This window comes from Ipomoea nil, unplaced genomic scaffold (genome assembly GCF_001879475.1).
Source record: "Ipomoea nil cultivar Tokyo-kokei standard unplaced genomic scaffold, Asagao_1.1 scaffold1416, whole genome shotgun sequence".
NCBI lineage: Eukaryota > Viridiplantae > Streptophyta > Magnoliopsida > Solanales > Convolvulaceae > Ipomoea > Ipomoea nil.
Window position 1 is genome coordinate 1,560,474 of NW_017617844.1, and position 52,843 is coordinate 1,613,316.

At 35.6% G+C, this 52,843-nt stretch overlaps 1 protein-coding gene across 3 annotated transcripts; it reads right to left on the bottom strand.

Moving 5' to 3' along the window:
- Positions 1-14,055: 14,055 nt before the first annotated feature.
- LOC109187084 (exportin-4) lies at positions 14,056-34,628 on the bottom strand. 3 transcript variants are annotated; one of them, XM_019337228.1, is made up of 33 exons: positions 34,496-34,627; positions 34,278-34,368; positions 33,437-33,521; positions 32,592-32,700; positions 30,797-30,895; positions 30,647-30,689; positions 30,180-30,251; positions 29,945-30,040; positions 29,449-29,691; positions 28,860-29,043; positions 27,047-27,158; positions 26,882-26,968; positions 26,648-26,786; positions 25,173-25,269; positions 25,013-25,075; positions 24,734-24,843; positions 24,473-24,577; positions 23,874-23,947; positions 23,075-23,150; positions 21,350-21,583; positions 20,714-20,785; positions 20,238-20,309; positions 19,873-19,937; positions 19,678-19,780; positions 19,464-19,595; positions 16,737-16,880; positions 16,158-16,265; positions 16,019-16,069; positions 15,852-15,929; positions 15,662-15,775; positions 15,244-15,440; positions 14,749-14,818; positions 14,056-14,560 (listed from the first exon to the last, which is right to left on the bottom strand). In XM_019337228.1, exons 2-33 carry the CDS (start codon positions 34,338-34,340, stop codon positions 14,372-14,374), a joined length of 3,486 nt encoding a protein of 1,161 aa, XP_019192773.1. In that variant the 5' UTR covers positions 34,341-34,368; positions 34,496-34,627; the 3' UTR covers positions 14,056-14,371. The 3 variants fall into 3 exon arrangements, with proteins under 3 accessions (XP_019192773.1, XP_019192772.1, XP_019192774.1); XM_019337227.1 differs by having other exon boundaries at positions 33,437-33,524; positions 34,278-34,370; XM_019337229.1 differs by lacking the exons at positions 16,737-16,880; positions 19,464-19,595 and having other exon boundaries at positions 33,437-33,524; positions 34,496-34,628.
- Between the last annotated feature and the right edge of the window lie 18,215 nt (positions 34,629-52,843).

Below are 52,843 nucleotides of genomic sequence, written 5' to 3' on the forward strand. Positions count from 1 at the left end.
TCGGCGGGTTCCGATGCGTCGGCCTGGTATCCGGATACCGGTGCGACGTCACACGCTACGCCGGACGCGGCATTGTTGGCTGGATTGGAGGAATATGTTGGCAGTGACGTGCTACGGGTTGGCAACGATACATGTTTAGACATCTCTCGTATTGGGCATGCTTCGATTCTCGCGTCCTCTAAATTGTTACGTTTGTCTAGTGTATTGCATGTCCCAGATTTATCCATGTCTTTATTATTTGTGCAACGATTTACCGCTGATAATGATGTTTTTTTCGAGTTTCATCCGTCTTGTTTTTTTGTGAAGGACCGCGTCACCAAGGCAGTGCTTCTTAGGGGTCCAAGCTCGGGTGGATTATACACGATGTTAGTCCCGCGTCCTCACTATGCGTTTGTGTCCGCTTGTGCTCCGTCCTCGGTGTGGCATCGTCGGTTGGGTCGTCCGCATGCTCGTGTCCAACAGCATGTTCTACGGGGTTGTCCAGTCTTACCTGACAAAGTTGGTTCGTCTAGATTATGTTCCTCTTGCCAACTCGGCAAATCGTCTCGTTTTTCATTAGATAGGGTAGATTCCTCTAGTAATAATGTTTTAGATCTTGTGTATTCGGACATTTGGGGTCGTGCCCCCGTTGTTTTTGTGAACGGTTTTCGTTATTTTGTTTTGTTCGTGCATGACCATACACGTTTTTGTCGGTTTTATCCACTACGTTTGAAAACTGACATCTATAAAATATTTGATGAGTTTCGTGTCATGGTAGAACGATTGTTTTCCCGTTCTATCAAATCGGTGCAGTCTGATTTGGGTGGCGAATATCGTTGTTTACATTCTGTTTTTAAATCACTTGGCATTTTACATAGGCAATCTTGTGCCTATACACACGAGCAGAATGGCCGTGTTGAGCGTCAGCATCGACACATTGTCGAGGCTGGTTTGTCTCTCCTAGCTGAAAGCTCAGTTCCCCTAAAGCATTGGGATTCGGCTTTTGAAACAGCCACTTGATAAACCGCATCCCCTCCTCGGCCTTACAGTTTGACAGTCCATATTATCGCTTATATTAAACTCCGCCCTCATATACTTTTCTTCGGGTGTTTGGGTGTCTCTGTTCCACATACCTACGCCCGTATGACCGGCACAAAATAGAGTTTCGGTCTGCCCCTTGTGTTTTCTTGGGATGTCCCATGTCGTTCCGTGGGTATCGTTGCATGAACCTAAATACTGGAAAATTTTTATTTGTCGTCATGTACGGTTTAACGAGAATATTTTCCCTTTTGCCTCAGGTTCTTCTTCGCAGGGGGTGTCTCACACTTCACCACCGGCCACCACTTTATCTTGGGGTTCGGTCCCGTAGTCCCTTTTGTTGAGAGGACAGAACCACCACCTGCGGTGCAGGCAGATATTGACGATGTGCCTGGTACTAGGAGGTTGCTATCACGCCAAGATGACGTGGTTCAGGTGCCGTACCTCAGGACCGGACTCATGTCATGCCCCTGCGTCATATGACTCGGGGCACTGGCGAGCAATTTCATGCGCTAGCTATGGCTAGTGACTTCGTTGACCCCACTTGCTACTCTGAAGCTGTGGGACATCTTCAGTACTGGGATGCCATGGATTAGGAGTTCAATGCTCTCATCCACAACTACACCTGGCGTCTAGTCCCGATTGAACCTGGCATGAACATCATTGGATGCAAGTGGGTATATCGTACCAAACGCAAGACCGACGGGTCTGTGGAGCGCTACAAAACACGCCTAGTAGCCAAGGGCTTAAATCAGGTAGTTGGTGAAGACTTCTTCGACATCTTCAGCCTAGTGGTCAAACTGATTACAGTTCGAATTCTACTTTCTCATGCGGTCTCCCGGGGCGGGACACTACGATAATTGGATGTTCACAATGCCTTTCTTAATGGGCATTTGGCTGAAACCGTTTACATACGGCAGCCCCCCCCCCCCCCCCCGGGTGCTCTAATTCTGTTCATCTTGATCATGTTTGTCTCTTGCAGCGGTCTTTGTATGGACTGAAACAGGCTCCTTGGGCGTGGTTCAAGCGTCTTCATGACTTCCTGTTATCTACCGGGTTCTCATCTTCCAAGACAGATGTATCCCTATTTCACCACTTGGCTGGTGACTCGAGAGTTTTCTTGCTTGCCTATGTTGACCACATCATCATGATGGGCGATGATCCTGTGCTTATTGACACTCTGTTGCGTTGTCTCTCGTCCACTTTTAAGATACGAGATCTGGGCACGCCTAGTTTCTTTCTCGGTATTGAGACTCTTTGGGTCGACGGCGGTCTGGTTCTTTCCCAGCAGCGGTACATGGGTGATCTTCTAAAGCGGGCTGGTATGACTGATTGTAAACCGCTTGCAACTCTTGCCTCAGTGTCTCGGGCTGCGGTTCCTACGACTGAATTGTTTGATAATCCCACTCAGTATCGACGGTTGGCGGTGCTCTTCAATACTTAACTATTACTCGTCCAGACCTCTCTTATGCAATCAATCGGCTGTGCCAGTTTATGCATGCTCCGACTGAGGAACACTGGGGTTTTCTTAAGCGAGTTCTTCGCTATGTTAAGGGCACGCAGAATCACGGGTTACCGCTGTCCGCGTCTTCGTCTTACGACATTCATGCCTTTTCGGACTCGAATTGGGCTGGTTGTCCAGTAGATCGGAAGTCTACCAGTGGCTTTGTAGTTTTTCTGGGTTCTAATCTTATCTCTTGGGTATCACGAAAGCAACAGACTGTGGCTCGCTCTTCGACTGAGGCTGAGTACAAGGGTCTTGCTGATGTTGCTGCTGAGGTCACATGGGTTGTTTCTTTATTACGAGAGCTTGGGCTACATTCTGGTCGCCCGACTACCTTATGGTGTGATAATCTTGGTGCCACCTACTTATGTGCTAATCCAGTGTTCCATGCCAGGACGAAGCACGTCAAGATTGATTTTCATTTTGTTCGCGATAAGGTGGCCGCTGGTGACTTTCAAGTTAATTTTGTGTCCACGAAGGATCAGTTGACTGATATGTTCACGAAGCCTTTACTAGCTCCGCGCTTTGGGGCTCTTCGGGACAAGCTCAATGTTGTTACCCTCCAACATTGTGCTTGAGGGGGTGTGTTAGAGATATTAGGTATTGACTAGGTACACTTGTTACCTCTCACCTAGTTCCCTATTGTATAGGAATAGATAGCTTATACTAATATTCTCTTTGTATCATCTTGCGGTTAATGATCAATACACATTGTATCCTTCTCTCATCCTTTGGATATATTTTTTTAAATTGAATATTAAATGTATAAATAATAAATATTACTCCGTAATATTTTAAAATATTTTCAAAAAATGAAGCAATAAAGGATGTAATGATGTATAATGTCGTTGGATAATTGATTGATTGATAATTAAGAGTTTAAGACTTCTCTAGGATTCTCCCTAGAGTTTCTTTCTCCCTACTCTGGTTTATAGGGTTTTGTCTGATAATTTCTAACATCTACGTTCTTGTCAACCTACGTCCCTTCCTAGAGCTTACTTCCGAAATTGTCTTTGCCTTCACTGATTTTGAGCAACAGCACTGCACTATGCTTACTTCCCAGTGGGTCACCCATCATGTGACTGTGGTAAGTCAAGCATGCTTAACCATAGTTTTCATATTCTACTTAAAACCAATTGGTGATAAGTAGGTGGATATTAACAATTTAACCACATCCCTCTATGGTAAGCCATATCTCGAATCGAGCAGGGGCTGAATTCGGCCAACTCGACCGACGCCCAACACATCTCTCACCGAGCAATGTGCTTGGGTGTCCCTGGGCACCAACCAAGAAGGTATCTTGTGTTTCGTCCTAAGTCAAGAAGTACCGCCTCAAACAACTTCCACGGATGTTTTGGTCGGACGCTTCTTGACTGATAAACCTGTACGTTTCGATGCCATGCAACAAGTCCTTGGTGTAGTTTGGAGACCTGTGTAGAGAGTCTGTATCATTGAAGTAAGCCAAGGAAGATACTTGTTTGAATTCCCAATGGTGAAGGAGGCCATGCATGTGCTTGAAGAGGGACCATGGTCCTTGAGAACAGATCTTTGGTGTGTAGACTTTTGTGCGATGGCAAAGTTCCAACGGATGTGCCACTCAATCATATTCAGTTATGGGTGCAGGTTACCAATCTTTGCTTTGGATATACCTTTGAATCCATCCTAAGCAAATTGGGAATTTTCTAGGTAAATTTATTAAGACTGACACCAACAAATTCCAAGGCTCATGGAGGAATTTTTATCGTATTCGTGTGGAATTTGAGGTGACTAAGCCCTTGCGTAAATAGATGAAGCTAACTAAAAGAGATGGCAAGGAAATATGGATCACCTTTGAATACGAAAGGCTGCACCCCTTATGCTTCTTATGTGGCATCCTCGGGCATACTGATTGGTACTACAAAAAAGCGCTCTTATCTTATATTCCCCCTGTAGAATATACCTTCGGACCAGAGTTACGTGCCAACCCGAGATGGCAGGTTGGTGGTTTGAGTAATCACTGGCTGATTATGGATCATACCACCAGTGTTAAGAAGGAAAACACCCCAAAAGAAGGCCCTGATACTAGTTCGGGCCAACATGAAACCAAACGCCTTGACAATAGCTTTTAAGAGACGCCGATCTGACTTCACAAGTTCTACGTCGGAAGTAAACCAACAGGATGAAACCATGGAGGATGTTCCAAAAAACTTGCATCTGGCGGGTTCTGGTTCCCAAGCCCGCCCAAACCAATGAGCAACATTTGTTGGAATTGTCGTGGTTTGGGTAATCCATGCATAGTTTGAGAAATTAGAGACCTAGCATCCCATAAACTACCCATGTTTGTTTGCTTAATTGAGACTAAAGTCGCCCAGCCGCAAGTTGAGAAACTCTGAGTGGCAATGTGCTTCGATGGCCTCTTCCATGTGGATAGTAGGGGCAACAGTGGTGGATTGGCATTATTCTGGAAAGAGAGGGGTTGTAGCCGGGTGCTTAACTTCTCTTGCTATCATATTGATGTTGAAATTGTGCTACCGGGAGCGGAGTCGTGGTTGTGACAACTCAAAATTTAATTTTATAAATTTGGATTTAAGAAAATCCAAATTAGCCATTTTTCACTCTATAAAAATTTTTGCTATAAAATCGGTGTTGGAATAAATTATTTTGAGCCACTCTTAAATAAATTCAACATCGGGACTTATTTTAATCCTAAAATTCTAAATTCTCGGGTACATTGCGTACCAAGTTTTTGATCTAAAAGTCAATCTGAGTGAAACCGGGAGAAATCTGAGAAACCTAAACTAAGTGGTTGTCTAGAAAGTATTTTTGAAAAAATGTATTTTGACCCCAAAACTATTTAAAACCATAATTCTAGACCTTGGTCCATGAAGCTTGGTGAACCACAAACCCCCAAAGCTTTAGTCTCATCTTTTTAGCAGCAAGCAAATTACCATTTTGCCCTCAACCAATCATTGGCATTTATCCTAGGATTTTGGACCCTATATAAGCATCACTAATGCTTTGTGTTTTCCTGATCTTCTCCCTTACCTCTCTATTCCCAGAAGCTCTGTAGACAAGAGGGAGAAACACAATAAGAGTTCTTAGCCTCCATTTTTATCCATGCATTCATCTTCTCTCCTAGATTTTCATTCCTTGCTTCCAAATCTCTGAGGTTTCCTCCCTTAAGTGTTGTGGTGTGGTTTGTTTGAGGAGTTTAGGTAGTAAAGGTGGTGAAAGCTGAGTAGAAAGGAGAAGGAATCCACACAAGAAGAAGAACAAGCAAAGGTATAACCCCATGGACTCGCATTAAGCTTTATTTGACTCTGTGAAGTCTAAATGCTAGATGAAATGCTTAGAAATGCTAGATTTTGATGTGGTTGAGCTATTAAGTGATCTATTGTTGATCTATGATGTGTTGTTGAGGATTTAGGAGTGTTAGAATGGCTGATATTTCTTTAAAGGTGAAGAAGAACCCCACTGGTGCACAGACAGTGTGCACCAGATGGAGTCACGGAGCTAGCCAACGGCCCTAGGCAGGGATCGTTGGCAAGCCCCGTGGAGCAACGGTCCCAGGGGACAGACCATGGAGTGGTCCGTCGCCCAGGGCCACCGCTTGGCGGATCCAAGCGCCGGGCCTCCTCAAGCCCCGCCACAAGCCCCGCTGGGCAAACTCTGTGCAGTGGCCGGGCCCTTGTGGCTCAGCTACGTGTCGTTTCGGATGGGGACTCGTGGGCCCTTGAGGCTTGGACACTCGGAATCGTACGACATACTAGTAGAATTTGATTACGTTGATTTTGGAGTAGAAATGAGTAATTTACAATAGAATTTGTGAAGTGGTTTGCTAAAGACCATGCTGAGTATGTTTACAGTGATTGAAAATAGAGTAAATACTCAAAATGGTCCCTCGACTATAGTTAAATTCACAAATTGGTTCTCGAGTTTCAATTTCAACCAATTAAGTCCTTAACTTTGTAATTTTGACACGATTTGGTCCTCCATCTATTTGACCGTTTGTTGACCGTGATCGACGATCTCCAGAAGAACCTTCAGCTCTCGTCGGAGCACGTGGAGGCCTCCAGAATGACGTTGCACTGGTTCGGAAACATGTCGTCTTCTTCGCTCTGGTACGAACTGAACTGCATTGAATCCAAAGGGAGGATGAAGAAAGGCGGCAGGATTTGGTAGATTGCTTTCGGTAGTGGATTCAAATGTAACAGTGTGGTCTGGAAATGCAATTAGAACCTTAAAAAACCGACGATAGACCATGAAATTACATATATATCCTCAAAAATCACAGTCAACAAACGGTCAAATAAACAGATGACTAAATTGTGTTAAAATTACAAAGTTAAGGACTTAATTGGTTGAAATTGAAAGTCGAGGACCAATTTGTGAATTTAGCTATAGTCGAGGGACCATTTTGGGTATTTACTCTTGAAAATATGAAGTATCAGACTTAGCTAATTGTTTGAGGAGCATGACAATTGTTTAATTTTTAAACTAAGAAGCATGATCATTATTTGATAAGTTTGGCTAGATAAACATGCCTAAATGTCTATATGACTTGTTGAGAATTTTGCCAAGAATCTTAGTTGTTGAAGTGTACAGAGCATGATTTCGTGATTTCTAGATTACAGTGAATGAGTTTATGTTGAGTATTTTGAGTTTAAAGAGCATGATCAACATTTGCTAAATTTTTGCTAGAAGTTTTGCTAAGTATTAAAGTGATGAGCATGAAGTAGCATAATATTTGTTTGACTTACAGTCAAAGAGAATTTGAGATATTTGTTATAGTAAAGAAGCATGTTTAGCATATCATGAACTAAAGTGCATAAGTGGCTTAATGTAAGCCTAAGTAATCTTTCAAAAACGTATCTCTATTTTGGAAAATCATTATCTAGTTGCATTGAGAAGTTGCATGATAATTTGATTTCCAATTTGTGAGAAAGAGAAGTTGTTGAGAAGCATTGTGCATAAGTTTGCATAAATAAAGTTGTTGCTTGAGAAAGAAATTGCATATGATATATATATATATATATATATATATATATATATATATATATAATCTATTGTGAGGAAAATAGAGTTTTGGAAGACCGTTAGGACTATGTCCTTTCGGAAGAAAAGAGATAAGATCGAATAGAACCGACAAAATAGTGAAAAGAGAAAGTAAAGACAGAAATGGACATTGCGAGCCGTCAGATTTACCATGTAACGAGGTTGATATTCCCGAGTTACTAGGTTGGATACTACCCGCCGAGCTTGGAATCCTGGTCAGGGGGTGTGCACACTAAAAGTATGATACCTGATTCCACAGAGAAAGCAAGCAAGAAAGAAAGATTAAGAACCAAGAGAGTGGTTCTGTGGACGAGTTGAGTATTAAGCCGGCTAGATTGCCCAACATGTATAGGTCCATTCACGAGTGTGAAGGTCCTACCTCCCCCACGAGATAGAGGTTCCGTAGATACGGATGTGGTGGATGCACGAGATTGCACCGTACGCTAGGGCTTCGATACGGCAAAGTACCTGCCTCGCACAAGAAGAGAAATGAGAAGTATGAGAAAGTTTGAGCAAGAAGAGTAAAGCGAGTCATTGTGACTCTAGAGAAAGCGAGTCATTGTGACTCTAAAGAAAGTGAGTCATTGCAACTCTAAATAAAGCGAGTCAATGTAACTCTAGAGAAAGTAAAGAAAAGCGAGTCATTGTGACTCTAAGAAACTTCCACAGAAAAAGTATTTCTTTTAAGAGTGAGAGTGTATATGTATATCTATCTATACTTATACTAGAGCATCATGTTCATTTTATTGCATGATTAAATGATTTGCACATGTTGCATGAAAGTATGATAAGAAGCATGACATTACATTGTCTTACATTCGTATGATAGCATGAGATTGCTTAGAGATTACATGATTGCACGAGATTGCATGTTGAGTATATGATAGCATGAGATTGCTTAGAGATTACATGATTGCACGAGATTGCATGTTGAGTATATGATAGCATGAGATTGCTTAGAGATTACATGATTGCACTAGATTGCATGTTGAGTATATGATAGCATGAGATTGCTTAGAGATTAGCACGAGATTGCATGTTGAGTATATGATAGCATGAGATTGCTTAGAGATTACATGATTGCACGAGATTGCATGTTGAGTATATGATAGCATGAGGTTGCTTATTGAGTTATATGATAGCATGAGATTGCTTATTGAGTTATATGTTAGCATGAGATTGCTTATCGAGTATATGTTAGCATGAGATTGCTTATTGAGTATATGTTAGCATGAGATTGCTTATTGAGTATACGTTAGCATAAGATTGCTTATTGAGTTATATGATAGGATGAGATTGCTTATCGAGTATATGTTAGCATGAGATTGCTTATTGAGTATATGTTAGCATGAGATTGCTTATTGAGTATACGTTAGTATGAGATTGCTTATTGAGTATATGATAGTATGAGATTGCTTATTGAGATTATATGATAGCATGAGTTTGCTTTATGAGTTACCTGATAGCATGAGATTACTTTATGAGTTATATGATAGCATGAGCTTACTTATTGAGTTATTTGTTAGCATGAGTTGTCTATTGAGATATTTGATAAACTGAGTTTGTTGTTGAAATAAGGATAGAGAAAGTACGCCTATTTGATAACTAGGTTGCAAGCATCTAGAACCCGTTGTTAAAGTGATTAAGTTTACTTGATCTAAGTATGTGAAACAAATGTTTTCCAAAAGTATATACTGTAGTACTTTACATGGTTGAGTGGCGTTATACTTAGCTTCGTGCTAACGTGTTTGTTTTCTACTTGTTGTTTGTTAACCCTTTTCAGTTGGACCCAGTTCGTGAGAGAGTACGAGTTAGACTAGATTAGCGTAGGTAGCTAGTTGTAGTCTAAACTCTTGATGTTTGATGTTTTGAGATTTGTAGTTGACCTACCCTTTTGTTTTTATGGTGCTGGACACCGAGGTCTTATCCCCTAGTTTGTTTGATGATTAGTAAGACTTGAATGATTTAGTTTGTTTACCTTTTGCCGGCGGTGACACCTCTTAGTAAGTTTATTCTGCTGCCTTAGTTTATCTTTCAAGATTAAGTCTGTTAATAAGGTTTAAGAAAAGTGGGGTGTTACAGTGGCGCTTAACCTGCTTTTATGGCCATCCGAAAAGAAGTCGTAGACACGAAGTTTGGGATTTACTGCGCTCACTTGCCTCGAAATCGGATTTACCATGGCTGGTTGTTGGTGACTTCAACGACCTATCAGCACACTCAGAGAAGAGATGGTCGCACCCTCACCCTGATTATTTGATTCGTGGTTTCAACACAGCTCTATTCCATTGTAACCTCTCAGACTTGGGCATGCAAGGTTACCCATTTACATGGGAAAGGGGTCGTGACACGAGTGCTTTCGGCAAAGAGAGATTAGATCGGGTCGTGGCCTCAGACCAATGGCGACTCATGCACCCCCATGCAGAAGTTCTGAATATTGCTATAATCCATTCAGATCATTCCACCATTTTTGTCTCTTTAACAGAAGGGGTGAGCGGTGGGTTTCTGCTCAGCCGACGCTTTTGTTTTAAGAACGCCTGGCTCAAAGAAGAGGGGTGTACGGAGGTAGTGACAGAGGCGTGGACTACAGTACTGGGGAGAAATTTACATGAAAAAATTAACCAATGCAGTCAAGGTTATCACGATGGGGCAGGGAACTGTTCAGCAACTTTGGTCGAAAGATTAAAGCCCTAAAATCTGCTCTGGAACGGATGCGGACAAAACGAGACGGGGAAAGCATGGAACAATTCTGTCAGATTCATGCAAACCTACTCAAACTTATGGACCAAAAAAATCCTTCTAGAAGCAGCAGGCAAAAAGATATTGGCTCTAAGGTGGCGAATTAAACACCAAGTACTTCCATAATTTTGCCTCGGTTAGGCACAAGAAGAACCAAATCTGCAAACTGAAGGGGGATAACAGTACCTGGATACATGGAGAAGATTTGCGCCCGCTTGTGTTCAATTATTTCCAAAATATTTTGAGCTCTAGTGGACGTAGCAGTGCCTTCCACTTAACTGAGAATATACAGCGAGTTTCTGAATAGCAAAATCAAAGACTTCTAACTCAGTTCACAAGCGAGGAAGTTAGAGCAACCCTTTTCTCAATGCACCCCGATAAATCACTAGGTCATGACGGAATGAATCCAGATTTTTTTTTTAACAATACTAGGATCTAGTCGGAGCTGATGTTACTAATTTCATCCTCAATTTCCTTAGCAGCCGCACACTTCCACTAGGGTTGAATGATGTTATCATTACCCTAATTCCTAAGAAAACTCACCCCGAATCGGTAGCGGACCCCCAGCATATTGCATTGTGTAACGTGATCTATAAGATAATAGCAAAGATGATTGCAAATAGAATGAAGGGTCTGATTGGGGAAGTGGTCTCGGAAAATCAAAGTGCTTTTATTCTAAGGAGGTTGATCATTGATAATATACTCGTGGCAACCGAATCAGGACACGTTCTGAAATGTAAAACCCATGGCCGAACAGGTTGTGCTGCACTAAAACTTGACATGGTCAGGACCGTATGGAGTGGGATTTCCTTCAACGGATGATGTCTATTTTGGGCTTTTCGCAACAATGAACTGACCTCATGATGGTTTGTGTAAGTACGGTAATGTATAGGGTCTCCGTTAACGGTTGTCTGACAAACCCAATTACCTCAACACGTGGCCTGAGACAAGGCGATTCGCTATACCTATTTATTTTGTGTGTCGAGGGGCTTTCCATCCTTTTACACAATGCTGAGTCCAGAGGAATAATTAGTGGTTTGCGTGTGGCTAGAGGATCTCCATCCATTTCGCACATTTTCTTTGTCGATGATAGCCTATTATTTTTTAAAGCAAATTGGAGTGAGGCCGAGGAGATTAAACGCTGCCTTACAACTTATGAAGAGTGTTCGGCCCAGGCTGTCAACTTACATAAGTCCGGGATCTCCTTCAGTGCCAACACCCCAACAAAGGTAAGAAATACTTTAGCCAACTTCTTTGTTGTTAATCTTACTGAGGACTTTGAAAAATATGTTGGTGTCCCCTCTGTTATTGGCTGAAATAAGCGCCAAGTGTTCACATTTGTGGAAGACAAACTTCGGAATAGAATTGAAGGGTGGAATAAAAAGTTCCTATCAAGGACGGCCAATAGGTTCTACTCAAAACCGTTGCTCAAGCTCGACCCACCTACACCATGCACGTATTCCTTCTTCAAATATCTACATGTCAAGAGCTTGAGACGCTAATGAACATATTCTAGTAGAGATCGAGAGGCATGAGTGGGTCTGGGATCCATTGGCACGCATCGAAAAGCCTATACCCACCCACACACACACACACATACACGCACACACACACGCATGCACGCACACGCACACACACACACACAAACACACACACAAACAAAAAGGTTGGTGGCTTGGGATTCAAAGATCTACATGGTTTTAATAAAGTCTTACTAGCCAAAAAGGGATGACGACTGCTAAAAATGCCTAACAGTCCAGTCAGGAGAATCTATAAAGCTCGTTACTCCCCCCAATCCTCATTCTTAGAAGCTAATGTCGGTAGCTTTCCCAACTTCTGCTGGCAAAGCATTCTAGTCAGAAGAGAGGTCCTACTTGGTGGGTTGGGAGTAAGGATAGGCAACGGACGTAGAACAAAAGTATGGAGTTCCCCTTGGCTGGCTGACAAAAACCAACCTTCTTATATCACTTCAGTCCCACCGAGGCAGGCAAGTAGGCAACTGATATCTCTGTATCGTTACTTATGAAGCCCGAGGGAACAGAATGGGATGAAGAACGCCTCCACGAGCCTTTCACGGAGGCTGAGGTTGGGTGAATTCTACGTGTTCCCATCTGTCAGAATATGGTTTTGGTGGCATGACTTAAGGGGTTGCTACACAGTCAAAAGTGACTACAAGTTGCTCATGGGGGAAGTAGAAGCTCCTACCGGTATGTTTAGAGCTTGGAATGTGTTATGGAACCTGGATGTTCCTCCAAGAATTAAGAACTTTATATGGCACTACCAGAACTAAACTTGGAACGAAAGGGGTGGATATTGATCCAATGTGCTTAGCTTGTGGAGAAGAGGCTGAAATTGATGCTCATGCTCTACTCAACTGTCATGTCATTGCCGGGGTATGGTCGCAACGCTTGCCTCCAACACAAGACGCAACCTTTCTCGGGGAATGGATGTAGGCGCTAATGGAGACTACTACTAAAGACCAAATAGTTGACGTTGCTTTCCTACTTGATGTTATTTGGCATGCCCGAAACCAGATGTTGTGGAACAACAAACCAACAATCCCTCATGAAATACAGAAAGAAGTAAAAGCACAGCGCAATACGGTAAATTATGCCGTGGAAACGTGTTCACCATGCGCATGGTGAACACAAGGGTAGATCCATAATTTCTATATTGTAGGTAGATTCATAATTTTTTATTTTTTTTTGAAAACGTAGATTCATAATTTTGTTTTTCATTTGTTGTTACATACATTATGAATCTACGGTACAGAAATTATGAATCTACAGTATAGAAATTATGAACGAACAGTATAGAAATTATGAATCTACAGTACAGAAATTATGAATCTACAGTATAGAAATTATGAATCTACAGTATAGAAATTATGGATATATTCCGTTAACAACAAATGAAAAACAAAATTATGAATCTACGTTTTCAAAAAAAAAAAAATTATGAATCTACAGTATAGAAATTATGGATCTACCATTGTGTTCACCATGGGCACTGTGAACACGTTTCCACAGCATAACTATTGGTGCAATGCATGGCAATTACATGGTGGTAAATTAGTGCCTCAACCGTGAAACTTGCAGAGATTAGATTCGGACCCCTCTTTCCCTCTCCTTTGTCAGGTTGATGCGGCCTCATACGGAGTAGTATTACTCACAAACAATGGGACCTTTGTGGCAGCTACGAATGGAAAACTTCATGGAACACTTGATCCTCACATGGCAAAAGTAATGGCATGCAAAGAGGCTCTTTCACAGTACCACCACGGTGAAGAAGTTGGAATCAGATTCTGCTAGTGCTATTGCTACTTTGACACAGAAATGCATAGACCTATCTTACACATGATACATTGTCAGTCTTTGCTTTAATATTATGGCTAATTTTGAACGTTTAGTTTGTCGTTTAATTAAGAGATCGTGAACATGTTAATCCATATGTTCCCTCTGATTGTATTATTTCTTACTCCCTATTTTGAATTAATAATAGCTTCGTTTTTTATTTTCCAAAAAAAAAAAAAAAAAAAAAAAGATGTATAATATATTATTTAAAACAATTTTTTTCAAAAAAAAAAAAATCTAATATTGGAAGGAAGATAATTATTTATAGGGAATTAAAAAATGAAATAAAAAAATTTAATCAAGTTTTAGGCAACTGTAGAACAAAAGGTGGACCAAATCAATTCATTTGCAATAAAACGAGTGTTGGTTGATTCACTGCAGTTTCAACTTAATTACGTGGAAGGAACAACAGATCAAAATATCCCCCATTCAAGAAATCCGTGCTACGTTCAATTTAGATACTTGTGCTTATTATCCATCGTTGAGACAACAATATCAATTGCCAAAAAGAGGTAAATGCAAAAGGGGTCAAAATTTCATACCATAGAGAAGGTGATTGCTGAACTAGTGATTACCCCTTTGCTTCAAGGGGGCAATCAATCACCATAATTATCTGCTCCTCTACTTTACACTGTAAAACCATTGCTCCAAGCCCAAAATAACACCCATAAATATTATCTCACATGCCATTAACCCAATATGTTATTTGCTCGAGCACGACCAACAATCATATTGTCCTAAGAAATCCACGAACTTCAATAAGAAAGGTACGCAGATTTTTCCGGAACTTTTGGTAATTCGAACGATCAAGCGTGGAAGAGAGATTGTTTGAGCTTGTGAGTGACTGGAATGCATTTGTCAACCTTGATTTGAATGCTGGGTTCGCCTGCCTCTCTATCAATTCTCCGCCTAATCTCTGCAGGAAACATGGACTGCATTTTAGGCAGGACGTTTGGAGTGATAAAACTTGCAGTCATGCGGTAATCACAAGGTAAAAAAGTTTCTGGTGTCAGAATTTAAACAACTTTCTTGACCAATATGAAGGTACAAAAGAAAGAGAACTAAAGCAAAAAACATTGGAGAGTAAACAATAAGTGTAAAGACCTGGTAAAGAGTTTGTTCACAAAGGATTAATGGAAGAAGAGCATCTGCAGCTGAGCTGACAATATCATTGCTGTAACCACAAAAAGATACAACAGAAACATCAGCAGGTCATCAAAGCAAACCCAAAACAGCAAATTTATGGCCATGGGTCTGTCAGTACCAGGGAGATGTTAAACACCGTCGAAAGTTTTTATGTTTACTCAAATTGAGGGTCAACTTTGTAAATTGTTTGAATTAACTCTTAATGAACGATTAAAAGTGTCTTCATGTCTGTGCCCAACATGAAACTCAAGCCTATGTCTGAGTTTCCAAATGGTGAAACATGATGGTTCAAAGCTCATTGAACAGAAGGATACATGGATGTGCATGTCTTGAATATCTGAATACTATCAAGCCTAAATTTCCTCAAAAGGGAAAATCATATAATCTCTCTTTTAGGGACATGTTTGACATGAGTGACAATAATAATATCCAAATATCATTCTTTCATCTCACCTGTAATCCTCAAAGAGGAGAAATTGCAATAGTGAACGAAGGAACTTGCTAAGAACCCCTTCTTGAAGGTTTCCAGCAGGGTCTGTGGAAGCTGTAGCACGGGAACCTAACCCAATTTTACCAGCACCTCTCTCCTTGTAGTGATAAGAAGCAAGAGCTTTTACTGCTCGTAGACACAAATCAACAACTTCTGCATCCTAAGGTATCATAAAGAAAACAGGAAAAAGGATAAATTAGACTTATTTATCTGAAGTTGGGATTACACTTAAAACAAACTGAGGCCGTTTTTTTTATCATCAAACCAATCCATCATAATGAATGCGCAGGGGCAGCTTAATATTAAGAGTAGTTCATGTAAAATCCTGAGCAATTAGAGGAGTATATGGACATATTTTATCATTTTGTATGGACAAGTTACCTGATGGCGTAAACCGAAATCCAGGGTTCTAATTATATGAATAAAAGCTTCATTATTTAATTGTGCAACCATTTCAGGATAAACTTCCAGCATATGTGAAAGCAGTGAGAAGTACTGGGGAAAAAAATCAGTAGATTAGTTTCTGAGCAACTTGCATTGGAATACTCAATTGAACAGTAAGAGAACTTACATCATGACAAAGTTTGGGGTATTTTAGTAGATCCAAACTTATTAGTGGGGTAACTATATGAAGACCCATATATACCACCTGGTAGACAAAACTCCAGAATGTTACAACAGACAAATGTTACACAAATATTTCATTTCAAAAATCCCAAAATTACAACACAAACATACCTGGGAAATGTTTGTACCATGAGCTTCGATGGGCTCTGATGAGAAGTCAATCTGCATATTCAGTTTTCCTGAGGTTAAAGGTTATCCCAAAGGTAGCAGCAAAAGAGGGGCATCGTGTACTAAAGGGAAGAGAAACTACCAGATCTTTTGAACAGAGGCTTGCAAGTAATTGGAGCAAAACTCGTATATCCTTGTACCTCTCAGTATCTTCCTCAGACCGCAAGGTCTTCGAAATGCTCAGAGATATCTACAGGTATATGTCAATTGTGAAAATATAAATGAGGAAATACTTTGATGGCTAAAAACATTAACACAAGCAAAAGCTTTTGGGGGAAAAGAAAAAAGAAAAAAGAAAAAAGAAGAGGAATGACAATTTCAGATGCTTTGGATGGATAAAAACTTGATTTTATAAAGCAAAATATAGGATTCTGCAACTTCTGCCCTTGTGGTGAAATGAAAAGCCTATGGCTGCTATCATCATATCATGAACCTTCTGCATTGTTTTGTGTTTATAGCAATGCTCCTTTATATTACAGCACTAACTTGGTGTTTTCAATGAAATAATCTTACTTACCAGAGTTTTTTTAAAACTAAAAATAAAATAACATGTTAGATATAAAACCAAAAAAAAAGGTATAATGGTGATTCATTAATAGATCACGAAACTTTAGGGCTTGGACACAATTAAGCAGGAGATGGGGAGGCAATAAGAAAATACCTTCCCAATATTGTGAGACGAATAAAGCTGAAGCAAACTCATACAGAAGCCAACAGCCACTGCAGTTTCATGAGCTTCTAGGTAAATGATTTGTCCATCCACCCAATCAACAACAAACCTAAGTAACAGATATACAACTGCAGACTAGAAATAGGCAACAATTGAGCATATGATTAACTGTTCAAATTGATAAATTAAATTTAAAAATGGATTTTTTTTAATGGAATGCAATGGACTAAACAATTTAATTTAGGACCTCCAAGCCTAATTGAGAAGAAGCACATGTGAAAGACATTTACAGATGCAACCACTTAGTGAAAACACCATAATTAATTTGACTTCATCGTGTCTGATCGGGTGTCAACCAATTGAGCAAGCATGTGAAGTCAAATATAAGCGGGCGGATGGATGGCTTTTCTTTATTTAGTCTAGAAGTGAAAAATAATTCATTCAGTACATGTTCGTGAGGATGTGAACCTCAGGTATTGTTAGAACCAGTATGTTCCTATATATTCTATTTTTAGTATGAAAGATTAAATCACAACAGATCATAAAGAGCATCAAAATTCCAATTCAATCCTATCTCATTATTAGGCTGATATAGTACCTTTATAGTTAAACAGCATTGTTGGCGAAGTTTGGTGCACATAATATTTTTATAAAATAAATCATTTTCTTGTAATAGCTTTTCACAAGCTTAGTCAAGAGTATAAAATAAGATGAAGAAAGTGTTAAACAATAAACTCAAGTGTATATTTCTATATGTTCTGTGTGTCAATGTACAAGGAAGTATAGAGCTATTTATATTAGACAAGAACTAATCCTAGCCATAGATTTCAAACACCTAAAACTAAGGCTAAGAGAGATCCTCTCAACTAACACCCTATTTCTCTAACACTCCCCCTCAAGTTGGAGCATCCAACTTGTTACATATGTATCACATGAACCATAGGACTCCACACCTAGACTCATAAGCCCAAGTCTTGAACCACTCGAACAACTTTCGAACCACGCTGTGCCAAACCAGTCCACAAGGTGCCTTGTCGCATCAACAATGCTTCTACGGAGCCAACAAAAGCTAGGCCAATCACCACAGCGCCACACCTGCCTCTCACACCCCACACCCTATCACCGCTGCCTAACACCACAGCGTACCTGCCTCTCACTCCACAAACCATTAGCGCTGCTAGACCACAATGCACTTGTCCTTCTCACCATGCACCCTTATCAACGCTGCCTAACACTACAGCGTTTCCCTGGTGCATGCACGTAAACTGATTCACTCTGAATCATTCTTCAGCCGTCGGCCTCCCCCGCGGCATATGCCAGGTCCGCCCCACTCCTGGCACTTGTGCTGCCCACTCCTGCAACACCCCTGTTTACGCACACTGAACAAGCTGCACTTGACTCAACTCAGACCCTAGAATTGCTCCCATACCAAATTAACTTAAAGCGACAAACTATGATAAACAAAATACAAAGCTCAAGACTTATTAATACGAATACGATAAACAAAAGAAAACTACTGCCTAATTATTCCTCAGCTTCGTGGACCTCAGACCACCCAGCTTCATGGACCTCCCCTATCACCTCTCTTGGCTGTCTCTCTTTCTCGGCTGACACCAAACTGGTGAACAAACAGATCCTCGCTGCTGTCGTCGGGGGTTATGAACCCAAACCCCTCACTGAACCACTCGACGCAGCCCTCCATCCTCTGCTCACTCTCCTCAGCCATAATAAACAAAACAGACCAACCTGAAAACGCAGCACTCCAAAAATGCAGCAGGTCCAAACGTAGCAGTCCAAAACGCAGTAGCCCTTTGCAACACCGGAGTAAACCACCACTGCAGACGCGTTGGGTGTTCAGAGACGAGCCCAACGGTACCGGCCGCGACCGGAGAAGACGCCGGAGAATTGCCCACGCGCCGGCGCGTGGCGTCGGAACCCTAAGACTGCACCGGCGCGTGGCGGCGCGTGAGGACTCCGGTGGCTGCTCCGCCTCTCCCGCCGGCGTCGCCTCCTCTTTCTGACCAACACCCACTACCCGGTCACCTCAATCTCGCTCTGATACCATGTTAAACAATAAACTCAAGTGTATATTTCTATATGTTCTGTGTGTCAATGTATAAGGAAGTATAGAGCTATTTATATTAGACAAGAACTAATCCTAGCCATAGATTTCAAACACCTAAAACTAAGGCTAAGAGAGATCCTCTCAACTAACACCCTATTTCTCTAACAGAAAGCAAAACATAAATCCATTACGGGCAAATTTTTAGTACTGTAGAAATCAATTATTCTAAATTAATCCTCACTGAAAAGTTGAATTCAAGTAAACTTATGAACAATAGGGATAGCAGATTTAATGGCTTCTCATCAGATTTAATGAACATAAATCTTTGAAGAACAATTTTTAGGGAAATTTAAGTGTACCAAGGACTGGGTGATAAACAGTTCCTTGGGTTCAGAACTAGTGCGAAATGCCTATACTGATCAGGAGGAAGGAAACTGTATACAAACTAACTTTTTTGGGGTCTCAAAAACATTATCTAAAGGTAAAAACTGTTGTATTTTATCACTACAGCAAACCCAATTACTATGTTAATAAATGAACTCATCACCTAAAGAACCAGACAATTGACTTAGAATCTACTTTTACAAATAAAATGAACATGTAAAGCATTTGACACAAAATTAATTGATCAGAAATTCATACTCAATCAATACCTCATTTTTGTAAACTTCTAGAAGTGTTAGTACAGGATTCATTACTGAGAATCCTATCTCATAAATTGCCTTTTGTGTTCGAGGTTCTGTGGCAATGGCAACTCCACGAAGCCGCTCCAGCAAACAGCTGACCTATAGGTTTTTATTAAAACCAATAAGAACTTTATGAAGGATATTGAAAAACAATTCTGTATTGCAAGCTGTTGCTACCAACCAGTAAGATGATGTCTGGCTGTTCAGCAACTTTTTTTAAATCATTCCTGCCTGACAGTTCCACAAGGTAAGCCGTCATGTGGCTTGTTAAGTATTTCACATACCTATGGACAGTTACAATGCAAATCAATGTTAAAAGTTGCAAACTAAACATAAGCAAAAAGATATATAAGCATAATCGAGAATATCTACTCACTGATATGACATCTCTGAATCTCTCATACCAGTAGCTGAAAGAACAAGTGTCTGAGCAAGTGAACGCTGTCATTAAAACAAAATAGCATTGTAGTTTCCACTGGGAGAAAACATTGTTCAGTGCAAGGCTAGTAATTTGGAGAAATATAACCCCCGTGCAAAATAGGAGACAAGAAAGGAAGGATAGACAGACCCGGTGGGCATGGTGAGAGAGGGGAGTCTCTTCAGCCCTTCAAAATGGTACACTAAAACAAAGTAACTCATGATGTTGTTTCTTCTTAAAAAATTGGAAGAAGACTCAGAATGCACCTCTACCCTAATCATTACTCCCTTAACCAACTAAAACAAAACCTTGAGGTTATTTACCTGATAAGAAGCATATAGTGAGAAAAGAGTTCTTTCATTAGCAAATGCATTTGCCAACTCACGCCAAGAGTCCTGCAAGATAACAAATTGGATAGTGTCAAATCAAATTTCAGTCTTTTATCACTTTATATCTTTTTCTTTTTCTTTAAAAAAAAAAAAAAAAAAAAAAAAAAATCAATTTAGAGTAAGAATTATGAACAGAGCGAATTCAACATAAATTATTATAGATACTATTTCAAGATTTACTTCCATTGTAAACTGTCTAAACCATGCGACTGAATCACTAAAAACCCGAACAAACACTTGGAAAGGAAAGGGGAATGAAGTGCATTATTGAAGGTTCACTTAAAACATTGCACAAATAGACAGACAATTGCCCAAGCTAACAAGCTGCACAGACACTCAGAAAAGAGAGGGGAGGAGGAGCGTTAATCAGAGTTAACTAAAGACATTGTAACAGAAGACAGAGAACTGACCAATGCCATAAGGTGTGTACAAACACTCCTACGTCGAACAAGTCCATGGAGCAATTCAAAGCAAGTGAGTGCCTGTCAAAGCAAAAAGAAAATTCAAAACAGAGAGCAATAACAAAATTAAAACTGTAAGTATAGCAATACTAGGAGAAATTCCTATGTGTGGTCATGTTGCTTAAAAAGTTGGCAAACTAAGGAAACACTCTGCAGTAATACGTTACTCAAAAGTTGTTTGAAACATGAAAGGTCAGTGTGTCCAAGAGAGTATAAAAATATACAAAGTTGTGAAAGCTGCTTGGACAGGTTCTCTTTATTTATCTTGCACTACATATACCAGGGCAGAGCTACATTCTTTTGATACTGAGCCACAAGTTTTGAAAAATAATATATGCCCTATGTAGGTTTTAGCACATTTGTGAAACTGCCACTGAAAAAATACTGGGACAAATATATCAAAAAAGAAAAGTATACAACTTAAAAGATAGGGTATGTCATAAATTTAGAGCAGTTATTTTATATAGGTAAAAACTTAAATAAATAAAAAAGACTGTCCACTTCTTCACATAAAATGGTTCTCTCCATTTATCTTCTAATTTGGATGAGACTCAACAAAGTAAACAGTACTTGCAGACTTTATACCTGTAAATCTTTTTCACCAGGATATGAAACAAGTGAGGTGATCGAGATGCGAACAATAATATCAAGCACAACCTTGCCCTGACCGTGCTCTCCACAAAAATTAAGCAATGCTTTCCTAGAGTGTTCTTCCTTAAACTGGCCTTCAGTAAAACTATCTGAACTTTTACTTTCTTTATATTCCTCAGGTGGCATCAAATAAGTTGAAGACCATCTTCTGAGGAACCATATAACTGCCTGTAGTGCACAGCTCATATAAGTTACTCATGAAAAAAAGAATAAACAAGCATTTAAAAACAAAAACAAAAAAAAAAAAAAAAAAAAAAAAAAAAAAAAAGCTAATAAAACCAATGAAAGCAAAGAAGAAAAATGAATCATCCCATAAGGATTTAAAAATGGACCTTCTAAAAAGCTTGCTAAAAAAAAAATTGTCCCATCACCAATAGAGTGGCATAGGATGCAAAAGACATGCAGAGAATATTTTTGCTGCCAGTGTGTTCATTGTACATTGTGTTAGCCATCATGAATTAGGACTACAGACACTATTATTCACACTTCATTTGCACTATTTTCACACTTTTTTGAGTAAGCACTTATTTCATCATTGAACATGTTGCACCCCTGTAAAAAGAGTCCCAATGGCATATCAAGCACAAGCTAGGCCCAAAAGGAAACTTAAGAGCAATCCACTTCAGACAGCAACCAGGAAGACCAATGCCAAGGGGCAGACTCGGCGCCACACAAGGAGCTCAGCTTCTCTAGGAGAGCATGCGCCAGGTAATGCTGAGGTAACGAGGGGAGACTTCATCAAGCCCATGCTCGGGACCTCAGCTACAATGTAGGCTTGGAACCACTCAAGACACCTTAGAGGAAAGACATGGCAAGCACATGGAAAATATGAACCACATGGTGCCTGCAACTACCAAAGTGGACATGGAAGGTTCTACTGTTTGTATATATACCCACCATTGACCTCAAAATGGGAGAACTCAAGTCAAGAACCACTCAAGCACAAGTCTGAAGCTAGATCCTAATAAAGAGCCCAACTAAAAGTAGCTAGGTCTATAGCCTAGCCATCAGATTGGCTTGTATAGCCTAGCCCCTTATAAATGCTTGGCACTTTCTTCACTCTTAACCCCTCATAGTAACAAAGTTTGGTGGCTTACCTTATAGTCCATACCCTATTAGGTTTCCACACAACATTGGTGCCCACTTATCCTATCCCCATTCCCCAGATCCCCTCATCTCTCTCAATCAACAAACCCTATCAAGTATCAACCAAATCCCTCCAAATAAATAACCCAGTTGGATCCAAACACCAACATCACAAAATAGCAAAAAGTTGCCATAACTATATTATTCTTAAAACAATTGTTACTGTAGCAAATTAAAAACACTATTTAGTAGACATTTCAACAACTGCATTGCAAATTATGTGCATTAAGAAGTGAGTTAGCAGGAAACAAGAGGTTAAACTTGATTTCCTGTCCTTAAGCCTGTGGAATGGAATTACTTGAATTGAAAATTAATCACAAAATAAATATTCACTTGACTGCAAGCAAAATGACAACCAATTTGGGACTACATAAATGGAATAACTGAAATGTAATGGGAGATTGAAGAAGCATGTTCAAAGAATGAGTGTGGAAAAGCGAAAGGTTAAATCCCACTAGAGTATCAAAAGTCAATTCAATAAGATCTTAAATCAGAAAAAATTTGGCTCACTACCTCCATAAGTCTAGGGCTAAAAAACGATGCTCTCAACTCTGGATCTAAACTCTGCTCAGCAAATTTTATTATAGATCTGCCAAAGGAAAAAAAAAAAAAAAAGAAAAAAGGATGCAGGGATATTGAGAAAGAAAAAGTGGATTATAGAACTTTAAAATCAATCTAAAGATCAAATTGGTTAAATGACAGCCAAATAAACATATTCAACATTTTAAATGATGGACCAACGTTGTCCTTAAATAATGAAGAGTATACCAGCCTTTCTAGCCAAAATTATGAATGTATGTACATGTGCATAATTTGACTTCCTACAATCTATACAAGGGTTATTATTTATTAATTCATCAATGCCGCCTAAACTAATAATGTACACAACCATAAAATTTTCACAGGAAAATGGGGTAAAAAAAAGTGAGGAAAATTGTGGCAGTGTACAGAGGTTGATGTCATTTTCCAACAGTCACGGAGTTGTCTGTCTAAACTTCAAGTAGTGTTCTAAACCCAATAACTATGCAGAATTTACTTTGTTATCATGCCAAGGGACCTTAACCCCACCCCCACAAAATAAAATATAAAATAAGAAAAAAAGGGTTCATCTCTCAAACTGAAACAGATACAGCAAGAACTTAATAAATACTCCATAATACTTTTCGGATAAAGAATTGATAGCAAGAGTATGCATTGTATATTTCTATTTTTGCAAAATGATAGAGACTTCATGCCATGAACAATTCAACATGGATGTAAATGCAATATTTTTCAAGTAGCCATGCAAATAGGAAGAAAACAAGATGCTTACCCAGAGAGTATGACAACTGGATGCTTTTCAGTTTCCATAATGTGGCTAAACTGGGTTTGTATAGTTTTTGGCACCTGATATATTACAAAAATGTCACCCATTAATATAATCCAGAAACTAGACTAGTACAAACTAAAAATAGTAGCAGTATAATAAAGGAGTTAAGTGTAGCATGGAGAGCTTGAAGAAACATATTGATTATTGTCTGGCATTAGTAAATGCAGGCTGCACCAGAACTCTAAAGCATAAGAGTCCAGATATTAACTGGTAAATGTCAATAACCAGTAAGTCATGCACTAAAAGGACTATAAAATTTAGCAAGGTAAACACATCTTAAGAATAAAAATAAGTCCTTTAGTATTAGATTGCTAGTTCAAGCTATTAATTACAATAGAGACAGGTTCCTAAAAGTCACAGAAAGGGTGATGAAAAATGTAAACAAAAATGAGCCAAGCTACAGGTATCAAAGGAAATCTTATACATTAAGAAGTCAAACAAATGCTGCCAAGAATTCTATCTGAATATATGATTTTTTTTTTTAATTTGAGTATTTAGCACAACCTATACAAGTCAAAGTGTGAAAGAGATCATTTAATTACCAAGGGTGTCTCACCCTCCCCTTCATCAGCTAAAACATGCCCAGTTATCAATAATAGTGAGTAAAGCTCTTCCAGAGTTTGAGTTGGATCATGAGTGCCTCTTCCCTACATAAAATGAATAGAATATGTAATAAACAAGTCAAATTAACAATCTATTTCATCCGCATACTATTTTATCTGTATAACTGGAAATATTGTCCCAATACTTGCACTAGTTATGGTTATTAAAATACCACTTGAAATTTCAAAGCAATTGTGTACCTGATGAAGCCTTGCAAAACGCTCAGAGAACAGTCTAGTCAGAAAAGGAACGGTAATATCAATAGCAGCACGAGCAATAAGGGCATAAGTGCTTAATCGTTCGTCCATGGCTACAAAGTGACAGAAATTAGACACAATACGAACCTAGATTACCAAGCTAAGAGTACGAATATGAGTATATGATAACCTAAAAGTGGAAACTGGCATCAGATTAAAGAATGTTAATGTTAAAGCACAAAAGAAGCTTAATAAAGTAGTTTATCTAGCAATGATAAGTACCAGCAATAGAGGCCTGAAAGTAACTAGATTCATTATCATCACTGAAGGCTGACGCAGAAGCAGCTACAGCAAAAAATAATGTTACAAACAGATTCAAGGATAAAACATACATTCCAATAGTAACTTAAAGCACATCACCTATGAAAACATTAAGGATTACCCTGTAATTCAGATTCTACTATCAGCGTAAAAAGATTGGCTGCAGCACTAATCCCTTCTGGTGGGAGCAACTCCTTGCAATTTGTACTATGCAATGGCTGAAAATGTATATAAAAATATATATATATAAAAATTTAAAAAGGTACATAAGAGAAACTCAACAAGATGTGTTGTAAGCAAACCAAAAGGTTTTATTTTGTCCACATTACATGAAAGAAACAAAAACACAAACCAAAACCCAATTCCAACTGCCTCCACCATAACTAGACACATTATTTCCATATAAATGCAAACAAGACAAGAAGCAGTACTATGATATGTTTGCTATAACTTGATGCATTCATCGGAAGAACGTACCACAGACGCAGGAAACAAGCACAGGCAATTGAAAGCTAAACATTTAACGGCTATTTATATTATGTTTTTCCCTTTTGATTTCCTTTAGTTTGTTAAGGTTGTTAAGTTGTTTTTTGAAAGTCCTAATTAGGTGGAAGTGAACGTTAAGTTCCTTAGGTATTTATTGGGTAGCTTTTTTGAGTTCAAATCACCATTGTTTTTGTCTAAGAAATCAGAAATTGTCTAATGCAATTTGGGAGAGGAAGAACTCCAAAACTCTTCAGTTTTTTTCTATTTATCCTTATTTCCTTAACTGCTACTGCAATCATAGGGAAATCAAGGTCATCCAAGTCGTCTGTTCCCCCAAGCCCCGTCCACCGCCCAGTGACGCGTTCACATATCCCCGGGCCCACAACAAATTTGGTATCAGAGCCAGTCGTCATGGGCGACACAACGTTGGCCGACTCTGTTACTGCGATTCGCGGTCTGGCCGGAAAGGAGCCAGTTTTCACCTCCAGCAGCCACGCAGCACCACTGACGAACACCGAGACAGCTCCAGCGCCGTCAAAGCCGGGGGCAGTCCGCATCAGTCTCCGCCGTGCGAACTCCAGCTGCTGCGTCGTTTCCAGCCAGCGTTAGCACTATGTACCATCACCTTGAGGACAAGGTGATTTTGATGGGCGGGGAAATGATACAACTGTTCTGCAATTATTATTATTATTATTATTGTAGTAGTAGTAGTGGTGGGATGACCACTATTGTAATAGTAGTAGTGGGATGACCACTTCCTAAGTAGTTAGAGGTAGTGGGTAGTTTTTATCTTCTATAAATAGATGCCTAGGTATTTCAAGAAGGGGGACATCTGGGAAATTTGTATTTTGGGCTTCCTATTGAATGGAAGATTGGGGGAGAAGAAGCACTCCACAAAAACGCTTCATTTGGGGGAGAAGAAGCACTCCACAAAAACGCTTCATTTGGGGAGAAGAAGCACTCCAGAAAAGCTTCATTTTTATTCCTAAGTTTCTAAGCCTGTGACGCGATCCTAGATATCCTGGCCTATAACATAACTCCTAATAGATATCTATGCATCAGAACAAGTAGTAATTAAAAATAGAACTTCAACAACTTCAAAACAAATACCATGAGAAGTGTAGTCCAGGAATCTAGTAAGATATCACGTGCCACCCAGCTCCACGTCTCCTCTTCTGTGAAATTTTCCATTAGATCCTTGATGGCTTCACACATTAGGGCAGACAATAGACTGAGAGTGCCGTAAGGCCTGGACATGGCAAAACACAAAATAAATGAGAAGTGCATTAAACAGAATATGTTACCCAAGTACGACTATGGCTATTCCACTCACATTTAACTGACCTTATAGATTTCAACAGTTGGTCAAATACTATCGGGGAGGTAACAGTTGCTATGGATAAAAGTGCCCGGCAGCCATCAAGCAGTTCACTGCATGCAACCAAGAAAATGGGTAAAGCACCATGTACCATAATAAGAATAAAGTTTATTGGATGAGGATAAAACAACCTTTCACTTTTCCCTTCTTTAATCTCTTTTGAAACAACACCAGGAGGGTCAACCCATTGAATAATTCCACAGAGCAGTTGAAGAAGGTGCTGTCTTTGGGTTTGTCCATCATCTACAATCAAATACATGAGTACCTTTAAATTAGGACTCGACTGACCACAAATCATAGCAAAAAGCAAAAGGAAAAAAGTTTAAGGATGAAGAAGCAAGTAAGCCAGCGATCCTGGTTAACAAGAGAATCTTTACATTAATTTGCTAAACTAGATAATGGATCAATAAGAAGAAAAAACTATTCACAAAATGAAAGAGCTTAGCAAATGATATCTAAATAAGGTACATCGCTCAACCAGCTTCTAGTGACAAAATATGGAAGATATAAAGCAAGACAACAAAATTTCTATGATAAAGTGCAGGACATAATTGCACCAAATACCAAGAACATATTAACAACTGCAAAGGTGATCATGCATTTTCTTAGCCCAAAGCACTTGAAAAGGCAAAAAGTCGTATCAATTACTGAATTACCCTGACTTCTCAGTAGTGCACCCATAGATAAAAGGAAGGAGAACCCTTTTCTGTAAGTTGGTTTCACACATAAATAATATTTCATGTCTTTCCATCATTGTTGACCAAACAATTTTCATTTCAATTTTATATCTCTGTTAGTCCGATTTCTAGGCCAACTGTATACTACTATACTCCATGCCAAATGAATCTCATGCACTGGATGGCTATTGTAATTGGCACCAATAATTAAGTATGGCTGAAGATCCATTTGCAGTATAGTGTAATCATTTCGGAACATAGTTTTGAGTCCAAATTCAATTGTATGGGTACAGACAATCCAGTTGGCAGGCTCGGTACACATGAGCATGTGTGAACAACTTTTGCATTCAGTACTACTTTTTCAGCTTCACTCTTCGATCTTTCCAAGAAATGCAATAGTTCTATTAGACACACTCTTTAACTTCAACCTAGCTTTTCACTTTGTATTGCATCGACTTCATCTCAGATAATATAAATTTACCTATGGAATTCCCCATCCTCTCTTAAAGTTGCACTACTAAAGGAAAAGGTGTATGAACATTCACTTCGAAAGGGCTAAAGAGTTACAAATTTGGAAAAGTAAAGACTCCCTTAAGGAGGTAACTGAAACTCACAGTAAAACTTGGAGTAATATTATTTCAAACAATTTAGTTTTCCTAGTATACACTAAGTAGTGTAGATAGTGGGGCAAAAAGCAGTAGTCTTGGTATTGTCAGAACAGTTCAGAGTATGCCTATGTTGAGGTAGTTGATTTATTACTTCAATCCTTGTAGTTAATACTTGTCAAGATTGTAGGATTACCAGTTTTTATTTTATAAGAAACATTTTATTCACAATATATACACATATGTAGTGAACCCCATAGGTGCTTACCGAAACTACACATTCAATTCAATTGGAATACATGGTTTAGTATAACATTTCGCTCCATTATATCTTGGTTTAGTTTCTTAGTGGTGGCTCATTGCCACCTGCTGGACTGCCCTCACAATTTCAAACAGGTATCTTAAATGATACATATCATTATATCTCTATCTTATAAGAATATTCAAGAAGCAAAGACTTAATGGATTTTTTTTACAAGTATAAATATGAATTTAAGAATCTGAAGCATAACTCTTCAAGTGAAAATTTTTCATGTTAAATAATAAAAAATTAAAAATCACTTTTAAAACACCATTTCAGAACCTTTTTTTATTCATTTAGAAATTAATAAAGTAACTAATAATCTAACAGTGAGAAGAAAATAAAATTAAAGAAACAGTACCAGATGGAAATATGGATCCTGACAAGGAGCAGAACTGCACTATAAGTTTACGAGCACTGACAGCAAGAGGGCAATCAAGCCAGTAACCTTCACAAGAAAACTTCTGCCTAAGAGAACCATACAGGCCTAAAAGCCAGCCAACATGACCACTTGATATCAGCACAGCCCTCCAGGAGGGTCCAGGCTAGAAACAAAATTACAATGGTCAATAACTAGAACAAGGAGCTACAAATACAATGAGAATACACAGAAAACATGAAAATTGGGACATTAGGCAACTTAGCTGCTATTATTTCACATTCATTTATAATTTGAAATGGTAAAAAAGGTATTCAAAAGATAGGAGCACCCACTGAGGATGGGGAGAAGAGGTAGGGGAACAGTAAAAAGAATGCATGAGGAAGCAATCACAAAAGGCCAGTAAAACTTTCATTCTTTCCTTTGCATATTTGTGCAGGGTTCTTCTGTATGTATGCTAGCAAGCTTCCTTATTTCCAATAGGGGGTTTCATTAGTTGTTTTCTGCGAGTGGATAAACACTACCTTAACAGCATGTGACTTACAGCAGGAAGAAAAATACAGTTTCTTACTTGCACCAAATTACACTCTGTCATTCTAGGTGTATCTATGTCATGCTTAGCTGCAGAAGGAAGATCCATGACTTGCTTTGCACCATTAGGCATCATGGAATTGTTTTGGAAATCCCAATTCAAAATTTGATGAATGAAACGGAGAGCTGCTGTGCAAACTTTAACTCCCGGAACAGCAGAATGAGATTCAACTATTCCTCCTGAGACAGCTATAGCAGCATCTTGTGCCCAGCAGTAGAATGTCTGTAAATTGAAAAAACAAAGTAAAAATAATTAAATAAATTTTGAAAGTTAAGCAAGTGAAAAAAATACTTTTCCGACAAACTATTAGAGGGACTAGAAACGGGTTCTGAAGCAATGTAAGCTAGAAAAATAAAAAAATTTGAAAGTTAAGCAAGTGAAAAAAATACTTTTCCGACAAACTACTAGAGGGACTAGAAACGGGTTGTGAAGCAATGTAAGCTAGAAAAAATAATGACAAAGCCAATTAGCTTACCATCATATATTCCAGCTCCAATGATTTCTTGCACTGTTCATGATACTCTCTTGGAAGACCCATAGCAGTTGAAGTAGAGAGTGAAAATTCAGAAACCTGGAAAACAATCACTTCCAGCTAAAGACGTATAATAAAAGAACCAGCCATAGACCAAAATCTAGGTGAAAGATGGTTTTTTTTTTTACCAAACCATTAGCTAGGTAAAAGAGGGTTTCTACAAAATAAAAACAAATACCAGAGATTCCAAAAAATTAATTCCAGCGAACTGCGCATCAAGACCATGGCTGCCAATGATTGCCTGTCTCACCTGAATTTGAAGAAATGTGGAGTCAACATGAAATCAGCTTAATTGTCAGAAAAGTCTTACAATGCCAATTTCTCAGCAAAAAATCGCAAAGTTCAAATTAATTGTAAAGTTATGCCTACTCATCAAACAAAATATGGTTTTAGTAATTTGATTTGCCCTGAACAAATGAGGTGGCCATGGAAATCCAAGAATACTTTTCATCACATGTGTGGCCATCTATCTATTGAAAACCAAGAGGTGTAGATAAAGGATACACTACAAAGCAGTCTTTACTTAGCCATGCTCACATTTTGTGAGCACATCCAGGGAAGGGGGCATTGCAGATTCACAGATTTGACACTGTTAAAGCTGAAATATGAAATAAAGAAATAAAATTTGAGGAAATAATTTCATACCTCAAGGAAAAATGCCTCCTTATCAGCAGCTACAAATTCCAGCCTGAAAAAAGGACATAGTAATGCCAACTTTATGAACTATTGAATCAGCTTTGAACATATGTCATGTGGCCAGAGGGTGATGCAACTCTAAAATAGAGAGCAACTTACCATCCTCTTTTCATCAATTGAGCAGCCACTGAAGCAACTTTTGCTTGGACATAGCCTTCAGCTGAGCCGGCATGTTTTAAAACAAAGCAAAGACAAAAACTGCAGCAAAAGGACAAACAATTAGCTGAACACCAGAAGAGAACGTAAAGACTAATAAAAGTTTTGGGATAATAAAATGCTCCAGACTTGTCATTCTAGTTGTCACATTTTAACCATGCCAGACTGTTTAGAAAGGTTGTTAGATGCACTTAGTCCCTTCACATAATTCTAAGAGACAAAAGAGCATGTAGATAATTAAACTAGTATGTTGGCCTGTGCATTGCACGGCTGATTGTTTGTTATCCTGTATATTTCTTTAGATTATTTAATACTCTGTAGCTTTTTAAAAAATTTGTTTTTACAATAACAATAATATATACCCTAATTAAAAATAAAAGAGCAAGTTTTTTGACAATTTGAAAAACACAGAAAACAAAATCATGATGATTTCAAGAACGAGCAGTAGCTTACAATAATGGGGTTTTTTTTCCCTTTAGTTTTTCATTAGTTGACAAGGAACTCTCTGGAGGTCATGGAAAATTATTCACTTCATGATTAACTTGCTTCCCTTTTTATTTAGGACATTATTAGTTAATTTCCTTTTAGTTAGCTTAGAACTCTATTACTTCCTAGTTCCTACCCACCTAGGGTTTATTTATTATTTCCTAGTATTACATTTGCTTATTACATTGGAATTTCATTTACCTATTAGATTAGAACTCAAGAGTTTGCGTCTATAAATGCCAATAGACTAGCTTTACATTATGTAATATTAAGTTTATAAGATTTATTCTTGTTTTGTGGGTTTTAACCCCGATTGGTCATGGGAATGTTACCTTTCAGCCTAGATGTGTGGACACGTTTTAGTCTTGTCAATCTTTTGCTTTTCATTGCATACAATTTTGTTCATTATGTTTGTATGTTTATAACACTGTTGACTACTGACCTTTATGATTATACTTTATAGTTGTACTTCTATATAACTGTGCAACAACAATTAAAAATTATTTCAGAAGTTGCATAGCATAGATGAAATATGTGAATATTTTTTATATATACACACACTGAAACACATAAAAAGCAATATACAATACTCAAAATGTATATATTACTCATTATAGTTAACTATACACCAAAAAACAGCCATAATTAGTTTATTATATACTTCGATAAAGTAATAGATTTATTGACATAGGTATGTGCTAACCTATTATCTCTAATTAGTAATCTTATTCATGCAACTATTGGGTTCTTGAATTAATATCTATTTAATTTTATATTCTTTATTTACTTATTTATATTTAATTATTGCTGACTGTTCTTCTTGCTTGGCCACTTCATGCTTTATATACTTATGTACAATATGATTTGAAATTTTGAATGAATGAGTTAAGAGACATTTGTGAATGATAAATGTTAATACTATGTACATTAAGGAAAGTGAGACAATTACATTGGCAAGGCCCAAGCAAGAAAATGAGACAAATAAAATAAAGGGTAGTAAGAAAAGAAAACACTGGATCAAAGAGCTAACTTATAAATAAGGCTTACTAGTGAAAAAAATCAAACCTTTGCACTTTGTTGCGATTATATCCAAACCTTTAAAATTTGGCAATTTGGCATTAATCCTCTTAAACTGATGATCAAGTGTAATCTGAGGAAGAGATTCTTAAAGCTTTATTTATATTTTTATCTTATGAAAGGAGCTAGTTACCACCACTGCAACATTTTGTGTGAGTTTAAGCCTCAAAATTACCTTATCAACTGTCTTTTATCATCAGCCTCGAGAAATACCCATTCTCGTATTGCTGCATCTCTAAGTGCTCCAGCAGCCTGGAACCGTGCCATTGCCACCTGAGAATTCTCTGGAGAAGTCAAGTGTTGTCAGTTCAAACATCACAACAAATACCATTCACACTTCTCTAAGATGTAATATGAGTTATGACTTAACCATGGACCTCTTATTGGTTTTCTTCATTATATGGACTCTGTAAACAAGCACAAACTTGTTTTCAAGAATGCAAGTGCATAAAAAAAAATTGTATGAGAGATATGCCAACCTGCTTTTAACCCTGAAGAGTAAATTATAATCACCCACTAAAAATAAAAAATAAAAAAAATAAAAAATAAATAAAAATAAAAACAAAAAGGTAAACTAGAATCATCCAGACAAATTTTTGCTTGTTAATAATGTGTAACAAGTAAAAATCAAATTTTATGATCTCACCAACAACTCAATAGATGCCTAATAGCTAGAAGAAAATAAACTAGAATCGATCATTAATTTATCCGACCATCTTATGACTTTGACTACTTTTCAAAGTGTACTCCAGTTGCTACAGGCCATCCAGTTAGTGTTGTCAGCTTCAAAGGATGCATTCAAGCAATCTTCCTCTTCCTCACATTTTTTTCCAACTTCAACTGCTTTTATTTCTCACTTGATTTATTTAGTTTTAGTAGTTATATGATGTCAAAGCCATTTAATAACTCTGGTAAATGATTTCAAAACTTGCAGATTATATTTTTAACATTTCAGTAAACTCTCTCTGTGTGTACATCAAAATGGCAAATAACAGACAAACAGGCTTTTCAAAATCTCACCAAGAATGAATTGGCATGCCTGGTATGGCCGAGGAGACTGGCTAAGGGATGAAATGATTGCCTCAGCTGCTGGATCACCATGCACCTTCTAAGAGATGATGAAAATTATCCAAGTTAACATTCAATGCATGCCAAATAGTCTACACTAAAAAGCAAACAACGTCAACAATGACATGCTTCAACATTTAAACAGTACATGAAAATATCAACCAAAAAAAAAAGTAAAAATAATGCGCTGTAATAATAAGGGGGGAAAAGCCATCAGGTCTCTAGAGAAGAGCATGGTGCCCGACCACATTCCACTATCTTATGCAGACAGCACTACTTTATCCTTTGAGAATTTGAAAGAAAAGATTAATTAAGATTAATTGCTGTCAATTTGAATTTAATGTTTAGTAGCTAATTCATTAAAAGACATTTTTTTACCAATCACTGATGTGATGGAATTATTACTATAAATATAAATGCCCACTGCTTATACACAAACCAAAATAGAGAACCAAATGCACATTATAGATTCAAGGAGAAAGCAAAAGCTTAAAGCAGCTTTTCTTAGAAATCAATTCCTAGCTCCAAAGTTCATAATTGCCACCGAATCACAATATACCCTCTCAACTACTTCAGATGACACATCAGTCCACCAGAGCCCCTAATCAACCGATGAACATCCAGAGAGCACAAATTCAAATTGACACAACCATTCTTGCATACTGATTGACAAATTAATCAATCATATAATACAAAGCATTTCCACCTTAATAATTTACATTAGTTGATTCTCACTTACAATCAAATCAATGGAATAGGAATTCCTCACTGATCAAAGAAATGTGAATTCTACCTGAATTGAAGTACAAGCGAGCTCAAAAGTTCGCATAGTGGATTGGAGCTGATCCAAATCCATGGCTCAGCTGCTCCTCGAATGTATCAGTCTAAAAAATATGTATCAAAACACAATATTATGCATAACTGTATACATCTATCCATCTATATATCTGTGCGTGCAGAGAGAGAGAGAGAGAGAGAGAGAGAGATTGTAGACATAGAAAATTGGCGTACCGTATGAAGGATATGGTGAGTCTCAGTAGGTCTATCAGTATTCTACGAGGACTGGTGGTGGCGCCGAGATGACGAGAGCGACGAGGAAGAGAGCGCGCGTCTTGGGGACTAGGGAGGGATCATATGTATATCCTGCTCTATATGACTAATTAGTACAATATGCACGGACTAAAAATTATAAGTATTGTTGTTATGTTATGATATTAAGAAGAGTAAATACTCAAAATGGTCACTATAGCTAAATTCACAAATTGATCCTCGACTTTCAATTTCAACTAATTAAGTCTTTAACTTTGTAATTTTGACACAATTTGGTCATCCATCTATTTGACCGTTTGTTGACCGTGATTGACGATCTCCAGAAGAAACTTCAGCTCTCGTTGGAGCACGTGGAGGCCTCCAGGATGACGTTGCACCGGTTCGGAAACACGTCGTCTTCTTCTCTCTGGTACGAACTCAACTACATTGAATCCAAATGGAGGATGAAGAAAGGCAATCGGATTTGGTAGATTGCTTTCGGCAGTGGATTCGAATGTAACAGTGCGGTCTGGAAATACAATCGAAACCTTTAAAAACCGACGATGGACCATGAAATTACATATATATCCTCAAAAATCACAGTCAACAACCGGTCAAATAGACAGAGGACCAAATTGTGTTAAAATTACAAAGTTAAGAACTTAATTGGTTGAAATTGAAAGTCGATGACCAATTTGTGAATTTAGCTATAGTCGAGGGACCATTTTGGGTATTTACTCTATTAAGATTATTAGGTCCCTTCGGGGACATCTGATATTAAGAATTATTAGTCTTATTAAATTTTAAGTATAAATATATTATGTAAAACTTATTCATTTAAAAAAGTTTATTTATATAAAAACTATGTTAATTTTATATTTAAGTTCTCCTTTTTATATAGGTGGAGTCCAATTATAATTGAGGTATGGTTCAATTATATATATGGTTGAGTTCACATGAGGACCACAATATATAAAGGACTGTGCGGACTGATTACGGACACACAACAAATTAGTATCATGCACACAATTTAATATACAATGGCACACAATAATACATGTATACATTAGGTTTCGAACTCAGGCTCTATTAATTAACAAACATATGCACACGACATGCAAATTGTGGTACACAACTACATTAGGTCAGGCACACAACATACAAACTAATGGCACACGACTACACCAGTCCGCACAGTCCTCTATAATATAGTGGTCCTCATTTGAACTCAACTATATATATATATATATATATATATATATATATATATATATATATATATTATCTTGGTGTGTTCCCATTATAAGATTGTCCTGATATAGACTTTGTTTGATATTGTGCGCGAGATTGAGCAAGGCGTTGGTTCTACAACATACAATTAAGCATTGACAAAAACTACTTACTACTCAATTTAATATATAAATTATTGAAACTGGACAAAAATTTGATATAACATTTTATGAGCCCAAGCTTTAAGAATAATGCGGCACAACACCAACTCACTGTTGCAGCCCATAACCCGAAACCCAATAAACCCATACATACAAATTGTTCTCCTAACCCTAGTCTTTATCATCCGACCTTTTGCCTTACCTCTGCTGTAATCCGACTTCTCTCTAACGCGACTGTAGTTCTTGCATAGCTTAAAATCATACATTCATTAGAAGAATTAGAATTAGAATTAGAAGAAGAAGACTTACCCACAATTATAGATGAAAATCATACATTCGTTTACCATATACATTCATTTACTATTCCATCAGAATTAGAAGAAGAAGACTTACCCACAATTATAGCTGAAAATCACACTCCATTCTTCAGTTGCAGTCCCCCCCCCCCCCCATTGAAATGCCTTATACAAAAAATGTCTATCTGTTCATTGTTCAACACAAAAAAAACAAAAAAAAAACAAAAAAAACAAAAAAAACAAAAAAAACAAACAAAATCACCATCATTCAATTGTTTAAAATTCAAAATTCAGACACACAAAGATCCTATCCTGATGTTCACAATTCCTTTCGTTTCTCAGTTTTCATAGAATAGAGCTTTTGGTCTCGTATCTGGATTTCATACGCTATCACAACTTCCTTGATAGTGTTTGTATTGCAGAGGTTTACGTATCTGGATTTCATACGCTATCACAACTTCCTTGATAGTGTTTGTATTGCAGAGGTTTCATACGCTATCACAACTTCCTTGATAGTGTTTGTATTGCAGAGGTTTCATACGCTATCACAACTTCCTTACGCTATCACAACTTCCTTGATAGTGTTTGTATTGCAGAGGTTTCATACGCTATCACAACTTCCTTACGCTGATAGTGTTTGTATTGCAGAGGATGTGAAATATATATATTTAGATATCTTAGTAATTGATTTTTTTTTGAATGCTACTAGCTCTATTAGATTGTAGTATCTGTTCATATACTTTCTCAACCTACTCAAACACAAAGAGCTAATAACGCCTCCACCTCCACTGAGGCTCAAACTTACAACCTTCCAAATGGAAATCCAACCCGGGTACCATTAGACCACATAGTAATTGATTTTGATTGGCTGGCTTAATCTTAATAATTGATTTAATTGGCTTAAACTTAGTAATTGATTTTGATTGGTTGGCTTAAACTTAGTAATTGATTATTTTGGTGGGCTTAAACTTAGTATTGGATTGGGCGAGAACTTTTTACAGTATCTCATTTTGCTTTAATATATATAGAGAAGTGGTGGAATTTGTAGAAATTATTCAATTTATTACCGTAAATAATTAGTAATCAATTTTTTTTTTTTTTTGAAATATCTAATCTAATCTAAAAACATAATAAGTCTCAATCAAAGTTATATCCATACTTTATGTCTATATTTTTAGTGCTAATCATTTTGTATATTATACTTTTAGAGTTGTACTATACAATTTTTAGACAAAAATATTCTTACCGTTATAAATTCCGTTATTTCTTCCGTTACTTTTACCATGCACATGCATCTACCATATATTTTCTTATATTATTTAATGATAACAATATTTGTAGATATTATATATTAGATTAATATATAATAAATAAATTTTATTTCATTTAGATTTTAATTAGTAAAAATTTGTAAGTTATTTCTTAAAATATAAATTTTGGGCATATGTTAGTATTTTTTTTTTTTTTTTGAAAGTTACTAGTTCTATTACATTGTAGTATCTGTTCATATACTTTCTCAACCTACTGAAACACAAAGAACCAATAAATTTTGGGCATATGTTAGTATAGTAATATATGTTCTATACTTTCTCAAATATTTTCAGGTTAAAGAATCAGAATCTAAGTTCTCACCACTGAAGTTTGAACCTATGCTCACTAATTTGAAATGATAATTAGGATGATATTACACTACCTGGTCGTTGGCAGTAATCAATTGCATTGTTTTTTAGTTGGATGGCCTAATTGCACTTTGGTGTGCAGTTCGGTGGCCTATTTGACCCATATTCCTATATATATATATATATATATATATATATAGAGAGAGAGAGAGAGAGAGAGGAAGGTTCAAGTGCGGCTGTGCACTTAGGTGCGGCGGTGCGGTTAATTGTAAGCCATTAGATTAGATAAATCTAACGAATCACATTCATCCAGGCTTTTCCGATATTTTCGCGCGCGTTCTCACAGTACGCGAACTGCAAGGTTAAAGTCGTCATTGGACACCAGAATATATCAAATCATAGTGTTGTGTTTTATGTTCATTATTGGTGCATTATTAACCTTACTGTGGTGTATTTGAGAATTCGTGTTGGTGCCTTCTCGAGCGGTCAATGCGACCGTACTAATAGTTATACAAATATACACCATCCATGTTAGAAAATGCACACCAAAAAAACATGCACAAATTAGATACGCATCACCAGAACGCACCACTAGGTATGACTAAAAGCATCACACAGTGTTCAGAATACACCATTGGGGTGGTGAGTTATATGGTGTATTTTTTGGGTGTGTTGTGTGTTTTTTTGGTGTATTTGTGCATTTCATTGTGGTGCTTTTTCCTAACACTATTAGTGTCTTATGTTAACACTGTTGGTGTATACTGACAAGCGACCGATATAAATAACCACTACAATTACCATAACACCCCCCACTTACCAGGACGCGCTTAAATCTTTAAATCTTCAGAAATTAGTCGCTGTCGTTAGATTAAGCAGAATGGACGACGCTGATATGACCGCACCGCCGCACCTAAAGCCACTGCCGCATATGAGCCTTATTATATATATATATATATATATATATATATATATATATATATATATATATATATATATATATTGGATCAAATGAGAACAAGTTCTTATGAGATAAATAAGAATCAATCTCAACCCTATATTTGAAAAAATTGGATGGATCAGATCAATTTTTTAAAAAATAAAGCAGTGACATTTTCGTAATTATCACCAACTTTACTATACAAACTTGAACGCTAAAATCTGCAATTTTCATACTTTTTCAAATTTGCACATTTAGTATTAACGTTTTGCACATTTAATATTACCATTTTGCATATTTAGTACGTATTAAAATATTGCACTTGTAAAAATATGAAAGTGCATTACACTTACATGACGTTTGGTTGAAGGGAATTTAAATTCCCTTCCCATTTAATTCCCACATAATTTCAACGGCCACAAAATTCCCTTGTTTGGTTGAAAGGAATTGCAATTTCATGGAATTACAATTCCCCAATTTTCATGGAATTAAAATCACATGCCCCCCCCCCTACCCCTCCCCCTCCCCCTGGATTTTAATTCGTGGGATTTTAGGAAGAAAAAAAGACAGTGATAAGTCAAAATTACCCCTTCCTTTTTTAACCTAAAATTAATGCCTGTCAATAACAATGGACATTTTGGACTTTATACTACTTATTCCCATGTATACCAAACATTGGAATTGAAATTCCCAGTAATTCTATTCCTGCAAATCAAACACTGGAATTTAAATTCCCACTTTATTCCCAGTAATTTATCTCCCATGGAATTGCAATTACTTTCCCACGCAATTCCCCCTCTCCAACCAAACGCTTTGTTAGGGTTTCGATTTAGAGTTTATGATTGAGTTTTTTTGCTTTATTTGATTTAGTGTTTCACTTTTTACTGTTTAAGATCAATCTAGCATTTACTATTTAGATTTATAATTTCTTTCTTCGAAAAAGGGTCAAATAAGTCCCTAAGCTTTGTCTGAAAAGTCAATTAGGTCCCTAAACTTTTAAAAAGTACAACACCCATTAACATGTTATATTGAGGCAATGAAATCCAAGAACTGGTAAATGACCTGCTATTACAAGTCATTTTGGTTATTGGCAACCGGCGACGGCCAACCGTCGTCAGTTGCCATCTAACAGAGAAGGCGACCTACTCCATGGAAGGAAACCAACTGGTCGACCAGTGGTCACCTTCCGCGACAGAAGGCGACTGGTCGCCTTCCATGGAGAAGGTGATTGGTCGCCTTCTCTGGTAGATGACCGTCGCTGGTCGCCGAATTTTCGTCAGGAATCAAAATGACCGTAATAGCATGTCATTTACCGGTTCTTGGACTTCATTGCCTCAATATAACATGTTAAAGGGTGTAATTGAACTTTTTTTAAGTTTAGGAGTCTAATTGACTTTTCAGGTATTAGGTGTTTATTTGACCATTTTCCCTTCTTTTGTTGATTTTATAAAATTTTATCAGATTCGTCCAATTTTTACATATTTAAGGCTGATTTATCTCGTATGGTACTATTCTCACAAGATCTTTTGCATATATATATATATATATATATATATATATATATATATAAAAGTAAAATCCTCCTAACAAATTTTCCCTCCAAAACTTTTGTAGTAAAACTTATTTGGTAAGTAAATGTCAAATGGAAATTAAATAAATAATAATAATAATAATAATAATAATAATAATAGTAATAATGTTATTACCTTAAATAAATAAATTATTATACTTTCCTTTAAATAAATAAATTATTATACTTTCCTTTTGAATTAGTATTTTCTACCTATAAATACAAGGGCTTCTTCAATCAAAGAATCTCAGACTCATCTCTCTGCTTTCTTTTTGTATGAATTTTCTACATTTTTCTAACTATATTCTCACGTACTTCAATATATTTTGCAGTTTATATCGTCTGGTATGAGTTTGAAGATACTTAAGGAGGCTCTGCTTCAACAAAAGGAAATTGAGGAGGAAGAGCATTTGTAACAGAACCCTATTGGTTTAGTTTTTATGCAAGATTGTAGAGATGCGATCGAGGATGATAAAGACGGTAATTTTGATAATTTTGTAATATTTTCTGAAACTTAGAGTTAGTATGTTGATTTCCAGATTTGTACATGAAATTCAAGTTCTATGTTTTTTTTTAACAAGCAGAGTTCATTTTACAGCATTTTTATAATTAATATATATATATATATATATATATATATATATATATATATATATATATATATATATATATCACAACTTGAGTAGAGTGTTTGTTTAACCTATTAAAAATCTCGCTATATTTGATTTTTTTCTAAATTTTTGTAAAACACAAAAATAATGATTATTTAAAAAGAAGAAATAAATAACAAATACAATTTCCGATTTTGTATTATTCCATTCACATATTAGTATAAATAAATAAAAAAGTAATAAAATAAAATATAAAGGGAATATAAATTTTTAACCAAAAATTTAATTAGAGAAACCTCCCAAAAAATCCACGTTGTACTGAACCCAAATAAAAAAATACTGGCAATGACACAATCATAAGGATCAAAGGGAACAATGGAAGACCCAGAACCGGGAAATGATTCTTTTTTTTCTTTCTCTTTATACCTCTGAGATAATTACGAGATGTATACGAAAAAGGAAACAGAACCCTGGTTTCAACACCAAAATCACAGAAGTTAAGGATAGAGATCGAGGACTAAGTCATGGATCTAAACTAACAAATAATGTATAATATTATTGGTACAAAATGTACAAATATTATAATTAATATAATATAAACTTAAGGGAAAATGGCACTTTTCCCCCCTAAGTTATATACTTATAGCACTTTATCCCCCTGAATTATTTATGTAAGCACATTAGCCCCCTCAATTATTTTAAAAGTGGTGGTTTTTCCCCCTGATATATTAAATTGACATTTCTATCCTTAAAGTAAACATTTTATTTATTTTACTTCTCCAACAAATTATTGTGTATATGTTGCAATGATCACGGTTCGGTTCGAACTGAACCGGACACTATAGCAATCGAATTAAAAGTTTTCGATTATGATTCAGATCTAGAATCCAATATTTAGATTTCAATTTATTAAATTTATGAACCAAAAAAACTGGATCATGAACCGTGAACCGGCGGTTCCGGATCCGGTTCGCGATTTTGAACCGTTTTTATTTTATTTTTTATTTTAAAATAGTCTAAATTCAACAATAAATTATTTTATTTTTTCAGTTCGGAACATGAACCGGCCATTTCGATTTGCGATTTTAATAAACTCTAAATATCGCGTATTGATTCTAAATTGTAATTGGAATATTTTGGTTTGGTTGCTATAGTATCTGTTTGGTTTGAACCAAATTATAGTAATAATTTGTTGGAGAAGAAAAATAAATGAAATATTTATTTTAAGGGTAAATATGTCCATTTAATATTTTAGGGGAGAAAAGAGCCACTTAAATAATTCAGGGGGGAAAAGTGCTATAAGTATATAACTCAGGGGGAAAAAGTGCCATTTTCCCTAAACTTAATGTGTGTGTGTGTGTATACAGTTAATATATAATATTATTAGTACAAAATAAATTATACTTGCCTTAATAATTAATTATTAATATTATTGCCTAATAATTATGTATTGTTACCTTTTTTCGATGTAATTATTATGGTAATCTGTATACATACTTATTTTATACTTAATATATAATATTATTGGCACAAACTAAATTATTATTACCTTAATATATAATTAATTTTTAATATAATTTCATAATTTTTATTAATGGTAATTATTCTAATAATTTTTCTTTCGTGTAATTACTATGGTAATGTATTTAAATATTGAAAGAGAACAAATATTATAATTAATGAAATTATTATGGTAATTGTCACTATACTAATCATACAAAATTTAAATTCTACTTTTTAAATTTCTAAATGTAAATTTAAAAGTATAAATCTATCAATATAAATCTATACTATTATTAAAAATAAAATTCTATTTTCTTACTTTCCCACCCAAACAAAAAAAAAAGGAAAAAAATTACCAATTAATAATACTAATAATGATTAGTAAAAACGTTAGTAGTAAAATAGAAAAAAAAATTCTTAATTCACAAAAAAAAAAAAGAAAATGAAATTGAATTCATTGATTAATTAATACTAACAATAATCAGTAAATTTTTTTTTGGTAAAATAGGAAAATAAAAAAGATCCTTAATTCACTAAAAATGGAAATATAAACGGATTTTACTGATTATTACTAATAATAATAATCAGTAATTAATTCAATGAAAATAAAATAAAAAATGAAAGATTGTGAAAAAAAGGGCCAAAATAAGGATGTCAGTAAAAAAAAAAATCCTACTAAAAATTAAAAAAAAAATTCTTAATTCACGAAAAACAGAAAAGAATTAAAAATTTACTGATTAATTAATACTAATAATAATCATTAAAAAAAGTTAGCAGTAAAATAGGAAAATAAAAAAGGATCCTTAATTCACCAAAAATCTATACTAATTAAAAACACAATCATCATTTCTTACTTTCTCGCCCAAACAATAACAAAGGGGAAAAAATTACCAATTAATAATACTAATAATAATTAGTCAAAAAGTTAGTAGTAAAATAGAAAAAAATCCTTAATTCACAAAAAAAAATAGAAAAGGAAACGGAATTCACTTATTAATTAATACTAACAATAATCAGTAAAAAAAAGTTTGTAGTAAAATAAGAAAATAAAAAAGGATCCTTAATTCACTAAAAATGGAAATATAAACAGAATTTACTGATTATTACTAATAATAATCAGTAAAATAATAAAATAAAAAAGGATTCTTAATTCAATGAAAATGGGAAAAAAAACGGAAGGCTATGAAAAAAAAAAGAGTCATAATAAGGATAACAGTAAAAAAAATAAAAAAATCCTACCAAAAATAAAAAATAATAATAAAAAAATTCTTAATTCACGAGAAATAGAAAAGGAAATGGAATTCACTGATTAATTAATAGTAATAATAATCAGTAAAAAAGTTAACAATAAAATATGAAAACAAAAAAAGATCCTTAATTCACTAAAAATGGAAAAACAAACAGAATTCACTGATTAATACTAATAATAATCAGTAAAATTGAAAAATAAAAAAAATTAATTCAATAAAAATGAAAAAAGGAAACGAATGGTTGTTAAAAAAAGGTCATAAGGATAACAATAAAAAAAATCTTACCAAAAAATTTAAAAAATAAAAAAAGATCCTTAATTTATGAAAAATAGAAAAAGAAACGGAATCACTGATTATTTAATACTAATAATAATCAGTAAAATAGAAAAATAAAAAAAGAATCCTTAGTTTACTAAAAATGGAAAATGAAACGAAATTCACTCATTAATACTAATAATAATCAGTTCAATAGGAAAATATAAAAGGATTATCAATCTATACTACTATTAAAAACAAAATACTCTTTCCTTACTTTCCCGCCCAATCAATAGAAAAAGAAAAAAAATCGATACTATAAGTAAAAAAACAATATTTTATTTACTTAATTTTTCGCCCAAACAATAGTAAATAATACAGGTAAATTAAAAAAATGATGGAAAAAAAAAGAACAATAATATTTTACATTGTCAATTAAAAATGGAATGAAATTAGGTAAATTGGAAAAAGAAATAAACATTAATAATTGATAGAAAATTAAAGATAAAAAAAAAGAACAAAAATTAGATTAATTGAAAAAAGAAATAAATATTAATAATTGTCTGAAAATAAAAAATGATCCATAATTGACTAAAATAAAAAAGAAAATGGTCAGATCATTGTATTTTAATTTTTCACAATAATATTACACAATACAATACATCAAATCACAATTGTGTCATAAATCTTTCACAAATATAAAATGAAATGAATATTAATAGTTCACTGCAATTAAAAAATGATCCATAATTGACTAATGTAAAAAAAAAATATGGTTAGATCATTGCATTTTAATTAAAAATGGAAGGGAAACTAAAATTGAACAGAAACATTTCAATTGGTTGGGCTAAAATAATTGACTGAAAATTAATCTAATATTACTAATTGACTGAAAATATAAAAATAAATGAATATTAATAATTGACTGCAAATAAAAAAATTCATAATTGACTAAAATAAAAAAAAAATTGGTCAGAACATTGCATTTTAATTAAAAATGAAATGGAAATTTAAAATTAGAGGAAAATATTTCAATAATAATAATTCTACATTATCAATAGTAAATGCATATTTTAAACAATAGTAATTGTAAATTAAAAATGGAACGAGAATATTTCAATAATAATATCTACATCATCAATTAAAAATGGAACGGAAATTAGGTAAAAATATCACTGCATTTGATATTCTAATTGACTAATTGATTGAAAATAAAAAATAATAATTGGTTGAAAATGAATCTGATATTACTAATTGACTGAAAATATAAAAGGATAACTAATTGACTGATATTCTACCATTACATATTTTCACCCAATTAACATGTTCTGATGGATTGAAGGTGTTAGCTCTAGACGAAGATGAACAAGATTGTGTTGTAACTACCAATGTCTTCTACAAAGAGGTTTCAATAATGTGTAAATATAATCGGTGATACTAAGTTTTTTTTAAATGAAAAAATTACTATATATCTAGACAAAAAAAATGTATCTTCCATACAAATGAATAAGGATAGCAATTCATTACCCGTATGGGCAGCTCAACTGGTCATAGAGGTGAAGTTTGGAAAGAAGGATAACAATTAATTTCTATAACTGAGTTCTTAGAGAACGAACACATTTGCCTAATTTGTGAAAATACTAAACAATGATAAATAAAATCTTTAAAGTTATTATAGACTTATAGCATCGCATGCGTACATCTAGACATTAGCTATTAATTTGAGCAATTATTTGCACATATTCAAGCAATGATAACATCAAAATATATAAACGATCCAAACCATATATTTAATTACACTATATAATATTTGATGTTCTAATTTAAATAATTATATATCGATTCATATATTCTTAATATATTACAACAAATCTATTCCGTGCATCGCACGGGTGCAAATACTAGTGTATATATATATATATATATATATATATATATATATATATATATATATGGTATACTGGATTGACCGGTCAAACTAGTCAACCAAAAGGGCCTGAGCCACATGGACCGACCCAAGAAAGTAACTGGATCAAGGAAACTCAAAAATGATACCTATTACGGAACAACTTAGGAGTTTAATAAGAAAGGATTGAGCTTGGTATTCATAATGTAGTAGGATTAGGGTTTATTATTCTCAATGTAACAATAACTCGGCAAATTATGCTGTGCATCGGGGAGACGCGCGTTTTTAATAAAACGACGTCGTTTTATTAAAAACGCGCGTCTCCCCTTAAAAAAAAAATTCAGGTTCGATTCCCAGCAACAACATATGAACTAAAATTCTAGAATCGATGAACTATAATTCCATAATCGATGAACTATAATTCCATAATCGATGAACTATAATTCCAGAATCTAATCTATGAACTAAAAATTCCAGAATGAATGAACTAAAATTCCAGAATCTATGAACTAAAATTTCAGAATCGATGAACTACAATTCCAGAATCGATGAACTATAATTCCAGAATCAATGAACTAAAATTCCATAATCTATGAACTAAAATTCCATAATCTATGAACTACATAACGATGTTGCTGGGAATCAAACCTGATTTTTTTTTTAAGGGGAGACGCGCGTTTTTAATAAAACGACGTCGTTTTTACATCCGTATGCACCATGCATGGTGCATACGGATGCACAGCATAACTGCTCCAATAACTCCTAATATGAGGCTTTCTATGATTTCTATTCATTATAGAGCTACTAGCCCAAAATATGTATAAAGAGACCCCCATGGGGAGAATGACAAGCAATTTTGAGCAATACAACATATTTACTCTCTCTCTATATTCTTCCTATATTTCTCATATACTCGTTATTTTAAAGGTTATATTGGCTCGTGCCAATCGTTAACTGCCAAAAGTCACATGATTAATTATGGACTATATTAATCATATAAAATTAAAATGCTATTCTTTTAAATTTCTAAATATAATTATTTTAATTAGAAATCTACTAATATAAATTATAATTACGTGAATTATATTATAAAATTTGTCTATATACATAATAATATTGTGTATATATGCAATGGATTATAAACACATTTAAGAAAATGAATATGATTAAAGTTTAAATTTACTCCTACAAAATTTAAAATTTACATTTTTTTTTTATTTTCTAAGTAGAATTTTCTTTGTTATTAATCATATTGTTAGAATGTTAGAATTATAATATATATGAAATACAATTATGAATAAATCAATTTAGTTATGTAAATTTTCTCTACAAATGTATGTAAATATGTAAATGATTATATAGATTATATTAACCATACAAAATTTTAATTTAATTTTGCATGCTATTAAAAAAGATATTTGACTAAATATATGAAAGTTCAACTATATTATTATATTGTGTATATTTATATTATTGTCCTTTGGGGAAGACGGAGGTTTCACGGTCAAAGAGACGGAGGACGAAATCGGTTAAAAATTGAAAAAATGAGGACTTAATTTGGTAAGGATTATAGTCGAGGACCAAATCGGTAATTTCACAATAGTTGGAGGACCAAATCGGTCATTAACTCTATTTTCTAATTTTTAATTTAAATTCATAATAACAACAATTTTTTTCGTGCATAACACGGGTAAAACACTAGTGTGTGTGTGTGTGTGTGTGTATTTATTGATGGATACCCCTGAGTAGGGTACCTAGTCAAGAATATGTTCCAGCACAAGGTGTTCGCAGAGTGACCGCGTTATCTAGGAGGCTAGAGGGGTAGTGACCAGACACCTTGCAGGGAGGTAGGGTGTGTGTGGGCTAGGCTGCCTACCTTGCTTAGGCGGTTGGGCTGGTATGTTTAACCGGATGCATTGCTCAAAGGCGGTGGAAAGAGATTTTCCAGAGAGTCAACATCAAGTTGTAGCATCAGTGAAACCATGAAAGTTGATCTAACACGTTACATGGCCAACAATAATGAAGAAAATGTAACCTTCGGATCTTCTTTATCTGAATCTTCTAGGGCCCGTTTACTAACAGGAAATTATTCTCTGTTTTCAATTATCTGTTTTCGAAAACTGGAATTGAAAACTTGTTTACTTGTACTTATTTTCGAAATTCATTCTCCATTTACTAAATAAAAAATGTACTACATACATATATTTATAAGTTATTTCGTGACAAATTAAAATATCATTAGAAAACATATTAATTGCAATAATTTAAAATAAGTTGTTCGTGACGAAATGTGATTACAAAACATTGTAAATAAAATTGAGTGCACCATCTATGATTATAATTTGCCCAGAGTGCATTTGCGATGTCCTCACGCAATTGTAGCATTTGTTCTTGTTGACTCATATCTAATTGTATGGTATCATTGCCACCACCCCTACTACTTCCACCATCATCCAAAACCATGTCTTGCGTTCCGTACATCATACCTAATTGATCATCCCTATCTTCCAATCGAATGAAATTATGTAATGCACAACATGCAAGAGGAATATGTCTTTGTCTAATCAATGGGTAACCATTAATGGACTTTAGAATTGGGAATCTTGCCTTTAAAAGTTCAAAATACCGCTCAATCACATTTCGCAAAGATGAGTGTCGATAATTAAATAGGGCTTGCTTATTTCGTATCCGTCCTTGCCCACAAAAGTCATTAAAGTAGTAGCGCTCCCCGCGGTATGGTGCCAAAAAACCGGGTGCATTTGGATAACTACCATCAACAACGTAGTACTAACCTATTTAATTGATAAAAAGAATATACTTAAAAGAAGTACTAATTTACGCTAAGTTAAATTATTGAAATTAATAAGTTATTCGAATGCTCTTACCTTCGGGTGGCATAGGAAAATCACTTCCAGGCTTTGAGATTGCATCTAAGAATATGCGAGAATCATTCGCACTTCCTTCCCAACCCGCATGCACGAATGTAAACATCATGTCATGCGAGCAAACCGCCATTACACTTTGGGTCAACATTCCTCCTTTTCTACCTCAAAATGTGTTTTGCTTTGATGCAAGTACCCAATCTGCGACATGTGTTCCATTTATAGCCCCTATACATTTCTATCACCAAGATTGTAAAATATTCGTATTAGATACTTTACATAAATATTACATTAATTTTATTAAAGTTGCCTATAACTACCAACCATACCTCAAAATAAGGATACCATTTGGGATTTGCTAAAATTTCTGGTTGCACAGGTCCTATATTCACGGGCTTGATGATTTCATTTTCCAATCGTACAAGTGCACGTATGACACGCTTCACACGTTTATGTACAGTTCTAGTGGAATGTTGAAACTGCTCAGCAATTATACGCTGTGAACTTCTATGCGTTAGCGCTAGGAGACCCATTGCTAATTGCTCTTCCACTGATATATGTCTTGTATCTTTTAACGCATCCAACCCCTTTAATCTATCACATAACTTTTCGAACACCCGGGGTACCATCATAAAAGATTCATAACACCTAGCAGGATTTTCATGTAAGATTTCATTTATGTAATCTTTACCTGAAAGGATTGAGGTCCTACATGGAGTCCTTTCTACATCGTCCAGTAATAAGCATGCAGCAATAATGATAAGTACTAGTGCATAATCTTCTTCATCACTATCACTAGAGCTATTAGAACTATAACCCTGTTCTGACATTATCCCTGCAATAAGAAGTGTAATACACATGTGAAAACAAAAATAGTCTTGACATTTAAAACTTAAATAAGTGTTATTACAGACATAGTCATCAATTAGCATATTAAGGAGGTCACAAAGTCTTAAGAACAACAACAACAGACATAGTCATTAATTAACAAATTAAGGAGGTCACAAAGTCCTAAGAACAACAACAACAAACAAGTTCAACACATTCAAATGAAAGATAACACCCAGTTACGTTGCCATTCAGGTGTCATTTCTATGAACGCTTGACGCATGTTAGGATTTGCCCAGTGCTGTGTACATGCACTAACGGCTATATAGGGAATGTCACCCATGTTTTTCAATATCTCCATACACGCTTTCATACTGTATGGATTACCCACTGCTTTTCGACGGATTTGTTTTGAATAAATACTCATAGTAATACTGTAATAGTATTCAATGCATTGGCAAACTCATCTTTCAATTTCTTGGTACTGCTCTTCTTGGTGCTACCAGCAATATTCAACAAATCATCCAAACTCCTTTTCCCTTTGGAACTGGTACCACCTTCAGTAAAAAATGATGATCGCATGGCATTATTCAAGAACTCATCTTCATCATCGCGTTCATCATCAGAGTTTGGTGGCCTTTGTGAGGAAGATTTGGCAAGACCTCCAGTAGCAACAGATCGGGCAAACACCTCAGCCTTTAACTCATAGTGTTTGCAACCATTTCGCTTAAAAGTCTTGAATTTAGAATGCTTATGTTTCAACCATAAAAATATGTATTATTAAAGTATACAATTGAATGAAATAATTCGATATCATTATAATGTAATAGAACAAGAAGTTTCTGTTTCATACCGTGTAGAATTTATTCCATGTATCCTCACATGCGTGCACAGTGTTTGTAGATGGATTGTATGTTTCCCCAGTATGAGCAATCAACTCAGAAAAATGATTGTACATCATTTTCAGCCTATTCATCTTTCCTTTAAGTTTTACCGGCCCGTAACATAACCCAGTGGAGTTTATCATCTCACGATCAATTTCAGCCCATTCTGAAGGTTTAAATGAAAGCTTTTCATCCTTACTTTTTTTGACTCTTTCATTTAAAATAGTCAAAAAATTTACAACGACCGGATCGGGCCATTTTGGCTCATCATCATTGCTTTCTGTGACGTTATTCATCTAAGCAAATGCAAATTCATTCAGTACATAACCAAGTTTGACACCACAACCCACCCAGTTGTTCTCCTTGAAGCCAAATGATACCAACAAACACAAATACAAATTGGTTGTGTGTGCAGTGGAGAAAAATACAAGTACATATATAAGATGGTAAAAACTTTCTAATTATGTGGTGTTTATGATGGCCATTCAATTGGCTTACAACCCGAACATATCCATCCATCCCCATAGGGCATTTTAACATGGCTTGTGTAGGATTTACAGGAAATATATGACCATATATGCTCATTTGGAAGTTCAGAAAAATGCCTCTTTTTAGACAGAGTCAATTTAAATCCAATCATAGGTAACACATTAGAGTAAATGAAAACAACATCTAAATACATACAGAAATCTTCAGATTTAGAAAGGACATTACTTTGGAACGTGGTGATGGACACGATCCAACCGATGATTTTGGTGACTCCGTCTTTTGGGGTGAATAAGCTATCTCATAATCATGAGATAAGCCACCTGATCAAATCCAAGTTAGCTCCATTAAAACAATTAGAAAATGTAAACCTATAACAACCGGTAGGTCTCTAATTAGTAAACTTTTTAAACTAATGTAAGGAAAGGCTAATTAAATCTGAGGCACTACCTACTAGAGTTAACTGTATTATTTATTTTAAAATTTTGAAAATTTATTAAAAATGACTGGTAATTGGAAAGCAAAAAAATGTGTTCATTTAGATGGCAGCTTTTTTAATCAGTCATGTGTCATGAAGATGCATTCAATTAAGTTGATTTCCTTTTTGAAATCAAGTTAAACCACTTTTGCAGCAATTGTAATAAACAAAATAGCAGCAATTGTTTTAGTAAAATTTGCACTCTATCTCACTCGTATTGATTAATCTAAAAAGCCTACCACTTTCGCAGCTAAAATATATCCTATACTACACTCCATCGAGTTTCAACCCTAACATAGATCATAAATTAGGAGCAAAATTTTCAAGATCGGGAAATCTAATAACTATGGTAACCAAGCTAAAATTATCAAAACAAACATCAATCAACAGAGATCGAAAAAAAAATTACCTGGTTGACGGTAGCTTGAGGAATGGCGGGTGGGTGTGAGACAGTGGCGAGAGGAGTCGCAATAGACGAAAGCAGCAGCTGGAGAAGAAGGTAGAGTAGAGAAGGAGGGTGGGTGTGAAAGAGAAGAAGAGAGTAATGAAGGAAAATGGAGGGTGGTTGGCTGACATTAAAGTAGAGAAGAAAGGAGAAAAATAAGGAAGAAAGAATAAAATATGGCTGGCAGGATTCGATGGTACTCCCTCTACTGTTCACGCGTGTATTTTCTATGTTGAAAACAAGTTTTTTTTCGTGTTTCTGATTTCTTTGCAAAAAGTGAAACTTGTTCTCAAATTTGGAAATGGGAAAAAACAATAGTAAACACTTTGACTGTTTTCAATTTTCAATTCTTGAAAATTTCCTGTTAGTAAACGCCCCCCCTACTTTTTTTTTTTTTTTTTTTTTATGATGTTCCCAAAAATACACGTTATATTTATCTAGAATAAATAGCAAATTTTCTAAAATTCTTGTGGAACACAATCTTCTTAAATCTAATAATTAGCTACTCAAGAGTGATAATTCTAGGTTGATTGAGGAATTAAAAACCCTCAATAATCTCACCATAGAATTAAATAATCTCAAAGCTGAAAATGAAAGATTAAAAGAATAATGTGTAGCTAGAAAAATCATAGAAGAAAGGCTTAGAGAGCTTATAGGCTCGTTCGCAAGTAGTTCCAAGACAATGGACACTTTACTTGCAATACTAAAGCCTTCAGGGAATAGAACCAGACTTGGTTTTAATTCCTCATCTTCTCCGGCATCACCTCATATTGGACCGGTATTTGTTAAAGAATCAAATCCTCAACTTGCTAATATTGTGGTACAAACCCATAACTCAACTCCAGTTACGTTGATTATGGAAACAATCGGAATCAGCAAGGCTTAGGTTTCAAGAAAGTTGCCCATACCCCTCAAAATAATTTTATAAAGACAATTCCTAAAAACCAAGGATGCCAACGGAAGAAGTGGAAGACTTCTAAAAATAAATG

Coding starts and splice junctions, on each gene's coding strand:
- LOC109187084 (XM_019337227.1), bottom strand. CDS start 34,340: ATGGATTTGGATCAGCTCCAATCCACTATGCGAACTTTTGAGCTCGCT. Junction 32,701..33,436: donor GGCATGCCAATTCATTCTTG/GTGAGATTTTGA, acceptor TGACTTCTCCAG/AGAATTCTCAGGTGGCAATG. Junction 30,690..30,796: donor CAATTGATGAAAAGAGGATG/GTAAGTTGCTCT, acceptor TCCTTTTTTCAG/GCTGGAATTTGTAGCTGCTG.